This window comes from Camellia sinensis, chromosome 12 (genome assembly GCF_055761805.1).
Source record: "Camellia sinensis isolate YWXY chromosome 12, ASM5576180v1, whole genome shotgun sequence".
Lineage (NCBI taxonomy): Eukaryota > Viridiplantae > Streptophyta > Magnoliopsida > Ericales > Theaceae > Camellia > Camellia sinensis.
The window spans coordinates 101,661,547-101,730,000 of record NC_138972.1 but is presented as its reverse complement, the minus strand read 5'-3'; the positions used below and the strand labels follow the sequence as shown (position 1 = coordinate 101,730,000).

At 34.6% G+C, this 68,454-nt stretch overlaps 4 protein-coding genes across 17 annotated transcripts in view; 2 read left to right on the top strand and 2 right to left on the bottom strand.

Moving 5' to 3' along the window:
* LOC114260019 (uncharacterized) overlaps positions 1-12,816 on the bottom strand; it is a 24,322-nt gene extending 11,506 nt beyond the window's left edge. For 2 of the 11 annotated variants that reach the window (XR_014346940.1, XM_082899468.1), the window contains exons 1-5: positions 5,045-5,096; positions 4,818-4,912; positions 3,538-3,605; positions 587-701; positions 370-504 (exon numbers count right to left, since the gene is read on the bottom strand). Coding sequence is in view for 10 of the 11 variants with exons in the window: in XM_082899468.1 (XP_082755594.1) it covers positions 370-504; positions 587-701; positions 3,538-3,550 (263 nt within the window). In the remaining variant the exon portion in view is untranslated. The other 9 variants (XM_082899463.1, XM_082899469.1, XM_082899465.1 and 6 more) reach the window with 8 other exon arrangements.
* A 9,605-nt stretch (positions 12,817-22,421) lies between these two features.
* LOC114260018 (alpha/beta-Hydrolases superfamily protein) lies at positions 22,422-24,283 on the bottom strand. The gene has a single exon (XM_028200053.2). It carries the CDS (start codon positions 23,820-23,822, stop codon positions 22,581-22,583), a length of 1,242 nt encoding a protein of 413 aa, XP_028055854.2. The 5' UTR covers positions 23,823-24,283; the 3' UTR covers positions 22,422-22,580.
* Positions 24,284-36,520: 12,237 nt separating this feature from the next.
* Positions 36,521-38,786, top strand: MEF3 (Pentatricopeptide repeat (PPR) superfamily protein). The gene has a single exon (XM_028200052.2). The coding sequence runs from the start codon at positions 36,639-36,641 to the stop codon at positions 38,475-38,477; it is 1,839 nt and encodes a 612-aa protein (XP_028055853.2). The 5' UTR covers positions 36,521-36,638; the 3' UTR covers positions 38,478-38,786.
* Positions 38,787-44,935: 6,149 nt separating this feature from the next.
* On the top strand, positions 44,936-60,369 carry PARP1 (poly(ADP-ribose) polymerase 2). Of its 4 annotated transcripts, none has more exons than XM_082899450.1 (21): positions 45,088-45,351; positions 45,957-46,006; positions 46,111-46,294; positions 46,721-47,058; positions 47,134-47,659; positions 47,742-48,057; positions 48,516-48,711; positions 48,792-48,956; positions 49,100-49,160; positions 49,246-49,309; positions 49,407-49,658; positions 50,342-50,579; positions 50,698-50,813; positions 50,899-50,975; positions 51,146-51,306; positions 57,309-57,500; positions 57,625-57,733; positions 57,830-57,912; positions 58,036-58,173; positions 59,314-59,496; positions 60,061-60,369. In XM_082899450.1, the coding sequence occupies exons 5-21, from the start codon at positions 47,545-47,547 to the stop codon at positions 60,106-60,108; spliced, it is 2,514 nt and encodes an 837-aa protein (XP_082755576.1). In that variant the 5' UTR covers positions 45,088-45,351; positions 45,957-46,006; positions 46,111-46,294; positions 46,721-47,058; positions 47,134-47,544; the 3' UTR covers positions 60,109-60,369. The 4 variants fall into 4 exon arrangements, with proteins under 4 accessions (XP_082755573.1, XP_082755574.1, XP_082755576.1 ...); XM_082899449.1 differs by having other exon boundaries at positions 49,085-49,160; XM_082899447.1 differs by lacking the exon at positions 46,721-47,058 and having other exon boundaries at positions 44,936-45,351; positions 47,476-47,659; positions 49,085-49,160.
* Positions 60,370-68,454: the final 8,085 nt, after the last annotated feature.

Genomic DNA, 68,454 nt, shown 5'->3' with positions numbered 1-68,454 from the left:
TCAAGTTGGCTAGTTCCTATCCCCTTGAGTTTGCGGGGGGCTGTTAAAACCTAACCTACTACACCACTACCACCTCACCTACTCCACTAAACCTAACCCACTACACCACTACCACCTCCACTTCACCTACTCCTTACCTACTACACACTCACCCTCTTCTATATATAGGAATCATGAATCATTGTAATAAATATAACAATATATCAATCAATCAATAATACATGTATTTTAACAGTTGGGCTAAAACAAAGATACGGTAATGGAAGTTTTAAGTAACCACTATGTAAACACGCATCAGGAACTTAAAGAAGTGTTTTAAAATAAATCATCACAAACTCTTGTTCTCACTGTCTTCTTGTGCTCTAGTACCTCAACAATGTGTCTAAATGCGGGAAGTACCTGTGCTTTTCAATATGAATCTGTTCCACAGCATCCAATTTGACAGAAGCTGACTGATGAGTCTCAACACTATTATGAGCTTTATCTTCAATGTTTGATTGGGGCCTGTTTCATTTAATAATGAAACAAAAAATGATCAAACAGATATCACCAAATAAGTAGTAGAATAGAAAGTGTAATTTCTTACATAAATCTCCTCCTCAATTTAGGAGAAGTAAGAATTGGACTCTCTCCACAGGTTTTAGAGGGCCTTCTTCGACAGAAGTTACAGCAAAAGGCTTCTGAGATTCTTGCATAGTTAACTGGAATGGAAGTTTTCCAACAGAATAGCCGGTTAGAAGTAGAACCCATATAAGATGGATGTATTTCTAATTCAGTCAAAGCACTGAAACAGTTTCATAAAGCTTGATCTTAAGTTAAATATTACATCTAAACACTCAATGGAGACAAAATTATTCTGATGTAAGCTTCACATAAATCACTGAACAATTCAACAAAAAATATTAGAGAGAGAGAGAGAGAGAGAGAATCAACAGTCTGCACTCTGCACATAAAAGATAACATGCCAGGTAGAAGATGGGAACAAAACACTAAAGAAAACAGAAGCAGCAACTGCACAGATTCTACTTGTGGAAGACTGAAAGTAGTTCAGTGAAACCAAGAACTGGAACTGACAAGTGCAGAAACAATCATAATATTGTGAATGCACAATTCCTCCAGTTTGGAAAATGCAAATTTTTATTTGATATACTGCAATATTTGCTCATTGCAATTTTAATATAATGCAATACTTTTTTTTTTTTTTTGGATAACTTGGTGTCCGTCCCATTGGACCGACTAATCCGGGAGACCAATTCTATCCCGATTAAAGATTGGCCCCAAGAGATTGTTTGCACCTAGGAAGTTTCAAATATAATGCAATACTTACTCTGCTTTCCTCTCTCATTAGATTTTCCACGCTGAGAGATAAGTTGTTTGCACTCGTAAAACCCATGATTATGCATCTACAACTTAATTTTACAATCTAATGAGGTAAGATGTCTTAAGAAAAGTAGAAAACACCTGACATCAACATGAACGCCCAGTTGCTAATGGCTAGTTTTTGTGGAGTATTACAATCTTACTGGTTGATCATCTTCGTCTCACATATTAGCAATATTTGCAATATGTTCTTTGTTACATTTCAATCGGGTACCACCCAAATCTAAGTAGTAAGGGCATTCCTTTAAATTTTTCTTTCAGTGGTAAGACCCTTCAATGGATCCGCATCTAACATATAGCCAACAGTACAATACCAATACAAATTTTTTCAGTTGAAAATACCTGACTGTCCAACACCTAAGTTACAAGGTCCAAATTTCCTTGATGAATCACTAAATAAACACTCTTTCACATACAGTAATCAGCAAATATTTACAATTCATAAATTTTTTCAGACGAAAATACTTTGACACCTAGGTTAGAAGAGTCTAAAAAATCACTTTGTTAATTTAAGTTATCACTTGAAAAAAGCAATCCTTCACACAAACCAATCTAAAATCCCAACGAAAACAATGCGCTTTCAAAAATAATAATCCTATCTTCATACATATCTACTCATCTAAAAAGTAGAAGAATCTAGATATTATTTTAACATGTAAAACTTCTTATACAGATGAAATTGAAGGATACACGCACCACTGGGATGGCCAATTTGGAAGCAATGGCTTCAATCTTCTCCGAAATAGTCATTCACCTGCACTTTTGAAACTCTATAGAAACATTCCCAAAAGACGATTCACAATGTTACCAAAGTGATTAGCTTCGAACCAAACCATTCCTAAGTCCAAACACATGAACACCATTAGTAGACTAAGCAACAGGAAATAAAGAATTATGCAGATTATGACTCTAAAATCTAAATCATGCATTGATATCTATATCAACCCTTTATAAAGTTTGAAAAAAAAAAAGAAATGAACTGAAATACCAATTATGCTAACATAACATCTTTGAGGATGCAAGACATCTGACATCCCTTTTATCATTGTTTTACTCCTTGGTCAGAACAAACCTAGCCAGATGCTCCTGTCCAATTTTATGAGACTGAAGCAATCAGCCAGAATTTAAAAGCACATCTATCTTATCACTAATAAAACCATTGGAAAAAGGTGAGTCTGGCCCTCAAACGAAGCAAAACCAGCTCTCCAGTCTTGTTCCAATGACATAGATCCAAAGTCATTTGGAATTTTTCATGTCCAGCCATCGTTTAAGGTAATTGGTGTGGTGAGAATTTTGTCAAGTTGAAAAGGCTGAGAAATGGTTAATACAATTGAGGAGAATTTTGTTGTTCTTGAGAATCATCATATGTACATATGTTTCCAAATGTTATGGTGCCTAAAAATAAAACGCCTTTCTAAAAACCCTGTGCATAAAGTGGTTTCCACTAGAGACGGTGAAGTAAAAGAAAAAATTCAATTGTAAACTAACCAGGACTACAATCTCTAAATTTTTCTGACCTTCAAATATTTTTGAATTTCAATTAGAGGACCCTTGAAATTGTAGAGATGCCATTATAACAATTTGTGACATACCGTATTTCTTTTTTTGGTTGTCACAGAGTGTCTTTTTCTGTTGAGAACTTCTTTTAGATTTGTTTTGTGGCTTGATCTTTTTGGACACTCAAAGAGAGATGTTTCTTTAGGGCATGTTCGATTAGTAAAACTATAGCATAGGATTAGGATTGTTAGTCCATGAACTCACAATCCTATGTTTGATTAAAAATTTATTAACCAGATTACATGTATGGCGGACATTCAATCCGACGAAATTGACGAATTTTTAATATTAAGAGTGATTGGAGATCATAATTTCAAGTATGAAAGAAAAAAATAAAATGAACACATAATAAATGGTTATCTATCTAATTTAATTAGATAACTAATCTTACACTAATTCATGCAATTATTAATCTTTTGCTTTAGTGCTAGAATAGAACTAACAATGTCAAACTAGAGATATCAAGGTTAATAATTTATAAGGATATTGATACCCAAATTCATGATCCAAATACAGGCTAAAAAATCTTGAAGAATTCATAATTGATCCCATGGCAGGAAAATAATTAAATTAAGCAATGAAAGAAAAAACACAATGTACCTTGGTAATCCATCTGGGGTTTTCTCTTCGGCTAGTTCTTCTAACTGTTCTCGTAGAGTAGCAACATACTGCAAACACGCCATAACTTGTGTATGATAAGAATGCCATAAACTATGAACTTGTACACATTAAGGCTCCGCTTATGTTAGATGAAAAATATTTTGTCAAAAATATTTCACTCATTTTTCATTATTTGGTTGAACAAATAGTAAATAAAACTTTTTTTAAGAAAAATATTTTTGCATCAAGTCAATTTTTACAAAGTTGACTTTCAATCCCAACCTTTTCAACACCTTTAGCATTTTCAAATAAATATCTTAGCCCACTAAAAAGTCATAAATGACATGTATTAAATCAAAATTTCTCATTTAGATAATAAAATATTTTTACAACAATGCTACATCCCCTAATTTACCACACCTAAATGAATCTTAATGATGTGACATTGAGGTGAGACCCACATTATAAAATATTTGGCAAATCAAAATTTGACCCTTGCCTGACACATAATTAGAGAGTATTTTTTACGGGTGACAAATTAGGTATCTCAAGATTTTTTAATATTTTTTTTGGTTTCAAGTGTTAACCAAACACATTTGTGTAAAATCAATTTATAAAAAGGGAGTGGCTTTGGTCCAGTCCAAGATCGGACTGGACCATGCTGTTGGGCCCATGAGGCCCACCACGGGTCCCGTTTTGATAATCTGAACCGTTCAATGTATAGAACTCGTCGAGTACTATATGCCTGTAAAAAATCACGTTGATCGGATATCGATAGATATGTGAACAAAATAGTTTTTTATCACCCGTTAATTTTTTCACCGTCCATTTTTTTTTATACAAAACTGATTTGATCACATAGCTATTGATATCCGATCAACGTGATTTTTTACAGGCATGTAGTACTCAACGAGTTCTACACATTGCACGGTTCAGATTATCAAAACGGGCCCAAAAAATGGATCCTATGGGCCGAACTGAACGGGTCCAGTCTTGATCTCAACTTGAGACAACTTATAAAAAAACGTCGAAACAAACAGAGCCTTTAAAAAAAAACAGCAGGCATCCTACAATGAATTAGAGCGAAATAATTCATCAAAGAAATTAAATCTGAACTTGATTAATAATCTAATAGAAACTCCTTTCTAAATAAATAAATGTAATAAAAACTCCAAAACGATTAAAATATAAACATAGAGTGAGATTTGCAGAGGCATGAATCGTAATTGGAGCCAAAAATAAAACAAATATATAACCATACCCGAATAGATCAGACATACATGTATGAGCTTTGATTGATTTTGTTGATGAGGTGAAGCTGCGAGTAACCTCATCAAGTTGATTTCTGTTTTAGTGTTCCCCATCTCAAAAGTTCCTAAAAACATTGAATCAAAGTTCGCAATCAAGAAAGATTTCGACAAAGAATCTGAAACACAAATTACAAATGAACAGTAAACTGAAAGAGATATATAAATGGTCGCCGATGACATTGGCAATGGACGTACACCTTTGTAGAAGCTTGGAATGTTCAGTGACTGTATCTGTAGGGCAGTATTGAGAGGCTTTTCCCAATATAAGTACTTTTTCCATTGTATTTTCAAAACTAGACCAACTCCTGACGGAATTCCAAAACTAAGTTAAAGCGCTATTACTATTCGCGCTTTTACTGTTAGGAGCGTAAAAGTAGATGAACAGGAAAATCGTTATTACAAATAGCGACTTTGATTAAGAAGTCGCTGTTACAAATAGCGCTTCTACCTTTAGTTTTTGTCCGGATAAAAACGCTTTTCTTAACAGCGCTTTTTACAAATTTCCTAAAAAACGCTATTTCTAATAGCGATTTTAACAAAAAAAAAATTCCCAGAAAAAACGCTATCTCTAATAGCGATTTCAGTTCAAATTTAAAAACGCTATTGCTAATAGCGATTTCAGTTAAATGAAAACGCTTTTTCGATCAGCGTTTTTAAAGTCCTCATATATACGAACGAACCCCCCCTCTCATTTGCATACGTTTTTCAGATTTTCAGACTTAGGTTTTTCGCTCTCGCTCTCGCTCTCTGCTCTCTGCTCTCTGCTCTCGCTCGCTCTCTGCTCTCGCTCGCTCTCTCTCTCTCTATCTGCTCTCACTCCTCCATCTCAGCTCGCTCTCGCTCTCTGTCTGTGCTCTCTCTCTCTCTCCGTGGTATGACATTAACCCTAATTTTATGTATTTAGTTTTTGTGTTTGTAAATGTGTTGTATTTTTCTGTCAATGTTAGGGTTTTACATGTGAATTCTTAAATGTGTTAGGGTTTTTATCATTGTGGTTATGAAATTAGGGTTTGGAATTTTTTGGCATACGGGTTAGGGTTTTTCTGTCAATGTTAGGGTTTTTAAATGTATTTGAATTCTTTGGAATTATTAAATGTATTTTTCTGTCAATGTTAGGGTTTTTATCATTGTGGTTATGAAATTGAATATGGTTATGAATGTTTATGCTTTGTCCGTGTGGTTGTGGTGATGAAATTAGGGTTCGATATCAGATTGTTCACATTATTAGGATTGTTCAAATTAGGATGTCATTTTAGGGTTCACATTATTAAGTGTTGTAATGCATTTGAATTTTTATGCTTTTGAATCATAAATCGGGTTTGGAATTTTTTGAATTTGTTAAATAAATCATAAATATGAGAATTGAGAATTGAGAATTGAAATTTGGAATGATGAAATTCATAAATCATCAATTCATATAATTGATAATTGTTAATGTGATATTATGAAATTCATATAATTGAGAATTGAGAATTGAGAATTGAATGTTTATGCTTTGTCCGTGTGGTTGTGGTGATGAAATTAGGGTTCGATATCAGATTGTTCACATTATTAGGATTGTTCAAATTAGGATGTCATTTTAGGGTTCACATTATTAAGTGTTGTAATGCATTTGAATTTTTATGCTTTTGAATCATAAATCGGGTTTGGAATTTTTTGAATTTGTTAAATAAATCATAAATATGAGAATTGAGAATTGAGAATTGAAATTTGGAATGATGAAATTCATAAATCATCAATTAATATAATTGATAATTGTTAATGTGATATTATGAAATTCGTGGAGTGTAAGACAATGTTGTTGTTGGTGTAACGTACGGATGTATTTCAAGTATTTTTGTTATGAACCTGAAGTTTATGAAATAACTACATTTATAAGTACACATTTATGAGTTCATGACTTTCTTTATTGAATTGCAATTTGTTAATGAATGTTCTGGATTAATGAATGGATTAATGTATGTTCAATTATGTGAATACTTAAAACACATAAAATAGATCAGGCAACTCGGAGAAAAGGTTCCCTTAACTGGGGCTGCTGAAATAGGGATGAAATTACAACGAATTTCAATCTCCATCAGGAAAGAATAAAGAGTCACCTTCCAATTCTTGAAAGTTCAGTAAAAATTATGACTCCGGTAATGAATGAGGGGTTGACAAAAAACTAAACTCGGTGAATCGAACTACCGCCTTCAACAACACATAAAACATAACAGGTAGGTCGGTGAATAGCTTCCCAAATGACAAGAACAATTCAAATAGTCATACTTTTCAATGAAATATAAATAGCGGGTCGTAAGCTTCATAAGCTTCATTTTTTCACACATTGAGTAGTCAAATCGTGGAGAGACTTGTCAGTATATGCAGATAGATTGTGAAGTCATGTGACCTAGTGCACAGTCTTCGGTTTTATTGATTTGTTTATTACAGTGACAACTCATCTCTTATTTACATATGTGGGATTCTCAACTCAGAAAGTCACATGGCAACAGTGAATTCACTGATTTACCTTACTGTCAGCATGCCTTTATTTTGTCTGTATATGCAGATGGATTGTGAAGTCATGTGACTTGGTGCAGAGGCTTTGGTTTTCTGGATTTTTTGGTCGATTTTTTTTTATTATAGTGACAACTCATCTGTTATTGATATATGTGGGATTCTCAACTTAGAAAGTCACATGGCAACAGTGAATTCACTGATTTACCTTACAGTCAGCATGCCTTTATTTTGTCCTTATATGCAGATGGATTGTCAAGTCATGTGACTTGGTGCACATGCTTTGGTTTTCTCGATTGTTTGCTCGATTTTTTGTATTACAATGACGACTCATCTGTTATTGATATATGTGGGATTCTCAACTCAGAAAGTCACATGGCAACAGTGAATTCACTGATTTACCTTACAAACAGCATGCCTTTATTTTGTCCTTATATGCAGATGGATGGTCAAGTCATGTGAATTGGTGCACAGGCTTTGGTTTCCTCGATTTGTTGCTCGATTTTTTTTATTACAATGACAACTCATCTGTTATTGATATATGTGGGATTCTCAACTTAGAAAGTCACATGGCAACTGTGAATTCACTGAATTACCTTACAGTCAGCATGCCCTTATTTTGTTCGTATATGCAGATGGATTGTGAAGTCATGTGACTTGGTGCACATGCTTTGGTTTTCTCCATTTTTTGCTCGACTTTTTTGTTACAGTGACAACTCATCTCGTATTGATATATGTGGGATTCTCAATTTAGAAAGTCACATGGCAACAGTGAATCTACTGATTTACCTTACAGTCAGCATGCATTTACCTTACAGTCAGCATGCATATATGTGGGATTCTCATTTATCCGTTCATAATGAACTATATAAACGAGTAAAGGTGAAGACACAACCTTACAACTCATTTCGCCCTACGAAATTATTATTCATTTGTTTTAAAAAATTAGCATGGCTACATGGTTCATAGGAGGGAGTGGGGGTCGCAGAGGTGGTAGGAACTTGCAAAGGGGTGAAAGTTCACGACGAGGAGGGGGAAGGGGAAGTGGCGATGCTGAAGATGAAACACCATTTCCTTTCTTGGATGCCTCTTGTGCTTATCATGATAGGTTTGGGAAGCGACATTTTGTCATGCCCAAGTACTATCGAGATCCATGTGGTTTGGTGGAGGATCCATCAGAAAATCAAACAGGATATGGTTATGCAAAGGCTAGACTTCTTAAGTGGCCCGCACTATTTATAGAGCGAGTGCAAAACGAAAGATTATGTCGGGAAAGATGACTGAAGGTGCCAAAAGCACGTTCTGTTGAGATCCAAAAGGAAGATCCTGATAATGTTGATCGACTATGTCAAACACTAGAACGTGAGATTTCTCAAATGGGTCGTAGATTGGCCCGCGATATGCAGCTACTCATACTTAAGAAGGATGCCCAGAAAAACAAAACAGAACCAAATGTTGCGGCTATCAAGGCTATCATGGAGGATCTTGAACTTGTCTCTGACGCTGAGCTTTCGGATTGTTCAGACTCTGAGCCACCTGCCGATTTAAGCGCGAATTAGGTGTTAATGTCTACACTTCGGCAATATAACAACTTGCATTAATATGTAATGTCTGTGTTAGAGTAAGTATAATTGTTATGTTATGTTTATGTTTATGTTTAAGTTTATGTTTATGTATTGTGTCTGTCAAATGTTACGGCTATTAATATGCAATATTAGGTCTTGAATTAGGTGTTTGTCTATCTAACTGTTATGTTTATGTATTGTGTGTTCAGTTAAGAGTGTCCAGGATGTATGTAATGTGTGTTCAGTTCATGGTGTCCATAATGTATTTTTGTGGGAGAATTATGTCTGTACTAGCTACGTAACTGAAAACTATTACATTTGCAACTTCAGTTATGTTGTTTTCATACCTGTATGAGTATTTTGTAAAGTACTGACTTCGTATATTATGTATTAAGTACTATTACAAAAATGTTGAGAAAATTTATTTTAGGAGCTCTCGCTGTGGCCTTTGTCTTCTTGGCCTACTCCGCGGTGGTCTTCGCGTCTCACCCTTCGTCGTTGCTCGTCGAGTTGCACAGTGTGTGGGTGTGCTTCGAACTGTACAGCATGTATATCACATTCTAACCCATAACAAAGACGATACAAAAAAATAAATTTTATAAATGACAACGGGTACAAAACGGTTTTACTAAACTGGTTTACTAAACTGATTTTCTGAATTACATTCTCACCTTCTAACCCAAAACAAAAGAATAAATATATATTTATGTTTAAATGAAAACGGCTTTCGTAAAGCCAAAATAATTTTCTACATAACACCTTCCAACCCAAAACAAAGACAAAAGAAAAAAAAAAATTACATGAAAACGACTTTAGTAAAGCGAAAAAAAAAATAATTAATTACACAAAACAATAAGCAAAAAAAATATTTACATGAAAACAACTTTAGTGAAGACGAAAAAAAAAATTTAATTACATTTTCTAAATCAAAACAAAGACAAAAGAAAAAATGAAAAATGTAACATGACAACGGCTTCAGTAAAGCCAAATAAATGAACATGATTGGCTTAATAATATCTACATGAATATGATTTTGAAATTATATATATGAAAAATAGTATGTAATATTATGTAAAATTTATGAATTACACATTCTAAACAAAAACAAAAGAAAAAAAAAAACATATTTTAACATGATAATTGCTTTAGTAAAGCCAAGTACTAAAATATACAGTGTAAATATATTTTTTAAAATATGTTTTATGTTTTTTTCTTTTGTTTTATCTTGAAAATAGCGTTTTATTCTAACAAAGTTTATGTTAAAAACGATGGGCGAAAAAAAAAAATTTCTGCTAAAATCGCTATTAGCAATAGCGTTTTTAAATCTGAACTGAAATCGCTATTAGAGATAGCGTTTTTTCCGGGAAATTTTTTTTGTTAAAATCGCTATTAGAAATAGCGTTTTTTAGGAAATTTTGTAAAAGGCGCTGTTAAGAAAAGCGTTTTTATCCGGACAAAAACTAAAGCTAGAAGCGCTATTTGTAACAACGACTTCTTAATCAAAGTCGCTATTTGTAATAGCGATTTTCCTGTTCGTCTACTTTTGCGCTCCTAACAGTAAAAGCGCGAATAGTAATGGCGCTTTAACTTAGTTTTGGAATTCCGCCAGGAGTTGGCCTAGTTTTGGAAATACAATGGAAAAAGGGCTTATATTGGGAAAAGCCCCATTGAGAGGCTTTTCCCAATGGGGCTTTTCCCAATAAGCTTTTTTTACATTGTATTTCCAAAACTAGGTCAACTTCTGACGGAATTCCAAAACTAAGCTAAAGCGCCATTACTATTCGCGCTTTTACTGTTAGGAGGCCAAAAGTTGATGAATAGTGAAATCGCTATTTGAAATCGCGATTTTAATTAAGAAAACGCTGTTCCAAATCGCGCTTTTAACATAAAAAAAATTTCTGAAGAAAACACTATTTAAAATAGCGCTTTTACTGTGCATATAATAATATATATATATATATATTTTTTTTAAAACGCCATTTGTAATGGCGTTTCTACTATTGAATCACCAACCAAAGCCAACCCACACACTGACACACACACACACCAATGGGCACACCCACAACACTCAAGCATTTAAATAATATAATTTTTATATATAATAATAATTTATAATAATTAATTATATAATTTTTATAATTTTCGTAAATATAAATCATTTTTAGGTTATGAATGGTTTGATTTATAATACGTATGTAAGGATAAAAATTTTTATAATCAAAAATAATTTTTTCAATTTTTATAATCAAAAATAATTTATAAATTATCAAAAATAATTTATAATACGTATGTATTATTTAAATCTTTACATTTTTTATTTAAAATTTTTTACAGTAAACCGGTCTTCACATTTTATAATACGTATGTATTATTCAAAAATAATTTATAAAAATTTATAATTAATACGTATGTAAATAATTTAATACGCATCTTCACATTTACATTTACAATAAACCCATCTTCACATTTACATACGTATGGTTTAAGGGTAAATTTTTTTATAAATGACTTAAATGATAAATCAAACCATTCATAACCTAAAATTTTTTACCCTTACATACGTATGGTTTAAATAATTTATAAAAATTATTGCCATACGTATGTAAAAATCGATTATAAAAATTGCAAAAATTGATTATAAATTTTTTTATATATAATAATAATTTATAATAATCAATTATATAATTTTTATAATTTTTAAAAAAAATTTAATTTTTACAAATTTTACAATTTTTTTACCCTTTATTTTATAAATAAAGGGTAAAAAAATGATTAATATTTACGAAAATTATATTTTGCAATTTTAAAAATTATAAATAATCTAAATGTGAAGATGGATTTACTGTAATAATTTTTGAATAATTTTTGCAATTTTTATAATCGATTTTTACATACGTATGACAATAATTTTTATAAATTATTTAAACCATACGTATGTAAGGGTAAAAAAATTTAGGTTATGGATGGTTTGATTTATCATTTAAGTCATTTATCAAAAAATTTACCCTTAAACCATACATATGTAAATGTGAAGATGGGTTTACTGTAAATGTAAATGTGAAGATACGTATTAAATTATTTACATACGTATTAATTATAAATTTTTATAAATTATTTTTGAATAATACATACGTATTATAAAATGTGAAGATGGGTTTACTGTGAAAAATTTTAAATAAAAAATGTAAAGATTCAAATAATACATACGTATTATAAATTATTATAATTTTTTTTATAATACATACGTATTATAAATTGTTTTTGATTATAAAAATTATAAAAATTATTTTTGATTATAAAAATTTTTATTCTTACATACGTATTATAAATCAAACCATTCATAACCTAAAAATGATTTATATTTACGAAAATTATAAAAATTATATAATTAATTATTATAAATTATTATTATATATAAAAATTATATTATTTCAATGCTTGAGTGTTGTGGGTGTGCCCATTGGTGTGTGTGTGTCAGTGTGTGGGTTGGCTTTGGTTGGTGATTCAACAGTAGAAACGCCATTTCAAATGGCGTTTTTAAAAAAAAAAAAATAAAAAATTATTATATGCACAGTAAAAGCGCTATTTTAAATAGTGTTTTCTTCAGAAATTTTTTTTATGTTAAAAGCGCGATTTGGAACAGCGTTTTCTTAATTAAAATTGCGATTTCAAATAGCGATTTCACTATTCATCAACTTTTGGCCTCCTAACAGTAAAAGCGCGAATAGTAATGGCGCTTTAGCTTAGTTTTGGAATTCCGTCAGAAGTTGGCCTAGTTTTGGAAATACAATGTAAAAAAAGCTTATATTGGGAAAAGCCTCCAGTATTGAAGAAGAAAGACATAGCTCCCGAGACGATAAAGTGTGTGTTTTTAACTTTATTTCCGTACTAGGCTAAAATGGTTTTAAAAACCGTTTTCTAAAAAAGCGATTTTTGAAAGGCCGTGTTTTGAAATTAAAATAATAATAAAATTTGAACATAGAAAATGGTTTTAGAAAAGTCAGTTTTAATTAAATTTTTAATTAATTTTAAATTAAGTAAAAATGGTTTTTACATTAATTTTTTTTAATTTTTATTTTTAACATAAATATTTTTTGATTAAAAATATTTTTAATAAAAAACGGTATTAGAAAAGTCGTTTTAGAAAACGTATGTACCAAAGCCGTTTTTACATTAATTTTTTTAATTTATTTTTTTTAATTTATATTTTCATCATAAATATTTTTTTACAAAAAATATTTTTAATAAAAAACTGTTTTAGAAAAGTCGTTTTTACATTAATTTTTTTAATTTATATTTTCAACATAAATATTTTTTTACCAAAAAGTTTTTAATAAAAAATGGTTTTAGAAAGATCTATAATAGCGCTTTAGCCTAGTTTGAGAATTCCGTCCAAACTAAGCCTAGTTTGGGAATTAAGATGATAAATTAGCTAAATATGGGAAAAGTCCCGAAATATAGTGCACATTAAAAAATTAAATAAATATTTAAAACATAAAATATTTATTCCCACTCTAGGGTGGGTTTTGAAAAGACTTTGAAATTTTGGAAATTTTGGAAAAGTGATTTTGGAACTTTTTTTCAAAAAATTTGAACTAAACAAAATTTTTAAAAAAAATCTCAAAAATTATATCTTAAGATACAAACCAAACAAGTCCTATGTTTGAGTTTTTTTGTTTTTACTGAATATTTTTAAAATTTAAGCATTTTTTTTTTACTTTTTTAGATGTGTCCGACCTTCCCACATGAGAAAAAATAATTAAAAAAAATATTAAAACCGTTTTTTATTAAAAATATTTTTTGTCAAAAAATATTTATGTTGAAAATATAAATTAAAAAAAATAACGTAAAAACGATTTTTCTAAAACCGTTTTTTATTAAAAATATTTTTGGTCAAAAAATATTTATGTTGAAAATATAAATTTAAAAAAAATGTAAAAACGACTTTTCTAAAACCATTTTTTATTAAAAATATTTTTGGTCAAAAAATATTTAAGTTGAAAATATAAATTAAAAAAAAGTAATGTAAAAACGGCTTTTGTAAATACGGTTTCTAAAACGACATTTCTAACACCGTTTTTTATTAAAAATATTTTTGGCCAAAAAATATTTATGTTGAAAATATAAATTAAAAAAATTAATGTAAAAACGGTTTTACCAAAACCGTTTTTAATTAATTTAGAATTAATTAAAAACTTAATTAAAACCGGCTTTTCTAAAGCCGTTTTCTATGTTCAAATTTTATTATTATTTTAATCCCAAAACACGGCTTTTCAAAAGCCGTTTTGTAGAAAACGGTATTTCTAAAACCGTTTTACCCTAATATAGGAATAAAGTTAAAAACACATCTTAAAGTGGGACTAAAATATTCAAAATGCCCAAATCAGGGAAATTGGCCCAGTGCTAGTGGTTCCACCTGACTCGCCCAATTTGCCCGGTGTAGTCTTATTTTTTTAAGATTTGACAAAATTGTTTTAACTCAATTTTTATTTCGTATTGGCTTTTTTAGTTATTTTTTATGTTGGGATATTTTTAGTTTAATTTTTTTAGTCTCAACTTTTGTGAGAGAAAAAGTTTAATAATTATAATTTAGATGTGATATTTTATCTTATTAAGTTATATAGCTTATTTTGTCATTTTGACCTATTTTGAAAAGATGGCAAAAAGTGATTTTTTGATTTTTAACAAAACTTTTGACTTTTTTAAACAAATGATTTAGAAAGTTGGTAAAAAGTTACTTTTGGTTTTTTTTATTAATATTTGTTTATGATGTCAAATCACAATAAAATGACCAAATTACTCCCATTCAATTTAAAATATTTACAATTTCACCCATGTAGTACATTTTGACTCATGGGGGGTAAAATTATAATTGCATCAGTGGCTGAAAACCAACTTTTCAAATGAAAAAAATACATAAAAGCCAACTTTTAACTTTTGTTACAAACCTAAAAAAGTGACTAAAAGCCAAGTTCCCAAAACACTCCTTTGTACTTTTTTAGCCCAAAAATGATAGCCAAACAAAACTTCATAACCAGACTTGGATTAATATTTTTAACTCGGGCCTCGTTTGGGAACAGGCTATTTTAATAACTTTTTTGCTAAAATATGAGGTTAAAAAAAAAACTACACCTTGCTTGGTTTCCAGTTTTCCAAAACACTTTTCAAAAAATTCTACTTTCTTATTTTCCGTGTTTTTTTATTTTTACTGATTTTTTTTAATATTTTAAGCAATTTTTTTACTTTTTAGACACACCTAACATAAATACACCTAAAAAGTAAAAAAATTGTAAAAAAAAACTTTTAAAAATTCACTAAATACCAAAAATACCAAAAAAATACAAGAATTCAGTATATTTTTTTGTATTTTTATGTATTTATTAATTTTTTAAAATATTTTTTCACAAATTTTTTACTTTTTAGATACATCTAAGTAAGGTGAATCTAAAAAAGTAAAAAAAATGTTTAAAATTTTAAAAATATTCATTAAAAACAAAAAAACACAAAAATCAAAAAAGTCAATTTTTAAAAAACTTAATCCAGAAAACTCAAATCAAATTTTTGACTTTTTACGAAAAGATATGTAAAAAATAGAGAAAAAATAAAATATTTGCCTTTTGGTATAGGTTATAGCCTTTTTGATATTTTTAATAATTTTTTTATTTTTATATCAAAATAGTTACTTGCCAAACGAGTCCTCGATATATTAATGAGTTAGGCTAAAAATTTAAACTTTCAATCCAATTCAACTTTGCTCAAATTGCTATTAAATTAGTTAATTAATTATAATATATTAAAATATATATTTTTTATTAAAATCTATATATTTTTTTATTGATTTTGTTAAAACTTATATTTGTGATGTGTGATTGAATTTATTTGAGAAATCTTTTAATTCAATGTATAATGGCATCAATATATTTATTTAAGAAATATAACGTGTGATTGAATTTAATTACAAATATTTTTTTTAACATATGATATAATCCGATGAGTGGATTTAAATTTATAATTATTTTTTAAACTGAATTTGAATGAATGTAAGGGCCCCATATTAGAGTAGGGCGGCCCTAAGACAAATTGGAAAATTATAATTTTTTTAAAAAAAATCTAAAAAAATTAAATCAAAATACTAAGTAATTTTTTTTTTTTTTTGGTCTTTAGTGATTTTGTTTTAAAATTTTTTAAATAAAATTTTAGATTGGTGGATTGAAAAAGTAAAAGGATTTGACATAATTTAAATAAAAAAAAAAATCATTAAAAATAAAAAAATCATAAAAAGAGATGATTGTTCTTTAGGGGGAAAATGGACCTAAGAAATGGATTCTCATCCCAATTGGGGATTTAAGTAAGGATTTAAAAAGAAAATAGTAATGTTTGAGATTTGTTTTTATGGAGATCTTCATCACTCCTACAGTTATGTGGATTAATGATGCATTTGTATTTGTATTTTTTTTTTCTATTTTTTACTTAAATCAATCACAAATAAATAAGCGTTGTGGGGATAATATTTTGCAAAGTCTAAATATTACTTAAAAATAAATAAATAAAATGTAAAACCTTATATGAATAATGCTTGGGACCCCTTTTTGGGGGTCAACTCTCACCCCCTTTGACACGTGGCAGGGGTGATTGGAGGAGCAGGAAAAAAAAGAAAAAAAAAAAGAAAAGGTAACCAATGAGAGAAAGAGGGGGTCAAAGGGGTGGGGGAAAAGGGGAATGAATCATTACTCAACCTATATTTCATTAAATTTCACATAACTTTTCCCTCTTTCTTTTCTAATCTGTTCCTAAATTTCCCAAGCAAACGCAGCTTAACCCAACAACACAGGGTAGAGAATTCATGCACAGCCCCTCCTGAGACAGAGAACTTCCTCCGCGATCCAAACCAACCCCGTCTCGGAGAGCTTCAGAGCCCTCTTCTCCCTTCGCCCCCCTCCCACCAACACTGTGATTACCGGTCAGCTCTCTCTCTCCCTCTCTCTCTCTCTGTGTCTCTCTCTCTCTCTCGTTTTGCGTTGCAAATCATCTGGTTGTTGTATATATATATTGTTTAATTACGTTTTTAGTCTTAAAGTACGAGTTTTGTTACATTCTGTGTTTAAATTGTGTCAATTTGGTTCTAATGTTTAAACTCTGTCAATTCGAAAGTATCTCAATTTATTCTCATAATGTTTAAATTGCATTTATATTGACATAATTCAAATATTGGGTATTAAAATGACATAAGAATCATACTTTTAGACAAAAGAATGTAATTAATCATTTATTTATCTTCTTTTTTTTTTTTTTGTATGATGAGTGGCTTGGCTTGCATAAATCATGTTTGCTATAAAACTCGAGAACGGAACTAACCCAACCTTCAGTTTTTTCAATACATTAGTTTGGTTTTGAGTTTTAAAACCATCAACATGGATTGAGTTGGTGCTCAATTTAAACCATACCTAAACCAATTGATTTAGGCCTAGGTCCAAAAAACTTGAAAGTTAAAAATCATGATTGGTTACTTCTAAATGTAGTATTTACTTGAACCAAACTGAACCAAATTATAGAAACCGATTTGGTTTGGTTTGGTTCGGCTCTACCGTATGATTCTAGAAATTTTATATAACAAGAAATACGATATATATTTTATAAAAGTAAACAAACCAACAACAATTAGTTTAATTAAGTTGGTTAAGGTTTGTCAATTTCAAAATAAACACAAGTGTTTGAATCTTACTACTAACTTTTATATTCTTATTTTTACAAACAAATATAGTAAACAAATATATCCCAGTTTGGTTCAGTTCAGAACCGTAACCAAAACCATAGGATCGAGAACCGGACCGATTTGAACGGATAACCATTTTCAAAACTGGAACCATAACTGAAGCTAAGGGTGGTCACGGTTTGGATTTGAGCGGTTTGCGGGTCGGTTTGGACCCGTCCGCAACTATGCGGTTTGGGAAAAAAGTCTACCCGTAACCGCCCGAAGTGCGGTTTGTGCAAATAAAGTTCGTGGATGTGCGAACAGTTGTGGGCGGTTTGCGGATTGGACTTTTTTTATTAAAAAAAAAATTTTGAGCCTTTTTTTTTCCCATTTTGTAAATATTTATATTGGGCCATTTTCCGCCTCATTTTCTAAAATGTTCCAACATTAATAATTAATGAATTAAAAAAACACCAATATCTAATATATAAGACAGAAACATACTAAAGTAGTCACTCCCAATTAGTTTCCAGGAATAATGTTAAGGTTTAAAATCACAGAATCACAAGCCCCAAACTGGAAATTACATCATCAAATTTCCAACCACAAACAACTCAATATCACCTAAAAATCCAAAAAATGATAGCTTTACAACCCCCTCCGCATAGATCGGTCTAATATCAAAATCATTCATTGAAAACCAAAAAATGGTAAAACAATAACCTCCAAATCAATCCTCATCTTACAATTCAGCAAGTAAATATTGACAATTTACTCAGTCCAATTAACAACTTTACAGAAATCAGTAGATAGATAACACACAAAAATATTCATTTTACACATGGGCAAAAACACAAAAAATTACCTTATTATTTCTTGACAAAAATTCTTGATAAAAACGGCACATTTCATCACCCAAAAAGAAAATATTCCCGGAAATCTTTCACATACGAACTCTCACTCCGTCTCTCTATATATGTGTGTGTATATTTTAAGTGTTGACAAACATATTTCTTGATCACATCATATTCAAAACAAAAATATCTAGGATAGATCATAGATGAACGACCCAGGTTTTTTTTTTTTTTTTTAAAAAAAATTATATATTCTAAGTGCGGGCGGGTTTGTGGTGGGTGCGGTTCAAACCCGCAACCTGCCTGCAACCCGAAAACTTGCTATATTCCAAACCGCACCCTACCCTATTATAAGTGCGAAACCGCCTATACGTGTGCTGGTCGGGTCGGGTAGGACAGGTTATGCAGGTCGGATAACCTTATGCCTAGCCCTAACTGAAGCTAACAAAAATCGGATCAAACAGGTGGTTTAGACTAGATTGGATCTGTTTACCGGTTCAACCGATTTTTTTGAACACAGGACCTCACTTGAAGTGATGAACAAATATTTCAAAAATCAGATCATGGTGACTTCATTTTTTTTTTGTTTTCCTATCAAATGTATAATGTACAACCTCAAAACAAAACACCACGTGATTAGACCTCAAATTTTTATTGGTAAAGCCTAAGAAGCATAGATACAGACATGAACCAAATTTTCAAAAAAGTATTACATAATAACACTTATGTAACACATGCAAAATATATAATTTTATATACTTATCATACGACATATATAAAGATAAATAATTATTATATGTTATATATATTTAAGTCAAAAATTATAACTTTTATGGTTTAAAGGTGGAGAATATGTATAAATTTGCATTGTTTTTGTTTTATTATTGGATTTCCAGTTACTTTGACTCATAATATGTTTCATTTGTGTCGAAATGTTGGGAAGTGTTCAATGAGTGAAGTGAAGTGTCGTGTCATGTCGATGTCAGACAGAGCACGCTACCTTCTTAGAAGTGTATTTGTTCTTAGAGCAAAGCATTGAAATTTATTAAAACTAAACACCTAGTATAATCAACTTTGTTATGAAAATGACATATGAATGGCCCACAATCTGTGAACTGACTACACCATAATTATCCTCCTCATTTAATCGTAACTCATGTTAAGGTTTGATTTCTTTCTTATGTACCTGCTTGAAGTTTTTCAGTGGAGCCATTCTCTCCTTAGATTAACTTCCATATCTGATTTGTTCACCAATTATATCAGAAGTCAGAATCCTAACCCTGTTTTGATGCACTATGTTACTGAAGTATATGAAGCTTTGTCCTAAGAGATTGATCAACAAAATTTCTGCAATAATGCTGCAATGCAAGTACACATAATTTGCCTCCTCTTGCAGCATCGAGAGATTCTTCAAATCTGCTGGCGCATGAGGCGGCATTTGCATTGGGTCAGACGCAAGATGTTGATGCTATCTCTGCTTTAAACCGGTTTTTAATGATCTTTCTTTGCATCCCATTGTCTGCCATGAGGTGACATGCTTGCAGCTTTTATTGTTTTTATGTTCTAAAGTACCCTTTATGTTGTTTCCTTGTTAGTTATTGCATAGTTTTTGCTTCCTCGTGAATGCACAGGCTGTAGAAGCTCTTGGTGCAATTGGTTTAGGGACCAATGTTCCTTCTTCTGAAAAAAGTTTGGTTGCAGATCCTGCTTAGGAGGTCCAAGAAACATGTGAGTTGGCTCTTAGTCAAATTAAGAAATTGAATAGTGTCCGAAGTAATAATGAATGACAAAGGAGTTGACTCTTAGCATTGTTTACCCAAACAGACATGGAGAGATGTACGACAAAGGAATTTCCTTGTCCTTGTACCAGAGTTAAGACTTGGAGAACTGGTCTTCAGTTACAATTTCTAATTACTAAGTCGTAATATCGGATCACAGAAATAACCAAAAATTACTTGGAGATGTAAAAAAAATGCATTGAATTCTGGTGATGTATATCAACACAAATAGGTGCTTGCTAAGTTTAGGACAGCAAATCTAAAGCAACCAGATTTTCTAATACAACAATGTATTGACAGAAGAAAGAAAAGCGGGAAGGCCATCTATCTAAAAAGAAAGTCATTTGTGGACTAGCAGGTATTTGAGAAGACGGTCTAGAACTGGGTCTAGTCCAGAAAGTGAGCTCTCAACAAAACTAAGCTGGAACTAATCAAGATCTATAGGAAGAGGAGTTAGCTTGGCAGAGAAAGTATAAACTACGTGCTATAAGAACACAAATCCATAAAGTATAAACTACGCACTCTAATATCCCTTGACAAACCTAGGTTTGGAAAGATTGTTTCCGAGTGGACAACTTTACATAAATAGGGAATAGACTTTCCCTTTTCTTATGCATCATACAATCACCAAACAACTAGAAACTAACAAAAATCTAATAGCAGATAATTTTGATGTGAAACTTGCACAGCAAAGGATAGGCAAACCATGAACTTAGAGAAATTAAAAAATTTAGACTAGGTAGCATTTTTAAGATGTTCATTTGTACGTGTATTATATATCACATCACATATTGCAAGACTTGGGATAAGAGAAAAACATTTCTGCTCAGATCTGTTTGTGAAAGAGTAGAGTGAGTGAGAAAGATAACTAATTTGGAACTGCTAATGAAAAATGGATAGGATAAATAGTTAAGTAGTCAAAAGGGCTTTTGGGGATAGAGGGACTTGAACCCTCACGATTTCTAAAGTCGACGGATTTTCCTCTTACTATAAATTTCATTGTTGTCGGTATTGACATGTAGAATGGGACTATCTTTATTCTCGTCCGATTAATCAGTTCTTCAAAAGATCTATCAAACTAAACTATGGAGTAAATAATGTGATCAATGAAGAAGTTAGGCGATAATACCTATCTTTAGGACCTTCCTACTTTTCCAATCTTCAACATTTTTAAGGTGACCCACCAAATCCTGTGAAGATTGCTGTTATACCTTTTGTGGTAGTATGTATGTTTATGCCTTATAAGGAATATATTCAGATCGATGATGTTTATTTTGGGATCCCTTTATTTTCTAAATTTTTTCAAGCGGCTGTGAGTGAGATCAGTTATGAGAATTCTGTATAGTTGCTTCTATTGACCATAATGAATTACTTCAAATTTTGCACCATTATATTGGTAAGTCCGTCCTACTTATCCCAGTTAAGTATATGAGGTTTTTTGTGGTTGCTATCATGTTCACAATGGAATCCAAATTATATCATAAAAATTAGTTTATAGAAAGCTGTTTATCAAATGTCTATTCTCTCGTAATCTGACATGTTCTCTGCCACAGAAAACGCCACACTACTATTGTATAAGTTTCTCTAAGCTATATGAATGTATAATTATTGAATTAATGTATGATATTTGTTGGAGATGGACACTAATGTGGTTGGACAGTGTTATGAATATCTGCATCCTACAAAGATACAAAGGAAATCATTCTCATTCAACATTTATTTTGGGGATTGTAGTCTTTATTTCCTTGAAGCTATCCTTCACATGTTTTATGAGAAGAATTGGTGAGGTTTCGTATTATCTCCAGAGGTCCTAGTTGTTCCCTGGAGCGTAGTGACTATAAACACAACACAATATCATAGCTGCAGAATTTTGCTAACCGATCATATATAAATGCTTTCTTTGTCACGCTTGAGCCCACTTTCTTTATCTGCATTACATACTGAAAAAAATTCCATCGATGACCATTGTGTGGCACTTATTGAGGAGTTTTGAAAGGATCCTGAGCCGATTGTTTCACAGAGCTGCAAAGTAGCTCTCTGCACACTGGAATTTGAAAGATGTGGCAAATCCTTTGAGGTAATTTAAAAATGCAAAATAACAATTTACTTATATATTTTTGGCCAGTGTGCATTTGGATGTGCTCCCCAACTATAGTTCTAATCATGACATTGACTTCTCCGACAAAACCTTCAAAAAGAAGTTAATCTTGACCATTGATGGTAATGGATCAATGAATGTGGTTTCTGGAATTTGATAACAGTTGACAAAAATGAGTGTTTGCACATTTGTTTCATATGATGTTATCCTATTTTTCTTATTTATGTGAATCGAACTTGAAAACAATGCCTTACAAAGCAGGAAGAAGATCCAGCCAAGGAAGCAGCTTCTCATGTACCAAGTCCGGTCTGTCATCGTGCGGACAGTGTCCAACTCCTTCCAAAATGAAGAGGCTTATATTCGGTAGTTGAGCAGGCAGGGACGAGAAGTATTTCCCAACAGGACCGTCAAGAGGGGTGAGCGTGTCTTGATCACCCCATAAAACTAGCACCGGTAAGTTGATCCTCGGCATCAACTGCACAGGGCTCGGCCCTGGCGGGCCAGTCACAATCGACACAAAAGCATCAAGCGCTTCCTCACCCTGTGCTGGCTCTCTGATGATTTCTACCAGATCATCATCGACAAAGTCCTTATTTCCATACACGGACAACAAGATGTTCTTCAGATTCTCTCTTCGTGTGACTCGCTCGAAGATGAAGGAAGCAATTCCCTTTTGGTTCAACAAGAAGTCAATAAGCCAAAGCAGAGGTAACAACAGTTTAATTCTCCAATCATCGACAATAGCCTTATTGTTCATGCCACCCGCACAGTTCAAGAGAACAAGGGCTCGGACCAGGGAATGAGAAGACTCCGAGGCAGCAATAACACAAGCAAGACTTCCGATGGAGTTCCCAATCAGTACAGTTGGTTTTTGAATAATTTCATCCAAGAAATCTAATATTAGCTGAGCCCATGCTTCCATGGTATATGGAAAGCCTAAGGGCTTATCAGAAGCGCCAAATCCAAGAAGGTCAATTGCATAAACGGTGTAACTTTGAGAGAGTGTCAAAATGTTCCTGCGCCAATGAGCAACAGAGGCACCAAAGCCATGAACAAGGAGGAGAGGAGGGCGGTCTTCGTCTGTGCAATGAACCAAGTAATTAATGGTGTGGCCTCTCCATTGCCACTTCTTGTACCTCTCCTTTATCTCTCTAACTTCCAAAGACAACCCCGAGCCGGTTTCGCTGCCAATGCTTGAAACTGTAGAACTGGAGGAAGCTGCAGAAGCAAACACAGATGGGGTGTTGTCAGTATCGGTGAATTTGGTTCCATTGATGTAACTTATGCCGTGGGGTTGATGATGATGATGATAATGGTTATGATAGTAAGGTAAAGGGATTACTCTGAATCCTTGAAGCTGCTTTTGCAAAGGCCCCTGGACTCGTAGCAGTGAAGATGATGAAAATTGGCCATGGTGGTTATTGATGTGGTTGAGAAATCTAGCAGATGAGGAGGGTATGATGATAAGGGAAGTAATTGATCCGACAGCCATTATTTGACACAAGCAAGAAGAAGGGAATAACACAGAGTGTTGGTAAGAAGGCCTTGGTCCTGTTGTTGTTGTCTCTTATACATCCAGAAAGAGCAAAGGAGTATGCTGATGGAGAATTATTGACAATCTTTGAAACCTGTGACAGTTTGATATGATATGAAAGGCCTTTGTTTCAATTCACTGGTAACTCTAAAATGCAGATTAATGGCTGGTTCATGTTGTACCCCTTGTATATTTTATCTACATCTATATTGTAGCCAATAGGAAGAGAGCAACGTGGGTCCTTCCATTTTCTATCTCATTTTTCCTCTCCTCTGCTCTCCCTCCTCCTATCCTCTACTTTCTTTTGCTCATTAATAGAGAAAATGTGTACATTATTTCACTCAAAATGTAAATGTGTGGTTGAAATTGAATGTGAGATTTATATATAAAGTGAATTTTGGCCTCACAATGGTATTTCTGAGGAAAAATTTTGCATATGTATTATGCTTCTTGTTTAATTTATGTAAACTCACACATTTCTTAAATTGTTATATCAAATTACTTAGGTTATGTTTTGATAATAATTTAACTAAAAATTAAAAATAGAAAAAGAAAAAATGTAAAAATAAAATAATTGAAATATAAGTTATACATGTATTTTTTAAATAAGTCCATTATCCGAGCAGGGCAACGGACCGAGCTCGTCATATTTAAGAGCTTTTTTTATGGCCCAAGGATTTCCTATTCCCAAATATCCGTCCCAAATCACTCATAACCATTAGATATGTCTTAAGATTCTCAAATCTTGAAATTCTCATATGATCCAATGGTTGCAAGTAATTTGAGATTGAGGACATAAATATTTGGGGACAGGACATCCTTGCTCTTCTTCATGTATGGAGAGTTATTGGAGAAGGCTTTCTTTATGTATGGAGAATTGGAGAGGGCTGTTTGGCACAAGTGGCTCTAATTCGGGTCTATTTTTATTGATAATTCAAACTGTATAATGTGTAGAACTCATCAAGTATATTATCTATACAAAAAATCATATTGATTGAATATCGAAAATTATTTGATTAGATTACATTTTCAAAATAATTTTTAAATATAATTTTCAAAATAAATTGCAATAGAAATGTGATAGGATCAAGGAATATCCAATCAACGTAATTTTTTACAAAGATAATGGGCTTATTTGGTTTATATCTCAAAATACAATTTTTGAGAAAAAATTTCAAAATTTTATTTGGTTCAAATTTTTTTAAAAAAAAATTTCCAAAATCACTTTCTCTCTCCTACGCATCAATCAATCACTTTTTCTCTCTCCTCTCTCATTCTCAATCATTTTTTCTATCACAAACATCTCCTTAACTTCAACAAAATATCAAATCATTCCAAATTCTTAAACTCCAAAACTATTTTCAAAATATACAACCAAACCAACCAAAAAAATTATAGGCTCTGTTTGGTTGTTAATTCAAATCAATTTTCAATACGTGAGCTCGCGCATGACATTTGGATACGACGTTCAAAAATTGATTCCGCGTGTTAATTCAAATTACATTTTGAAAATCTGTTTGGCAACTTGTATCTCCCTTTCAACGTTTCTGCATTCTTCATCGTCTCTGCAACTTTCACGTGAAGCTCATCTACATCAATCCTTCAGATTCATCACGGGTGGCTTCTCTGTATCAAACATCCGTACTTCAAATTCATCACGGGTGGATTTCATACTCATTTTATAAATAATGAATCCACCCAACCCGCTCTGTACTGGTATCATATTTCACAAATCGACTGAGTTACGATTTGTGCGTTGCAGACGATTCTTATTACGGGCAACCAAACAACGACGACTGCGAGGTGAAATTACTCACAAATTTATTTACATATTTTGTTATAAGGAAATTATTTGAGAAATTCATCTTAATTTATTTTTAATTTTTTTCAGGTCAAATTTATCAAATTTATTGTCGAATCCGACGAGCAAACAGTGGCACATTCAATCAGTATACACATTCCGTCACCGGCGATAACTATTCAACTCCCACTGATCTAGTAAATAAATCCTTCATCCTTCATCTGTTATCTGAAAATGATTTCGGACGAGTCGATAAACAATTTCATTCTTCATCCTGAACTGTTTCAACTTTTTTGTTCTTCAAGAATAGTCAGTAAATCAATCTTCATCTATTATGTATAAATGATTTCGAAAAAGTTGAAATCAGTTCCTAAATGGTTTATGAGAATTTGTAGAGGCGTATTTTCCATTTCAGATCGGTTGTTCTTTTAAAGTATGAATTGTTTGAACCTTTGAACCTGAAACGGCAGTGCCTGGGACACCCGGCGGGTCGTCCCCCGGGTCATCCGACCGGTCGACCGGCCAGTCAACCACCCGATCCTCCCACCTTGTCTTCCGGTTTTCCATTTATTCGTTAATGGTTTGAACTGTTTGAACCTTTCATCAATCAGTTAATGGTTTGAACTGTGCAGTGCCTGGGACACCCGGCCGGTCGTCCCCCGGGTCATCCGGCCGGTCGACCACCCAGTCCTCCCATCTCTTCCGGTTTTGTCTTCCGGTTTTCTATTTCTTCGTTAAAACCTACCGGTCTTTTTGAACCTACCGGGCTTTTTTACTGATTTTTTTTTCCTTAATTTTTCTTTTACTGATTTGTTTCCTCCTATTTAATCACAATGTTAACTGATTTTTTTTTTTATTTGTGGTTATATGTTACTGATTTGTTTCCTCCTATATAAACACAATGTTAATCGATTTTTTTTTTATTTGTGGTTATATTTCTACTATCTTAATTTTTTTTTGTGTGGTTATATTTCTGCTATTTAAATTCAATTAATCTTCTACGTATTTTTTTCCTCGAAATAAAATCATCTGTTCTTTTTCCTTTATCTGTGTTCTCCTTCAAACCATTTTAACGCTGTTATTCTTGTACATCCATCGCAGACTACTTTAAAATACTCTGCTATGCTTGTATATCCATCCCAAACTAGTTTAAATATAATTTGTATGTTTATAGATGGATGGAAATAATTCCGATGACAATGAGAACACCAAAATGTGGACGTCCAGAATTGAAACGAAATTAATAAATATGTTAAGAGATGAGGTTAGAAACAATCAAACAACGGGCTGTACTACTTCGTGGACAATTAGGCATTGGAATCATTATGCAAATCAGTTGCACAACATATATGGATTTCGGTATACAGGTGTCAAGGTGCGCCAAAAATATTAGCGATTGAAAGCTGATTACCAGACATTTAAGCGACTGCAGGCACAGACTGGTTTGGGATGAGATCCTATTATAGGCACTGTTGTTGCACCCGATAAATTTTGGGATAAGGTTTTTCATTAATCTGTACTATTTTTTAATTTTATTTTAAACATTTCATGATATATACAGTGCTGAATTCTTGTTTTGTAATTGTTGTAGGCTAGCAGAAATGTGAAGAAGTTTAGGACAAAAGGGTTTAAATATTTTCAAGAAATGGCAGAAATTGTTGAAAATTGTTATGCCACAGGGGCCCTGTCTCGTGCATCCACACAAGAACCCCTTGACTCAGAAGAAGAAGATGACATGTTAAATAAATTTTGGAACGCTGATGCTGGTGGGAGTAATGCTGCTAAGGCCATTCCTGTTGACTTATTCGGGGATGAGTATATGGACCCAACAAAGGGCAAAGGTCACAAGAGGGGCCCTGCAACCAGCCAGGCTGACAGTGGTCGTTCCAAAAAGTCACGGTCAAGTGGGTTTGATGATGTGTGCTCAGCTTTCACATCCTACGTACAAGCCAAAACATGACATTCACGTGGACGAGAAAATGAGACTGAGGCTGTAAGTGCAGGTGGTGATGATTATTCCCTTGATGCATGTCAAGATGCATTGCTTGAGCTTGGGGACATACCACCGTTACAGTACGTTAGGGCACCGACACTGTTCAAGGATAAGGAATGGCGAAGGTTTTTTATGCGCACTTCTACCCATTTGCGCCTAGCCATGATCCTCGTTTTGCAATGAATTGAGAAGTTCTGTGTTGCTTGTGTTAGCAAATCTTCTTCGCTGAACTGTTTGATGATTTCATTATTCCTAATTTGGTGTTTTTTTTTTTTTTTTTTTTTTCATTCCAGCATATCCTCTTTCCTTTTCTATGTTCGTATGGTTTTTTTTTTTTTTTTTTGAACTTTTAAGTGATTTCTGTTATATTAAAACTATGTTCTGTTATTATAATATGACCATGTGTTAAATAAATTTTGTTCTTCTCTGAATTTTACTGTTTCACCAATAACGCTAACTATTACAGCATGAATAACATATTTTATAGTTATGCTTTTACTGTGATGTAGACAAAGGCATATGTCATCCGACAGAGAAAACAATACAATGGAGCTCTCATCAGAGGAGGATGAGGTTGTTGATAATTTTATGGATTTTTTGATGATTGCTTTAATGCATGACCATATCAACGCGTCAAGTAGTCGCCGGCCGCAGCGAACGTGTCCATTCAAAGGTGATGATTACATCTTCGGCCTATTAAATGGCCATCCAGAAACAATGATGAACGTTATGCGAATGGATGCACAAACATTTATTTTATTGAAAGACACTTTACCCCATAATGGCTTTATCGATACTGAACATATGCATATCAGTGTGGAGGAATCGCTTGGAATTTTTTTATACACTTTTGCACAAAATGATCGTCATCGAATAATGGCAAATATATTTCAACACTCCACAGAAACAATTTGTCGACACATAAAAATTGTTATGCGGGCATTGTGCAAGCTTTCATCATCGGTTATCAAACCGTGAAACCTAGAGGACATACTAGGAAAAATTATAAATGACAGGAGGTTTTTTCCCTGGTTCAAGGTACGAACAGTATGACTGTCCTGAAGGTAATATCTGAAGCTAATATAAAAATGAACTGGTATCAAAACTAACCTGTAAATTATGGAAGTGGAGAAGGAGGACCTAATGAGATGGTGGATATGCTTCTATTTCTCTAATTTTTGTTTTCTGATGTAACTGGAGAAGGTGTTTCTGAGATGGTGAAGTTGGTGTGGTAAACGGAATGAGATTCAGATTTAATAGAAAGGGTGAGGTTCAAAAGGTTCAGTTTGGATTTTTTTTATTTACTTTTTATTTGTTAAATATTATTTGATTTTAATATTATTACTTTTTATATATATATCACATCCGTGTATTGAGTACACAGCTGCAGCCTCTCCTTTTTCTTTACCTCAGTGTTGAACACACAGCTATGAAACAATAGGGGGTAGGTAATAAGTAAGTGAAATTACTATCTTACCTTTTATATTTTGTTCTATGTAATCACTTTCCATTTAAGTCAAGAGGGGCATAATAGTCATTTTGTATGTCAATCCCACAATTATATGAGCTCAACGGGTACAATAATGCATTGCATTTTCTGTTGCCACATATGGACGAAAGTCATAACATGTAATGTCACGACCCGCTCCCCGTACCCAAGGGTTAAGTATCGTGATGGCCAGTAACTGAGGTTACCTCCGGCCAATTCTTAAACAAATCAAATAACGCGAGCGGAAGTAATATTTAAATAAGGGTACCAAAATAATAATTGGAGTTTCTATTTTTATTACAAAATATATTGACCAAAAAGGCCGATATTTACATATAAATAATATCATAAAAATACTGTGTGTGCCTATTCCGCAGTCCCGCATCTAAGACTTTCCAAAAGCTATTTCTTGAATAGTTCTGTTTCCTGAAAATTGGTAAACAACCATAAGCACATTGCAGAGTGAGAAATATTATATCAAGAGTATAAGGGATACAAAATAACCATGGATAGTTAGTTAGGCCAAAACATTTAAGATAACTTAGTTGGAACAAATAATCCTTTAAGTAGCAGAACTAAAATACATAAATAACCATAATCACGGTAATTTGGTAAACAAATCGTTTAAGTGGCAGAAACTGAAATACAGAAATTATGTAAGTAAATGACCATAACCACGGTACAGAATAGAGGTCACAGAAGTGACAGTCAGAACAGAGGTACGGATTCAAGAGGTGACTCATGCGGATTCTAGATGTGGCTCCCACAATAGTGTAGCATTTAGCTCCGCACAGTACTTTGGTCCGCACAGAACAGAGGTCAATAGATCCATGACAAACAGAGGACCACAAAGTGGTCAAACAGAGACCAATGGTTATTTAAGTCCCCCAATGCATGGGACTCCTGTGGTGGTACTTACAAAATATAATTGTACATAAGGTCATAGCCAAGTATTCTTTAAAAGATAAACAAACATATCCATGGGTTTCCTTTTAACAAATTGGGTTCAGAAATAAAAACACGTAACTGAAATAATAATATAGTTTACAATAATTTATAAAACATAACTTATATAAAATATATTTTGGTAAGTCAAAACATACGTAAAATACATTTGGTAACTCAAGGTATAATATAATTCACCTTAACTTTAATACCTTACTCTTTCTTTTCACCACCAAAGATCCTTTTAACTTCTATTCACCTGTTGTTTTCACTTTTCAAAAAACACTTTTCAGAAAATTCTAGTTTCTTATTTTCCGTATTTTTTTGTTTTTACTGAATTTTTTTAATATTTTAAGCAATTTTTTTACTTTTTAGACACACCTAACATAAAAACACCTAAAAAGTAAAAAAATTGTAAAAAAAATCTTTTAAAAATTCACTAAATACCAAAAATATAAAAAATACAAAAATTCAGTACATTTTTTGTATTTTTATGTATTTATTAATTTTTTAAAATATTTTTTCATAATTTTTTTACTTTTTAGATACATCTAAGTATGGTGCATCTAAAAAAGTAAAAAAAATATTTAAAATTTAAAAAATATTCACTAAAAACAAAAAAACACGAAAACTAAAAAAGTCAATTTTCAAAAAATTTAATTCAGAAAACTCAAACCAAACACACTGATTTTTTTTTTTTCTCTTTTCTTCCACTCTTTTCTCTCATTTTCTTTCTCTCTTCTCTCTTTTCTTTCTTTACGTTTCTTTTTCTTCTCACCCAGTCGAATCACCTCCCTATTTATGAGGGAGCTGAGGCCATTGGTTGGCCTATACGCGTGGCTTTCCAAGGATTTGATTCATTATTACATAGATTTATTCTTATTCTTAATAGATATTTAAGATAATTACCTTTTGACCAAATATCTTAATATAATTATATAAATAAAATAATTTTTAATTAAATTACACTTTATCATATACCAACAGAAAATAAATTATTTATTTTACTATCACATCTATTATTATTATTATTTATATTTTGACCCCTAAATTTTTAAATAATTATATTATTTTACAAAATTATGCATAATAATATATAATAAATTATATATTTTTCGAGCTGAGATTAACTAATATTAGTATAAATTCTACAGAATAATTAAAAATTTGGGTTGTTACAATCTTCTCTCTTTTTAAAATTTCGTCCTCGAAATTTGTCATATGCATAAGCTATCCGCTGCGCACTTTGATAAATATATGTTAGATGATTAATCTGATAGAAATTATTACCTCAAAATTTTTCTTACCAAAAATAATTCACTGTCTAATTGTCAAAAATTGATTTGGGCCAAAATGAGAAATAATTGGCGACTTTAAAAACTTTTCACTCGTTTTGTTTATGATAAAAATAAATAAAAATGAGAACACAATGACAGAATTATATGCACGAATTGAAAAATTTGAGATGAACTTTTCATTGACAGGAAATTGTTTCAAAATTAGTAGCTTTATAATTTGAACCCAATTTAAAAAAAAAATCAAAATAATTTTTTTTGAATATTGAATTGAAAATTATTTATATTTAATTATATTATAATTTTTGTGGGTGCTTGAGCCCAACGTCCTTCTTTTCTTGTCATTCTTTTACTATAACAAATATAAATTATATCTAATATCTTTTACAAATTAGGCACACTAAAAAAAAAAATTTATTATATATATATAATCATATAAAATTATAATATAATTAAATCGACGAACAAAATATAATAATTTGATACTAATTACCCATTATCCCAGTTCTTAAATGTGCGCGTATTCTATGCTCCAATGATGATTTTTTTTTTCTAAAAAAAAAATCATTGCTCTGATACCACTTGTTACGACCCGCACCCAAAGGTTAAGCATCGTGATGGCCAGTAACTGAGGTTACCTCCGACCAATTCTTAAACAAATCAAATAACGCGAACGGAAGTAATATTTAAATAAGGGTACCAAAAAAATCATTGAAACTTCTATTTTTATTACAAAATATATTGACTAAAAAGGCCAATATTTACATATAAATAATATCATAAAAATACTGTGTGTGTCTATTCCGCAGTCCCGCATCTAAGACTTTCCAAAAGCTATTTCTTGAATAGTTCTGTTTCTTGAAAATTGGTAAACAACTATAAGAACATTGCAGAGTGAGAAATATTATACCAAAAGTATAAGGGACACGAAATAACCATAGATAGTTAGTTAGGCCAAAACATTTAAGATAACTTAGTCGGAACAAATAATCCTTTAAGTAGCAGAACTGAAATACATAAATAACCATAATCACGGTAATTTGGTACACAAATCGTTTAAGTGGCATAAACTAAAATACATAAATTATGTAAGTAAATGACCATAACCGCGGTATAGAACAGAACAGAACAGAACAGAACAGAACAGAGGTCACAGAAATGACAGTCAGAACAGAGGTACGGAATCAAGAGCTAGAGGTGGCTCTCACAATAGTGTAGCACTCAGCTCCGCACAGCACTTTGGTCCGCATAGAACAGAGGTCAATGGATCCATGACAAACAGAGGATCACAAAGTGGTCAAACAAAGGCCAATAGTTATTTAAGTCCTCCAAGGTATGAGACTCCCGTAGTGGTAGTTACAAAACATAATTGTACATAAGGTCATAGCCAAATATTCTTTAAAAAATAAACAAACATATCCATGGGTTTTCTTTTAACAAATTGGGTTCAGAAATAAAACAACGTAACTGAAATAATAATATAGTTTATACTAATTTATAAAACATAACTTATGTAAAATATATTTTGATAAGTCAAAACATACGTAAAATATATTTTAATAAATCAATGTATAATATAACTTACCTTAATTTTAATACCTTACTTTTTCTTTTCACCACCAAAACCCTTTTAACTTCTATTATTTTTTTGTCTCTTTTCTTCCTCTCTTTTCTTTCTCTCATTTTCTTTATTTTCTTTCTTTCCGTTCCTTTTTCTTCTCACCCAGCCGAATCACCTCCCTATTTATAAGGGAGGTGAGGCCATTGGTTGGCCTACGCGTGGCTTTTCAAGAATTTGATTCATTATTACATAGATTTATTCTTACTCATAATAGATATTTAAGATAATTATGTTTTGACCCAATATCTTAATATAATTATATAAATAAAATAATTTTTAATTAAATTACACTTTATCATATATTAACAAAAAATAAATTATTTATTTTACTACCACACCTATTATTATTATTGTTATTATTATTATTATTATTATTATTATTAATATTATCTATATTATTATTATTTATATTTTGATCCTTAAACTTTTAAATAATTATATTATTTTACAAAATTACGCATAATAATATATAATAAATTATATATTTTCCGAGCTGAGATTAACTAATATTAGTATAAACTCTACAGAATAATTAAAAATCTGGGTTGTTACAATCTTCTCTTCTTTTAAAATTTCGTCCTCGAAATTTGTCATATGCATAAGCTATCCGCTGCGCACTCTGAAAAATATATGTTAGATGATTAATCTGATAGAAAATATGACCTCAAAAAATTTTTTTACCAAAAATAATTCATTGTCTAATTGTCAAAAATTGATTTGGGCCAAAATGAGAAATAATTTGCGACTTTAAAAACTTTTCACTCGTTTTGTTTATGATAAAAATAGATAAAAATGAGAACACAATGACAGAATTACATGCACGAATTGAAAATTTTGAGATGAACTTTTCATTGACAGGAAATAGTTTCAAAATTAGTATCGTTATAATTTGAACCCAATTTAAAAAAAAAAAACATCAAAATAAATTTTTTTTTTTGGAATATTGAACTGAAAATTATTTATGTTTAATTATATTATAATTTTTGTGGGTGCTTGAGCCCGACATCCTTCTTTTCTTGTCATTCTTTTACTATAACAAATATAAATTATATTTAATATCCTTTACAAATTAGGCACACTAAAAAAAAATTTATTATATATATATAATCATATAAAATTATAATATAATTAAATCGACGAACAAAATATAATAATTCGGTACTAATTACCCGTTATCTCAGTTCTTAAATGCACGCGTGTCCTATGCTCCAATGATTATTTGTTTTCCTAAAAAAAAATCATTGCTTTGATACCACTTGTCACGACCCGCTTCCCGTATCTAAGGGTTAAGCATCGTGATGGCCAGTAACTGAGGTTACCTTCGGCCAATTCTTAAACAAATCAAATAACACGAGCGGAAGTAATATTTAAATAAGGGTACCAAAATAATCATTGAAACTTCTATTTTTATTACAAAATATATTGACCAAAAAGACCGATATTTACATATAAATAATATCATAAAAATACTGTGTGTGTCTATTCCGCAGTCCCGCATCTAAGACTTTCCAAAAGCTATTTCTTGAATAGTTCTGTTTCCTGAAAATTGGTGAATAACTATAAGCACATTGCAGAGTGAGAAATATTATACCAAGAGTATAAGGGACACGAAATAACCATGGATAGTTAGTTAGGCCAAAACATTTAAGATAACTTAGTCGGAACAAATAATCCTTTAAGTAGCAGAACTGAAATACATAAATAACCATAATCACGGTAATTTGGTAAACAAATCGTTTAAGTGGCAGAAACTGAAATACAGAAATTATGTAAGTAAATGACCATAACCACGGTACAGAACAGAACAGAGGTCATAGAAATGATAGTCAGAACAGAGGTACGGAATCAAGAGGTGGCTCGTACGGATTCTAGAGGTGGCTCCCACAATAGTGTAGCACTCAGCTCCGCACAGCACTTTGGTCTGCACAGAACAGAGGTCAATGGATCCATGACAAACAGAGGACCACAAAGTGGTCAAACAGAGACCAATGGTTATTTAAGTCTCCCAAGATATGGGACTCCCGTGGTAGTACTTACAAAATATAATTGTACATAAAGTCATAGCAAAATATTCTTCAAAAGATAAACAAACATATCCATAGATTTCCTTTTAACAAATTGGATTCAGAAATAAAACTACGTAACTGAAATAATAATATAGTTTATAATAATTTATAAAATATAACTTATATAAAATATATTTTGGTAAGTCAAAATATACATAAAATATATTTTGATAAATCAAAATATAATATAACTCACCTTAACTTTAATACCTTAATTTTTCTTTTCACCACCAAAGACTATTATTTTTCTCTCTCTTTTCTCTCCTTTTCTTTCTTTCCGTTTCTTTTTCTTCTCACCCAGTCGAATCACCTCCCTATTTATAAGCGAGGTGAGCCATTGGTTGGCCTACGGGTGGCTTTCCAAGGATTTGATTCATTATTACATAGATTTATTCTTATTCTTAATAGGTATTTAAGATAATTATCTTTTGATCCAATATCTTAATATAATTATGTAAATAAAATAATTTTTAATTGAATTACACTTTATCATATACCAACAGAAAATATATTATTTATTTCACTATCACACTTATTATTATTATTATTATTATTATTATTATTTTTTTTTTATTTTGATCCCTAAATTTTTAAATAATTATATTATTTTACAAAATTACTCATAATAATATATAATAAATTATATATTTTTCGAGCTGAGATTAACTAATATTAATATAAATTTTACAAAATAATTAAAAATTTGGGTTGTTACAATTAATAAATGGAAAAAAAATTGATAATGTTTTGTAAGATTTACGTTATGATTTGTATTTTAAAATATTAAATTTAGTGTATTTATTCCTTTTTTATTAATACGTATTTTCAAAAGTTGTTGATTTTAACAAAATGTTAGAAAAAAATTAAAAACGTATTTTACAAATGAATTGATAGAAAAATTAATTGGCAGCAAATAATTGACATAGGTTTATTTTAAAATGAAAAAATTATTTCGAAAAAACAATTATTCAAAAAATTTACAAAATAAAAAATTAATTGACAAAAAAATCAATTTTTAATTTCAGTAATTTAAAAATAGTTTGGTTAGTATTATTGATAAAAAAATATAGATATCGATATATGAGTTGTGTGTTTGATGATAAATTATTGGTTGAATTAAGTTTTGAAAACTATTTTCAAAATACATCACCAAACAAATTTTCACCTTTAACATGGCATATCAAACTTTCAAAACTTAATTCAAAATACATATTCAAAACACAATTCAACACTTTATTTAAAAATCATAACCAAATAAATTTTCTACACTCAAATCATAATTTTACAACCGACAAATTCAAAATACAACTCATACTCTCAAATCATATTTACAAAACACAACCAAACGAAGGCATAAACTCTCTTCACAAATTTTCTTTCACAAATCAAAAACACCCAATAATTTTACGTATTAAACTGTTTGAATTATTCATATGAATCCAAATTTGAACTCACCAAAGCTGAACGGCCCTTTCCAGTAACTGGAGAGGATAACGCCGGACCGTCTGTTCTGGTCTTCTTCTATTCTAATGGACAGTTGGTTTGGTAGTTTGAGAAACCATTGATGCGTCCCGCTGTGGGTAACTTCATTCCCGCCAAATCAACCCAAAACCCTGCCAAAACCTTACTCTCTCTCTTCCCTCTCACCAAAACCCTCTCTCTCACCCAACAGCTACACTCCCAAATCATCCTCAATGGTCTCTATCGTTCACTTCTCTTCGGTTCCAAGCTCTCTAACTCCTACATCCAATTAGGTTTTCTCCAATTCGCTACCAAAGCTTTCGATTTCATTACTGTCAAGAACTCCTATTCATATAACACCATCGCCTCTGGATTCTTCAAGAACAAACGTTTCTCCGATGTTCTACGGCTTTTCAAACAGATGCGAACCGAAGGTTGTTCCGTTGATAGTTTTAATTTGGCATTCGCAATCAAATCTTGTATTGGGTTGTCGATTTTGCAAGATGGAAAGTTGGTTCATTGTTTGGCAATGAAATCCGGACTCGATAGAGATCCTTATCTTGTCCCTGCTCTCATAGATGTGTACTCTGATTTGGGTTCTTTGAAAGATGCCCAGAAATTGTTTGAAGAAATTCCTGAGTGGAATACAGTTATTTGGGGTTCTATGATGAAAGGCTATCTCAAGTCTTCAGAGCAAACCAAAGTTTTTGAGCTGTCTTTGGAGATGAGAACAGCTGGTTTTGAATTGGATCCATTTACATCTGAATGTTTGGTTCGGGCTTGTGGAAATGTTTCTGCTGGCAAAGAAGGTAAATCCGTTCATGGGTTCTGTATAAAGCACAATTTCATGAATTCCAACAACATTTATTTACAGACATCGCTTGTAGATATGTACTTGAATTGTGATTTGCTTGATTTTGGTCTCAGATTATTCAAAGGGGTGTCTAATAAAGATGTAGTTTTATGGACTGCAATGGTTGCTGGATTTGCAAAGAATGGCAGAGCTTGGGAAGCTATTTCCTTGTTTAGACAGATGTTGGGCGAGTCGATGATTCCAAATTCTAAAACATTAGCTAGCATTATTCTTGCTTGTTCCCACATGGGATCTCTACAACAAGGAAAGAGTGTTCATGGGTATATGATAAGAAATGGGGTGGAATTAGATGTAGTGAATTATACCTCTCTTATTGACATGTATGCTAAATGTGGTTCAATTTTTGCAGCTCACGTGGTTTTCAAGGAGATGCCCATGAAAAATGTATTTTCATGGACTTCAATGATCAATGGGTTTGGAATGCATGGTCTCTTGGATGAAGCAATAGCTGTTTTTGACCAAATGATTTCAGATAACCAATTACCCAATTCCATAACATTTGTTTCGCTTCTGTCAGCTTGTAGCCATTCTGGAAGGGTTGAAGAAGGATGGAACTATTTTAAATCCATGAGTAGGGATTATGGAATTACTCCAATGGAAGAACATTTTGCTTCCATGGTAGATTTGTTAGGTAGAGCCGGGAAGATAGACGAAGCTTTATCCTTCATAAGTGACATGCCGAGGGAGCCTGGAGCCAGTGCCTGGGGTGCCCTGTTGAGTGCATGTAGAATTCATAAGCGGCTTGAATTGGCAGAGGAAGTGGCCAAGAGACTCCTTCCTTTAGAGCCTGATAAGTCTGCTGTGTATGTTTTGCTTGGCAATATTTACAGCGATGCTGGAATGTGGGAGATGGTGAAGAAGATGAGATTAGAAATTGGTGAGAATGGACTTCATAAGAGTGTTGGTTTTACCTCAGTTGAAGTTGATACAAAGTTGTATGTTTTTAGTTCCAATGATAAACTTGCTAGAAGGGATACAGAAGTTGAGGTTGTATGGACTTCTCTACACGAGCGAATGAGAGAATTTGGTTACGTGCCTGATATCAGCTTTGTTGATGCAGACTTGTGAAAAGTGGGGAAGGAATACCGATTAGATTTACAAAGAACTTGAGAGTTTATAGTGAAGTCTGTGGAACTAACTTGGTGTCACTAATGAACTTCTGGATAGTGAATAAGTCAAACTTCTTCTTGTTGCTTCCTTCTATTAACCTATGATGGGGTAGTGATTCTGTTAATTATGTTCATTTTTCAATTTTTTTGGGTTCATTTTAATTAATCTGATTTGATTGGGTGACCATTTTCTTGTCTGATCCTGGGTCAATCAATCAATGTTTACATGTTGCAACTGCAAATTGAAATCAATTCATGCTTTTATGAATTGGTGTTAATGTAAAATGTAAATTGTAAAATGTAAACTACCACCCACCTACCACCTCCACTACCACTCACTCCACCTACCACCTCCACTACCACTCACTCCACCTACCACCTACACCTACTACCATCTTCTCCTCTATATATATAGGAATTGTAATATACAGATATATCAATCAATTTATTTTACATGGTATCAGAGCAAGGTTAAGAAGCTAATAATTCTGCTTCACCAGCGGGCGGCAGCCTCGCCTTGGCCGCCCGCCGGACCTCTACACACCCACCAAGTTTGTTCCACTCTTTCCAATCACAAGAACAACCCTTCTTCTTCAAGCTTCAATTCACACTTTCCCGATGCACACTGAACTCTCTCAGTCACTCTCTTCTTCTTCTCTCTCTAAAATCCATGGCTGAGAGAGAGAGAAACCTAGAAAAATGCGTTTCCTCCAGTTCCATCTCCACAGCTCCGCCGCCGCTAAACCAGGTCGCTTTCGCAACAGCAGCAGCCGTACTGCCCCAGCGGTCACGGGCATTAATATTGACCCTCCGATTGACCAAGAGCTTCACAACCTCGAGGTGGCCTTCGCAGGCTGCAATGTGCAAAGCAGTCCTCCCATCCAAGTCAATGCTATTTACATCAATGCCATCGTCCAGCAAATCCTAGACTCCCTTCATGTCACCTCTACAGGCCATGCATTGAGAATTTGTGTCACTGACGCAGATCATGGTCCAGACAGCCCGAATCTGTGTGTGAGTTAGAGAGAGCAGTCTGTTTGTCGCCTCCTCCTCTGTGTGTGTTTTTGGTGTGCACTGCCCGAATTCAACAGAGAGAGAGAGATGTTGTGTCTTCACATCCCACTTCTCTCTCTCTTTTTTAAAAATCATTTTTTCTCTCTAAAACCTCTTTTGGACAAACCCACACAGCACACCATTTACTTTTCTTCAGCTTTTACTTTTCTTTTCTTCTCCCACCATTTCACGATTCCCATTGCAGAATTACTGCCATAATAACCCACACAGCACATCATGAGTTGGAGCCATAATCCAGAGCACTTTTTTTTATTTTAATATGTTTATTATAATATTTTTTTTTATTCTCTTTGTTCCCACCATGTCTCACCCACCACTCTTCTTTTATTTACACATCACACCCTCTCTCCCCTCATTCATTTTATTATTATTATACACCCATATATATTTCTTTTGATTACTTTTCATTAGTATATTTATTTTACTTACTTTTCTATTAGTGGTAGGATCCGCCCAACTTTGCATCTCACCTTTCCTTTTTTTCTTTTTTTATTACTTTACCATTCACATACTTCTCTTCAAATTTATTTTCTTTTATCCTTTATTTTCTCCCACTACCTCTCTGTTTATGTCAGTGCGATACATCGGTAAAAAAAATAAAATAAAATAAAAAAATAATAAAAAATAAATAAATAAATAAATAAATAAACAAAAACAAACCACACATCGTTTTATTCATGACAGGGAATTAACCCCGATCACATTTTTACAATAAAAAAAAAAAAAAAAAAACCAACAACAACAAAAGATTTGTTTTCTTTTCTGCAGCAGCCACACATCGACCTCACTTCTTCTCTACTCTGCCGCCGGTCTTTTCTTTTTGCCTCCGTCCTGGGCGGCCTTTGATGGTGCTGCCTCCGTGTTTTCCATGCCGCCGAGCACGTTCACTCCCCCATACTCCTCCACTGCAGCATATGGTGGACCTCCAAATCGGAACATCACGGTGGCCTTCCGCTTCAGCTCCTTGTTTTCCGCCTTTAGCACGCTTATCTCTGCTCGCGCATCCTTATACATGCGTTGGAGCAGAGCCAGCTGGGCGTTTAACTGCTGCACCTCATTTGCCTTACTCTGCAGCCGGTTCGACAAGTTTGTAACCGCAGTCATGGTTTCCACACATGACTTCAACGTATACTGATTGGCCTCCACATCCGACTGCACCGCCATTTTTTGCTCCACAGACCGCATCGGAAAGTTCAACGGAGCAAAACCGGAAGCGCTTGGTTGAGTTTCACTGGCCACCGCACCCGTTATCTCTCTTGTTGACTCATTGAGGTCGGGAAAGAGAGTCAGCAGACCACGGGACGACGAAGCCATTTTCTGGGCAACAGAGTGTTACCGAATATCTCTCACAACAGAGTGTTACAGACTATCTCTCTCAGCCCAACGAAGAGTTTTTCAGAGGATTTCGCAAGTTTTTTGCCTCTGCCTCGGCCTTAGGCTCCGTCTTGGTTAAATAGCCGAGGCAGCCACGCGCATCGCGCGCCTCTTGACGCCAGACAAACTGGGCACGCCTTTTGATGGCACGCCTTTTGACAGATTGGGCACACCTTTTGAGGGTGCGACTTTTTAAGGGTCCGACAAGACTCTGTAAACTGTCCCGACATTGATTCCGGTTAGCTCCTTCATGGGTCCGACAAGACCCCATAAACTGTCCCGACATTGATTCCGGTCAGCTTCTACATCGGTCCGACATGACCCCATAAACTGTCTTCTCCAACGGTCCGACATGACCCCGTAAACTGTCTTCTACATCGGTCTGACACGACCACACAGTGTCTGCTACAACGGTCCGACATGACCCCGTAAACTGTCTGCTACAACGGTCCGACACGACCATACATTGTCTCCTATCCCATTGTCAGCCTATTTTTCTGTTTTGTTACTCTCTCCAAACTCAAGTTGGCTAGTACCTATCCTCCTTGAGTTTGAGGGGGGCTGTTAATGTAAAATGTAAATTGTAAAATGTAAACTACCACCCACCTACCACCTCCACTACCACTCACTCCACCTACCACCTCCACTACCACTACCACCTCCACTACCACCTACACCTACTACCATCTTCTCCTCTATATATATAGGAATTGTAATATACAGATATATCAATCAATTTATTTTACAATTGGTATCTACAAGTTCTGTAATTTGCTCAAATCAAAATAATTTAGAAAATGGCCCCTTTATTATTTTTTATTTTTATTATTATTAGTTGTGAAAGAGCTTTCCTTTGATTTCATCCTTATCTGTTTCTCTTCTCTGTAACTCCAGCCAGACTTCATTGCATATTTTAGAATTTTGCATTCGAAGTCTTTATCGCTCATATATTCCCATCCCACCTTCTAGTTGCTGCAATCTATCTGTTGATATCCAATTATGATCCTTGTAACTATTAATTTATCTTGGAGGCCGGTTTGTTTTGGGGTGTAATGGATAGGAGGGGCTTAGGATGGAGGTGTGGTTATTTAGTGTTATATTTGTTTGTAGAATTAGGGAATGGATTAGGATGGATGAGGAGATATAGATAGAGGTTAGAAGGGGGATTGGGATGGAGGAGGTGGAGGTAGTATTAGAAAAATAGTGAGGGGATTAGAATTTTTTTTATTTTTTATATATTGAGAATTTTTTTTATATTTTTTTATTTGTTTTATTATTTTATATAAAAATAATTTAACAATTCTTACACTAACAACTATTATTAAAACAAACACAATTTTATTTAATTCCCTCACTAACAATCCTCTCACTATTAATTCCCTCCACTCTATCTCTGAAAACAAACAGGCCCCAAGTGTGATGGCAACATATTGGATTTTTCAGGTTTTGTATGCGAGTTTTTTATTTTAAACTAGGGGTGTACACGGTCCGGATTGGTTCGGTTCTGAGAAAATCCAAGAACTGAACCGATCCTAACGGTTCTGTGATTTTGAGAACCAGACCAGACCGTTACACTTGTAAAATCGGATCAGAACCAAACCGAAAAAACGGTTCGGTTTCGGTTTGGTTTACGGTTCCAAAAATTTATATTTACAAGAATAAATTGTTAATATTAGGAAAATAATTACTCAAACTAATTACATTTAACTCATGATAAAAACTAATAATATTAAGGCATTACTTAATACTGCATATCTATACTATCATAATATCATTAAAATTATAAAAAATCAATTAATAAAAATAAAACTTGATATTATATATATATCTTTTAAAATTCGATTCGGTTTGGTTCGAACCACGGTTTTTTCATAAAATCCATTAACCGAACCGTCTTTACGGTTCTCATATTTCTTAATCTGAAATCGAACCAATTTTTAATAGAACCGAACCAAACCGTATGATTCGGTCTGGTTCGATCCGAATTACCGGTTTAAACAAATTTTTGAACAGCCTTATTTTAAACCCAACTATTTTTGTGATATATTTCATATATTATTCCAATCTTAATGGTTTTGAACTTCCTACCCTCATAATTTACCCACCCTATTAATGTTCTCCCAACCGTTTTTTAATAAAATCCAGTTAAGACAAATACAATCGGATCGGGTGATTTTGCCATCCCTTCATAAGTCTTCATTTAATAATATATAATGGATTGATTTATGTGCCTTTTTACAAACTGAAAATTGATAATCATAGAGTATAAGTTGAAAGTATTATTCATCTTTTTCAATAGTTTATTTCTCTGGAACACTTCAACAAAATCAGTTTAATTATTTTTCTACATAAATAAGTGTAAATTTGGTAAATAAAAGTTAGTAGATGACATGGATTTGCTAAAGTTGAAGATTTCAACTTCATAGTGAAGTTAGACCTATTTTCAAACAAATTTTAACTCACTTTGGTGATTTAAATAATTCATTTTATACAATTAATTAAGAAAATTATTCATGTAAAAAATCAAGTTAATCCGACATCGACTGTCATATTACTAGATTATTTTAATTTATAGGGCTTACATGTTTTTAGGAATAAACTATCCATGTATTATAACGTATATGTGATTTGATTATATAATTACTTATATCTAATAAATCTAATTTTTTACATGCATATTCTGTTCAACTTGTCAAATGAAATGAATAGTTCAAATTATTGACATAGGTACAAATTAGTCCTACAATGCACCAATTTTACTTGTGAAATTGAGATCTCCAACTTTATCAAATTCAAACTTGATTATTTTATGTTGTTGAGGTCTATTTAGGAAACTCTAAAACTTATAACGAAAGTAGCGAGAAGATTAAATGTTAACTTTTGAATTGTCATAAACTTCAAGGGGATTAATATAATTTATCTAACATCCAAAACATAAACCTATAAGGCCATGTTTGTTTGGCGTGGTGGGGGGCTAGATTGGATTAAGATAGCTGTGGGACTCACCCATAGCTTGTTTGATATTGATTTGGGAGGGGGGATTGCTAGTGTAGAGGGCTTAGTAATCCCCCTCCCTAAGGGGATTAGCTTGGATGAATTTTAGGTGAAATTAGAAAAATAGTGAGGGGATTGAATCTATTTTATATAAAAATTTTATTTATTTTTATCAAGTGCACCTGTTTGTTTTAATATTTATTTTAATTTTTTTATTTTAAAAATAATTTATTTATTTTATATAAAAATAATTTAACAATCCTATCACTAAATCATCTCCTATCATTAAAACAAACACACTTTTACTTAATCCCCTCACTAAAAATTCTCACATAAATAATCTCTTCACTAACAATCTTTTCACTAACAATCACATCTAACTTAATCCGCCTAACAAACGTGGCCTAAGGGTAAATTACAATGACTTCCCCTAAGGTTCGAAAAAAATACATTAGTTTTATAATTCAGACATAGTTATATTATACTTTCCTAATATTTTAATTAAGACAATACTTAACTTCATTTTTATTAACAATTTATTAATAGTATGGCTGAAAAAAATTTGGTATTTATTTTACATTGAAAAAGAATTTTTTTCCTATTTAATCTTATATTTTTATATTATTTGCATTAATTTAAATTTATTTAATATTATTTAAAAGGTGTGAATAAATTACAAATATACCATTAAGAGATTTATTTAAAATATAGATTGTAGTTATAAAAATTACAAATATTTCTTTATCAGAATTTGTCATTTAACCAAAAATAAATAGTAAAAAATAAAATTCTAAAATATCCTATTAGATAATAATAAAATTACTAAAAGTATTAATTATATTTATAATATCATTAAAAAATATTACTTGATGTAATTATTTATCAATTAAAGGAATCATTTATTATGTGATTAAAAATTAAAAAAATTAAATATAATTTTTAAAATTACAAAAGTAATTTATATTTTAAATCAAGAATTTATTTATGATTTACCCTAAACTAAAACTAGTAATTTATCAAAAAAAATTATTAAAAATTTTAAATATTTTATCAAATATTCTATTAAATATATAACGTAAATATAAAACTCACATCATATAAATAAGATATCAATTTACCCAACATGTAAAGGAGATTCAATTTATTCATTCAAGAAAGAGGTCTCTGCTACAACGATATATATGCACAAGTACATAGAGAAATAGACAGAGAGAGAGAGAGAGAGAGAGTGTGTGTGTGTGGGAATAATGGCGAACCCACCAAAGCCATGGAAAGCAGAATATGCAAAGTCAGCAAGATCGTCTTGCAAGAGCTGCAAGAACACCATCGACAAAGAGAATCTCAGGCTGGGCAAGATGGTTCAAGCCACTCAATTCGATGGTTTCATGCCTGTAATGTTCCAAACCCCCCCTTCATTCCCCATTTTAACCCTTCATTCCACTCTTTATTTTCCATTGCTTTCACTGTTTAGGGTCGATTGTGCATTTCTACTTCTGTTCTTGTTTCTTGTTTACTCTTTTTGTGCGGGTTTGTTTGCTTTCTTTCATGTTTCTCTCATAAAAGAGAATTTTGGGCTTTTTTGTGAGGGTTTATTGATGTTTCTTCTTTTACGGTTTGGAATTAGAAAGAAGAATTGTTTTGCTGTTCTAGCTGTCTGTCTATAGTGTGATAAATCTGGGCATTTTGTATTATTAGCAGTTCTATTAAAGGCTTAGCAAAAGTTGGTGGAATCAAGTGTATTATACCCTTTTACCTAAAAGAAAAATGTGATTGTACCAAAACTTTTAAGTCTTGCTTTTTCTTAAACTAGCTAGTACAAAGAAGGGACTGTTTTGGACTTATGGTTCATAAGGGCTTCGATTTCTTTGTGTTGGGGGATCTTCTTAGCTGTAATTACCCCCCCAAATTGATACTTTATATTGTTTGTTCTCCTTTGTATTCAATGTGTGATTTCATTTCCACTGAAAGAAAACTTTTTTCTTTTAAAAAAAATCAGATGTGGAATCATGCTGGATGCATATTGAAGAAAGCAAACCAGATAAAATCGTATGTGCTCCCTTACTTCTGGTCATAATCTGGACTGGCACAAGGTATATCCTAATCTTTTGTTTGTCCCATAACTGACCTCAACACTTTTGCAATGCTTTTAGCCTTGATGATGTTGAAGGCATAGAGTTGCTTCGATGGGAAGATCAACAGAAGATAAGGAAATATGTAGAGGGTGGTGGACCTCAAAATACCCCTTCTCCTGTTGTTATGGAATGTGGTATTGAAGTTTCACAGACTTCCCGTGCTGCTTGCCGGCGCTGCAACCAAAAGGTTATGAAAGGAGAGGTGAGTTATTATGTTCTACTATTCCTATTTCCATGAAATAATTGTTCTTTGATCATGGAATTTCTCTGAATAGTTGTGGAAGGACCTGGATATTTTTACATAGGCATGTTTGCCAAAGCTACTATGGAGATATTTTTTGATGAATTAATTATTGTAAGCGACATGCATTTATTCAACATAGTTATTCAGTTTCGGAATGTTCACAGCACGCTAGGCAGCTATAGACTCAAGGATGAAGTATTGTGTATTGACTCACTAATATAGTTCCTTGTTTTTCTCTCAGCCAGCTCACATGTGTTGTGTATACTTCCCTTACTTCTTATTGATGTTGTGTCATTTCGCTGCCATAATTTTAGTATCATCATATTTCTTTATCTGCTTAAACAGTTTCTTGACTAATCTGATCCTGGTGGAATGGTGTACCAGGTACCTTCAAATATCTAATATGGAAATCCTTTAACAAGGCATGTGTTCAAAGTAAAAATCCATTTGTTGTGTAACTGATACCAAAAGCTCATAAGCACCTCTATTATCTCCATGAGGTTGTCAAAGATATGGAAAGAAATAAATCTCAAGTGACTCATGAGTTTGTCTATCCTGTACTGGTAATACATGGCAATTTAAACGTGCTTAGGGCTGCAAACAAGCTGAGCGGAGTTGAGTATGCAATGTTTGAGCTTGGCTCGAGCTTGAGCTCAAATCAAGACAAAACAATTACCCTCAAGCTCAACTCCAGTTTAATACACATGAGCTGCGGACCTGTGGTACAAGTGGTTGACTTATTTCCTTATCCCTCTGCACTTATATGAAGGTTTTGAATCTGTTGAATGCCTTGACAGGTCGATGTGGGACACTAAGTATTATAAACATGGGACCAAGTTAGCTAGATGACGTCATTTATGAAATGTTTTTTCCATTTGACCTTGTATCACATCGAAGAAATAAGGAAGCATGGCTACTGCATTCTTCATAAAAGTCTGTATGAAATATTCTTCGCTCCTTGCCTCCCACATCGTAGAAAGAAAGATGCCTCAACCATATCATATGTTTTGCCTTCATAGATATCCTATTTTTATTGATTTATCACTTAAATGAAGCTTGTAAAGCACATAAAGCACAAAAGCTAGTTAGATAAGGGCTATACATTCCTCCTGGTTTATTGTTTTAGCATTCTATGCTAGGTCCGGATATCCACCAAGCCCGAAGGTCAAGGTGCTAGAGGTTTGGCATGGCACCATGCTAATTGTTTCATGGAATTGTCTCCAACTACTCAAGTGGAGAAATTGTCAGGATGGGATAGCCTTTCAGCTTCTGATCAGTTGGCTGTTCGTGCCCTGGTTAAGAAGGTTCCCTCTTCCAGTAAAGGTGGTATCAAATTTCTTTTGTAAATATGTATTTTCTTTCAATACTGTTGTGACTGCATATTTTTCTAATCCTTACCTTTCAGGCACAAAAGTTGAACTACAGGAGGAGGACAAAGAGTCCTTACAGCAATCAACATTGAAAGGTGGTGCTAAACGTAAAAGAGCTGTGAGCGGTGATCAAAAGTCAAAACTTTCTAGAAGTGAAGAGAATTCCAACTTGCTGGGGAATGAACACCCCAAATCATCTGATTTGGAGAGTCTGCTGGAGGCTCAGACTAAAGAACTATGGGCTCTAAAAGACGATCTTAAAAAGAAAGTGACAACAGCAGAGTTGCGAGAGATGCTTGAAGCCAACAGCCAAGACTCAACAGGATCAGAACTTGACTTGAGAGACCGATGGTAAGGTCTCCCAGATGCAACTTCTTGCGGCCATTATCATCATGAGAAATCTGTACTTCCCTATGTTAAATACTTGAACCATGAGCTTATGTTATAAATGGTTTTACTTGCTGTTTTTATGTTTGTCAAGGAAATATTATGAATGATCTTAGTACCCGCTAATCTTCTTCTTCTTCTTCTTCTTCTTTCTTTCTTTTTGACAAAAAACTTGAATTAATGGTTTAATATACTTAAACGAAATATACTCAAACTGTCTTCTTCTTCTTTCTTTTTGACAAAAACTTAAATTAATGGTTTAATATACTTAAACGAAATATACTCAAATTGTTTAAAAATGGTATTTAATTTTACCCAATTCTTTCTGCTCGCAACAATTCAATGTAGTCAAGAACTCTTTTTTTATTTTTTTATTTTCTTGGAAATTGGAATTGATTCATTTCAATTTATTACTTTTTCAGTGCTGATGGAATGCTTTTTGGAGCGCTTGGACCCTGCCCGCTTTGTTCTGGGAGTCTTCGTTATTCTGGAGGCATGTACAGATGTCATGGGTATCTATCAGCATGGAGCAAGTGTACATACTCTACCACTGAGCCTGAACGTGTTAAAGGGAAATGGAAAATCCCTGATGAAACAATCAATGATTACCTATGCAAGGTACTTATTGTTTGGCTCAATCTCATATGCTATAATCCTCGCTGCAAATTTTAATTATTGTTTGAATTGATTATTCTCAGTGGTTTAAGTCACAAAAGACGAAGAAACCTTCTCGAATATTGCCTCCTCCTTCATCCACTGTGCCTCGTGGAAATCAAGCTGCTAAAGGACAATATCAGTCATCCAAGGTTGAAAAGTTGGGAGATCTGAAAGTTGCTATTGCTGGATTACCGAGGGAATCCATGGTATCATTTGTTGTTCATTCCAGTTATGGCTATGTTCTATAATCTGTCACTAAATTGTCTTAGGAACACTTATTGAGTTACTATGATTTCATCATCTGTTATAAGTATCAAATCCTCTTTTAAAAAAGAGGGTGATTGCGCAGAACAAATGGAAGAGCAAAATTGAGGAAGCAGGTGGTCAGGTTCATACTACGATAAAGAAAGGTATATTGTCCATATACTGAGTTTTGGATTCTTGTCATTTATTGAGATTTCTTTTGGCACTCTTACTCCACAAAGTACATTGCAGACACAAACTGCTTAGTTGTCAGTGGAGTGTTGGATGATAAAGAAGCTGAGATGAAGAAGGCAAGGTAAACCTGTCCCTAAATTGCTGGGTCCAAGTGTTCTATTTTTTGTTTTAATTTTTATGAGTTATTTTCTTGACTGGTTTTAGTTTCATTGTGACAGGAGAATGAAAATACCTATTGTTAGAGAGGATTATCTGGTTGACTGCATTGAAAAACAGAAGAAACTTCCTTTCGATTTGTACAAAATTGAAGCTATTGGAGAAGCGTCTAGCATGGCCACTGTTAAAGTGAAAGGGCGAAGTGCTGTGCATGAATCATCTGGCTTGCAAGATTCTGGCCACATCCTTGAGGATGGAAGAAGCATTTACAATACAACTTTGAACATGTCTGACCTTTCAACTGGAATTAACAGGTGGATTTAGTTTCTTTTATTGCTTTCAACGGTTTAAATCCTTTATGCTCTTTTCGCCGTGTCCATCCTTGAGTATTGCTCTATGTTTCAATGATGACCTTGAATTACAAAGTTTATGCTGTTTACCTGGTAAGGATTCCAGTGAGCAGGTTATTATGATTTTCTTCTTTAATTATTGTACGTTGTCTTATTTTTTTTTGGTTTTCCCTAGTAATCCTTTAGTATATGGTGATTGGGTTGTTAATAGAGCTCAGTGATTTTGAAGTTTCTGAAAATTGAAACTTGTTCTTAATTGAATCCAAATCTCATACTCATTTGTCTCGTCATACATTTTATGTTTAAGAGCTTGCAACTCCTTCCAGTGGGAATCCTAAATGGTTTGGTTGTATTGTTTGTAGTGCTTGACAATACGCTGACTTGTACTTCTATGTAACTGAAGGTTCTCTACAATGATATACTGCACAGAACTTCTACATACTGACTGTTCTTGGAATAAAAGCTTTCATTTTCTTGGTGGAGGTTACTTTTTAAAATCTGTTTCTACCCAATGAAATATTCTTACTGTAATTTGATGTATGAAACACTTCCAGATGGACCTATGAATTGATATATTGCTTTTAAGAGCCTATTATTTATTTAGTCTTGTATTGATTGATTTTATCTCTTTGTTTTTCTGTATGAAGTTACTATATCCTTCAAATCATTGAAGAGGATAAAGGTTCAGGTTGTTATGTTTTTCGTAAATGGGGCCGTGTTGGAAACAACAAAATTGGAGGAAACAAAGTAGAAGAGATGTCTAAATCAGATGCAATTCGAGAATTCAAACGTCTGTTCCTTGAGAAAACTGGGAACCCATGGGAAGCATGGGAAGACAAACAAAATTTTCAGAAGCAACCTGGCAGATTCTTTCCATTAGACATTGTACTGCTGATTTTATATTTTTATATTTAAGTGTTTTTTTTTTTCCAAATGTTGAAGCTCCTTCATTGGGCTCATATTTGTTGTTCCTTTCCTGATATCAGAGTATTGGATTTTGTAGGATTATGGGGTCAATAAAGAGGTCTCTAAGAAGAAAAATCGTAATGATGCTGGCAGTCAACTTGCTCCACCATTAGTAGATTTGATTAAGATGCTCTTTAATGTTGAAGCGTACAGGTTGTAGCAGATTCACTATTTATTCAAATTACTCTACATTTTATATTTCAAGTATGTGTTTGTAAGAAATATTTGACTTTTGCAGAGCTGCTATGATGGAATTTGAGATCAATTTGTCAGAAATGCCACTTGGAAAACTGAGCAAAAGTAATATCCAAAAAGGTACATGTCTCTAGTTCTCTTTTATGTAAATATTTACAATGCCTTTAGTGGAGATGCAGAGGTGATGTCATTGTTGTGTTATCAAGCTTGTTCTTTAAAGCGAATGTTAAATCTTTTTTTTAGCTGCTTAATTTACAATTTCTAATATACTTCCTTAATATGTTCTGCAGGTTTTGAGGCATTAACGGAGATTCTTAATTTAGTAAATAGTAATGCACATGATCCTTCATACAAAGAAAGCCTGATTGTTGATGCCAGCAATCGATTTTTCACTGTGATTCCTTCTATTCATCCACATCTGATTAGGGATGAGGATGACATTAAGTCAAAGGTAAAAGTTTCCTAGATGTGCATGCATATTCCGTGATTTGCATATTTTCAGGATCATCAATTGTTTCTCTTTTGCCTGAGTCGTGACAACATAACAAATAACATTTATGTCGTAAAAGGTTTTTTATTCTGCCATATGCTTATGTTTTTTCTTTTTAAATTTTTTTATTCCTGATAATCTTTTTCATTTGTATGTTTGGCCATATAGTATCCTCTTCTCCTTTGGGGTGTAGTTTTTAGCTTGAAGTCTTAGTCCGCAGAGGTTTGCACAACCCAAAACACTCCGCTCCCTCTTCTGTGTGGGCCTGCCATGGGCGGGGGTGGGGGTGGGGGTGCTTGTTTGGATGCCCACTGGGCCAACAAGATTAATGATACTATGTATTGTAGTGATCAGTTTTATTGTGTATTAATAAGGGCCCTTAAATCATATGGACTATGAGCACTTGCTTTTTAATCTTCTGAATGCTTCACTTGTCCTATATTTTCTATCAAAATCTCAACTTGTGAGTTTGTTTGTTTGTTTGCCTTTTTTCCAAGATTGAATCTTATGTATGTGACTATGTAGTTTAAATTATGCAAATTTTCCAAAATTTTTAAGGTATTAGCGTTTTCTAATACCTATGGGCTTGAGCATGCAAGTATAGGAACTCTCTGTTGAAGAGAAAATTGAAAAATGAACTGTGCTATGCTATGTATGTATATATATGCACCTGGCTGCACGCCTAGGCTTTGTCCCATCATCTCCATATGTTTTCTATAATGACATGTAGAGAGTGAGAGAGGCAGTTAGAGAGTGAAGTCAACCTTATGAGGTTATAACAGAATTTGAATGTCTCTCTCTCCGCCGTGTAGCTCTTACTTAAGCTAGTAGAGGTTGCTATTTATAGTTGTACCAGTACTGCTTGGGAGGCAAAGCAATCAATATGGAGATGCCACGTGCCTTGGTGAGATTCTCAATATGTACTGTCAGGTTGAGATGAAGATGTTTAGTGTACCATGTTGAGTTGAGGTGAAGACATTATCAACACCTCGACTTCTAGTCATCAATCCTCTACCCTCCCAGTAGGAACTATAGTGTAGACATAGTCGCAAACCACACCTGGAGAGGCTTCCCTGGTCCTACCGGTTGATCGGGTTGGAGATCTCAGTCTAGGTGCACAAGTTATATGGAGATGCTTTGAAGAGAGTTATCTTCACGAGGATTGGAGAGGCCCCAACAAGAGTGCTCCTCGAGGCCAAGACACTTATTCTTTCTTTGGCCTTCAGGTTGCCTTTTTTTGAAGCATTACTTTAACAGAAGTAAGAATCAGAGGGTCATAGAGTATGACTGACAAAATTGTAAATGTGAACCTTGCAAATGGGTGCATTACACTCAAGATTCTTAGGGAGTACTAGGAGATCCATTTGCAACGCGTCTCACCTTCTTGAGGAACTCATCATATTTCAACTGATTAGGCTTCTAAGGAGCTTCAGGGGGATACATTGTCACATGATTATGACCACAAGGGGCTTTTGAAGATCTCATACCCTTCCTTATTCTTTGAGTGTGTTACTCTTTCGGCTCAGTTTGGTTAGATAAATAATACAGGAAAGTGAAAGAAAAATAATTTTATTTTTTATTTTTTTATGTGTTTGTTTAGATAGAGTTTTAGAAAGTAATGGAAACTAAAGTTTGCTATACAACTCAAACTAGTTTGGTAGTTAAGCTAACAAATTCTTGCAAAATAAATAATACAGTAACGGAAAAAATTAAAGTTTGTTAGATAAATAATAAAGTTTGCAAAATAAAGTTTGTTAGATAAATAATACAGGAAAGTGAAAGAAAAATAATTTTATTTTTTATTTTTTTATGTGTTTGTTTAGATAGAGTCTTAGAAAGTAATGGAAACTAAAGTTTGCTATACAACTCAAACTAGTTTGTTAGTTAAGCTAACAAATTCTTGCAAAATATACAGGGAAATTTATTTTTTCCCACAAATCTTTCCTTTTTGCCCATATTTCTCTCCACAACTCTCTGTTATGTAGTGATTATATTTTTTTTCCCATCATTTTCTTACAAAATTTTTCATCTATTCAAATGCATGCAAGAAAATAAATTTTCATTTCTTTTTCCTTTCTTTCACTTCACTTTTTACCATTTTCATTTTCTATCACGCGTTTCTTTCTAAACAAACGGAACCTTAGTGTTGTATGCTTTCTTGTAGCATCTTGTGGATATTTAGCTAATATATTTTCCAAAGAATCTGTTTTCTTCTCGGCGATCGGTTCTTCCTGTTAATATTCTCGTTGTTCCTTCCTCTCTCTGGTATCCACCAAACCAACATGTACCTCATGAACAGTTGAAGCCTCCATCTGGCTATTTTTGCTCTGTCTTGCAGTTTGTCTGGTGTCATTTCCATTGGCTTCCTGTCATTGCCTCGACCTTGAGTCCTCAACAAATGTTTCTACATCAAATCCTTTGCCCTTCAAACCCATTAGTTTTATAGCAATTGCTTAGTCGTTAGAAGTCCTTGAGACATTTGAGCTGCTTTATCTTTCTACCCTCCACAATGTTAGGCATGCTCATTCTTTAGCCAAGCGTGCCCTTCTCCATAGCTTGCGCATGGTGCTTGTTCAGCTAGGCCAAGCGGATCTCCTACCGAGCACATTTGTCTTTCAATATGCTCCAAAAGGCACTTTGATGCTGCCATGCCAACCTTGGTCGTGTGCGGGTTTAAAACCCTGTTGCCGTTGGTGCCTTATGGGGTCCTTGAGCAACCCATGATCCTCCTGCATGGTATCACCAAATGATATAAAGCTTGAACAGCTTTCCAAATGTTACATACTGGTGTATGACATGTAGGAATGGCAACAAGGCAAGGCGGGGCGGGGCGGGGCGGGGCCGGGGACCACACTCCCCGTCCTCGATCCCCGATAGTGAGAAATTCTCTGTCCCCGGCCCCGATCCCCGACGGGGACCCTATCGCCCCCCCCCCGCCCCTGATCGGGGTTCGGGTTTCCCCGACCTCGAAAATCCCCGACCTGTTCGTTTTTTTTTTTTTTAACACAAAAACAACAACAAAAATTTCAATCTGTTGTATTGAATATATTTCATCATCATCAATTATCAACTTAAAAAAAAAATTAAAAAATCTGAACCTGTTCATATTACACACATTACACACGCACACACAGATTGTTCATTGCACACATATATATACACATACATTACACACATATATATCTATCATCATCGTCAACATCAACTTTAAAAAAAAAAAATTTCAAATTGTTCATTACACACACAGATATATCATCAACAACTTAAAAAAAATAAAAAAATCTTAACTTTGTTCATTACACACACGTTACACACACGCACATATACATATATATATATATATATATATATATATGAATCTATCATCATCATCATCAACAACAACTTTAAAAAAAAAAATAAATAAAAAATAAAAAAATAAAATATGAAATTATTCATTACACATATATATGTATCTATCATCATCAACTTAAAAAAATAAAAAAATCTAAACTTGTTCATTACACACACACACGCATATATATATATATATATATATATATATCATCATCATCAACAACTTAAAAATAAAAAATAAAAAAAAAAACTGCAGATCTGTTCGTCAAGCTGTGTTGTGACGGAGCTGCAGCGGAGGCTGGACAGAGGCGGTGTTGCGAAGATGAAGCCATGGCGACGGAGGCGGTGGTGCTGGAGGATCGGCGGATCTGTTCAGATCTGTTTCGATCTGATCTAGATGATGATGACGGAGGCGGTGGTGGTGGAGGATTGGCGGATCTGTTTAGACCTGTTCTAGATGATGATGATAAGAATCTGAGAGAGAGAGATTTGAGTGAGGTGAGGGAAGGACGGCTTTGGCTTTGGCTTTGGCTTTGGCTTTGGCTTTGGCTTTGGCTTTGGCTTTGGCTTGTATGTGTTCTATTCAGCCAAAGCCTTAAAACACACACACACATGTTATATATAGCTAGGGGCAAAATAGTCATTTCACGTCGGGGGGCAAGCGGGGATCGGGGGTGGGGCCGGGGCTGAAACAAATATCCCCGTTCCCGGCCCGAATGTCATCGGGGATTCAATTTTTAATACCATCCCCAGCCCGTCGAGGGTATTTTTCGGGGAATAACCGCTCAATTCGAGGTCGGAGAATCGGGTCCCCGTCGGGTCGGTTTCCGATTGCCATCTCTAATGACATGTGTTGGGCACAGACCTGCTCTAGACACTTGTCAGATATGTTGGGGACATGCAATGGACACGTTGGGGACACGCGTTATCCCATTTTTAAAATATTTTTATTCACCGGAGTAGTATACCCAAAGTGATGAATTTAATGAGAATAAATATGTAATATTCAAATTTATATATTATAAATATATAAAATAATATGTTTAGAACGTGTCCCTCGTATGCTATGCTCTATATTTTTTTAAAAAATTTGGGTGTCTGCGTGTTTGTTAGTGTCACGTGTTCATGTTCATACTTTTTATCTAGATGACTTGTGGCTTAGAGGTGAGAGTTGACAATTTGTCAAGCCGCCACACATCTTTACTTGTCTTATTAGATAGATAAGGGTCTAGTCTAGGCGTTGACTAAGACATGTGATACGACCTCCTAGTATAATGTGGTACTCTGTACTTGCCCATCCTCTGAGCATACCTGCCCCCTCGCAACAACACATAATATGACTTTTGAGGCCTAGGCACTGAAAACAGTTGGTAGTGAGAGAATTTTGAGTTGTCAGATCAAGGGGGATGAGCCACCTATCCTTCAACATGGGACACTGGATGGGTGCAGCTGGCCCCCAATGCTGAACCCTCTCGTAAGAATGTCTCCAGTTCCATTTAAGAGCAAGCATAACTCCATCCATTTCCTCCGGCCAGCTCAGGAGCTCGCTCTACTGTGACCCTCTCTCTAGTTTTGACTGCCTCAGCTCTACACTCCATCTCCAATTGTCTAATGCCAGCTCAGTGCTTACTAAGAAGGCTATAAACCAACCATCTCACCCCCAACCAATGCAAATGGAAGCACACTGTGCACACACCAAAGAGAAAAATAATCATATAGAATTTATATGGTTTGGCCAACTTGCTTACATCCACGATTGAGAGAGATTATCGACTATAAACTGCAGAGTACAACCATGGTAACACTGAATTATATTTTCATTATTGTCTCTTTTGTTGCTGGTGGTGGTGAAAATGAGGTTGGGCCTTTTTTGTTTTCTTATAATCAAATGCAAGAGGTAAACATTTGAACATTATGCATGTTTTCTTTGATGTCGGTAAATTTTCTGCATGATTATAGAAAATTTCAGCCATTCAATAATCAGTAAATGGTAATGGATTCCAAGAATTTCCATACGATGACTTTGGTATTCTCCGAAGGTTAATTTTATTTTGTTCCCATTGACGAGGCTTCCGAAAGTATGAGAAATAAAAGTAAATAAAGGCTTAGCTAAGTCAATTGAGTGTTCTGTTGATGGGAAATCCTTGAGAGCATAGTAGGAATCCATTCAATTATGGTTCTTAGTTTGGTTCCAGTTGCACAAGAATGATATTAAAACATAGGTAGTGAATATGTAAACAAAGTAAACTTGATACGACCTTAAAGCAGAGAATAATATTTAGCTTGTTACACCAGCTGAGCTTATTAATCTTGAATGTTTCTTTGGGGCATTTCAAGCACACATCTCCCTCCTTGCCTCTCCCTTATGCATATGTATTGGAAGATTAGTTAGTGAATCAGTAAGAGACCAAATGCTTCAGATGCTTCAAATAGTAATGGTGGAAATTAGTACTTGAAGAATACTTGAAGGCCATGTACATGAGCAGACACGACAGGCTTCGAGTATGTCTGTTGTATGCAAATCACCATTTCATCTGCCGTGCTTCTCTTTTTCTTTTTCTTTTTTTCTTTTTTTTTTTTGTTTTGTGAATGAGCAGCACAATAATATAATTACCTTTTTATTGTAGGTGAAAATGTTAGATGCTCTCCAGGACATTGAAATAGCTTCCAGACTAGTAGGTTTTGATGTTGATAATGATGATTCCCTTGATGAAAATTATAAGAAGCTTCGCTGTGACATTAATCCACTTCCTCATGATAGTGAAGATTATCGGTTGATTGAGAAGTATCTCCAAACTACTCATGCCCCTACGCATACAGTGAGTTTATTTTCTGAACTTTGTTCATTGGATGCACATCGTGCTAGTCTGACATAATGAATCTCAGTTTCTTGTTACTCATTTTTCAATTATTTTCTGAATACTATATTTGCTATATTCTCAGGATTGGGCACTTGAACTGGAAGAAGTTTTTTCACTGGAAAGGGAAGGGGAATTTGATAAGTTTGCTCCGCACCGGGAAAAACTTGGGAACAGAATGCTTTTATGGCATGGTAAGTTGAAAGGCCTATGCATTGAATTGCATATTTTACAAATTGATAAAAATGTTTGTGGGATTAAGACCACGCCAATGCATTTGTTCTCTCCAGGTTCTCGGTTGACAAATTTCGTGGGTATACTAAGCCAAGGACTGAGAATAGCTCCTCCCGAAGCTCCAGCAACTGGTTACATGGTTCTCTCTCTCTCTCTCTCTCTCCCCTTATGCATGCTCTTTAAGACATGTAGATAAATCAGATTTATTTACCTACATTTCTGCACTACTAATCAACATCAAATATTTGTTATTGATGTGTAGTTTGGCAAGGGAGTTTACTTTGCTGACCTGGTCAGTAAAAGTGCTCAGTATTGTTTTACTGATAGGAAAAATCCTGTGGGTTTAATGCTTCTAAGTGAGGTTGCCTTGGGAGACATTTATGAGCTCCAGAAGGCCAAGGTGAGTTCACATTCTGTGATGTGCACATCCTTTTGCTCTTGCAAATATATGTATTTTACGTGGATTTCTATGAAGCATGGATACTTCTATGGAGTCTTATCCGTATTGTATCTGTATTGGATGCCGATGCTCCTCGGATACTCTGTGTCACATATCCGAACTATTATGAAATCAAGATTGTAATAATTCTTATATAGCATTGGAGTATAATTGTTAGGATAAATATAAGAATAATTTATCAATACTATGCTTACTTCTTAGATAAAAAGAAAATAATGAGATTAAAGGAGTACATTACTTTTTTAGAATTTATCAAATTGATATATGCTTAAAGAAAGTAAGGATAAAAAAAAAATATGGTGCTAAAATTGAATTTCATCAACTAAACAAAACTGGTGTACAACACTTTTGTATATAAGAACACATTTAAGTATGAAAGGGAAAAATACAAGGGCAATAAAAACAGTTTAGACTTGATATTGAAGTCAAATTTTCATAGGTCCTACTAAAAAAAATGTAAAGTGATTGACCATCAACTCTTAAACTAAAACGTAGCCATCAGCTTTGAAACTAATACCTAATTCTTAGAGAATGGTTTCTCTCAATTCTTTGAGCTTATGTATAATAATACAATACTAAGAAAATAATAATAAAAATATTTTTAATGAACGTATTCTGGCCATACATGTATCCTATTTTTTAAGGTTTTGTCATATCACTGTATCTATATCGTATCGTACTCATATCTTGAATCTGTATCCATGCATCATAGATGGATTTCCATAATTTATCGGACTTTGTTGAATGAGTGCATCTATAATATCTTTAATTAGCACCCATGGGTGCAATATTTTCTCATATTAGTATTTTGTAATTTTGGGAAGGATTTTGTGCAATGTACTTTCTTTGAGCATGCCATTTATGAAATACATTAAACTAGCCTTTATAAGTATACATTCGTATAACTTTTTTCTTCTCTTTTTGGTGCCTTCACGCATGTTTAACCTTTAAAATTAATTTGTTTGGTGCCTGCACGCTTGTTTAACCTCCTTTAAAATTAATTTGTTTACTTCATTTTCTTCAACTTAGTATTTATGGGGAAACCTTTAACTCTTGTGTTCTTCATTTACTTCAATTTAGTATATGGACAAACCTCCCCAAGGAAAGCACTCAACTAAAGGCCTTGGAAAGAACGTACCTCAAGAATCAGATCATGTTAAGTGGAAGGATGAAGTTACTGTGCCTTGTGGCAAACCAGTGGCATCAAATATTAAGGCATCAGAGTTGTTGTATAATGAGTACATCGTCTATAATACCGCTCAAGTAAGTTTTGATCTGCATTTTGTTGAGCTTATGCTTTATCATTCTTGTGTAGCAACTTGTGAACAATTTTTGAATGGCTAACTTTTGTGACTAAAAATTTAGCTGAACAGTATTTTTACTAGTGCTAAAAAAATAGAAATTGCCAAGATAGTCTTGGCTTTCAGCTGGCAGCTGGTGCTATTGCATTGTGCTTTAATTGATAGACCTTAGTTGCACTGTCATGGTTACTATTTGTAAGTTTAAATTCATTGTTTTCAATTATGATAGTGGCTAATTAATTAAGTATACTCTTAAAAAATTAATGGGTTTACAAGATTCAAAAATACAGAGTGGGTTTATAGTAGTTTGATTGGAAAATGTTACAAGTGTCAAGAAATTGGCTCTTGGTCAAAAAGAATGTTTAAATGTTGCCAAAACTTTCGAATGGTCTGCGGTTGTGTATTTGCATACAGTCATGGTTTCACACCAAGTAAATTCACTTGCTGATTAATATTGACATTGTTTTTTTCAATATCTTTTGCTCTATGTTTATGTAACTAATTTGGAGATTGATATTTTGGACAGGTTAAGATGCAATTTTTGTTGAAGGTGAGGTTTCGTCACAAGAGGTGAGAAGCTGCAGGTAAATGGATGTCTACAACGGATGGTCAATTAAAAAGTGTTACCGGGTCTTTTTGGGTTGGGGTACTTTCCCGTTTATGGTTTGGATGAGCAGTGTGGGACAGTCAGTAATCAAGACTGGTACTTGATTTTTTGTGTTCCACAACTATTTTTCTGAATTTTGTAAGATTTCATTCTGGGGTTTGCTGGAGATCTATATACGGTAATGTGAATGGTTTCTGTGACTAATGAAAATTATGTATATTCTTTCAACTGATCCACAATTAATGCGTGCATGTCATGTGCATCGATGCTTTTTTCCCCTTATTTTGGCAGGGGTAAATGGGCCATGCAGTTAGAACCCTAACATGATGGGGATGAGTAGGTGAGGGGGATTGTAAGGTTACTCAGAAGATAGATCATGAGTCTGTTTGTTTGTGTTTATGGTGGTGTGGTGTTGGAGGGGTGTAGAGGGAGATGTTTTATGTGGTGGCTTTAGCTTACATGATGAGGTATGCTCAATAACACATGGGAGGTGCAAACTGCCAATTTTACTTTGTTAAGCTGACAGTATTCATCGATGCTCATGTGCTCCCCCCACCCTTTTCCTTCTTGTGATGTTTGCTGCCTTTGATCTTTCATCTTGTAGACGTGGCTGCACTTGCACCATTGCTTTCTCTCTCTCTCAAATCTATTAATGAAGATTCATGGTTAAGTTGTGGTGCTCCTGGTAAATGAGGAAAGGAATCACAAAATATATTAGGTGGGTTATTTTTTGTTTCTCAATTATGCAATAAAAGTGTCAACATTATTCTGCTTGTAAAGCTTTCACTATATCATTAATTGAGGACATTACGTCCATGATGTTACACGGTTTATTTTGAGACCAAAAGGCATCTGGACAAAAAGACTTTGAAGGGTACAAAAAGTAGAAATCTATGATGTGTGCATCCCTTAAAAAGGGCATATGGTAAAAATGTTGTCGTTGTTGGTCGTGTAAGTTCTGATGTTTGTGATGTGTTTTGCCAAATTTGTGATAAAAGTTACGAATGAGAATTAGACTTCGTTTGGACTTCGTTTGGAATGTGGATTGATTTTTTAATTTTTTAATTATTTTAGTATGGAGTTAAAAAATTTCATTTTGAATAGGTTTTTTGATTTTTATAAAAGAAAAAATGAAATGATTATAGTTTGGATGTGATATTTTAGAGAAATTTTATTTTCACACTTAATTAGCTTAATGTACATATTTTTTTAATACACATACCTATTAATTTGATTATTAATTAATTTTCTCAATTCACACACTTAAAGTTATAATTATATCATTCATTTATAACCATTATACACACTACTTTACTCTTCTTTTTATACACTTTTATTTTATTCCAATTGCTGATCTGCACGAACAAGAACAGAAACAACCAAAAAAAAAAAAAAAACACCACCTGAATCCAATTGAGAAAGATGAATTTCCATCAACTTTTGCTTTCTTCCAACAAGCTATTAACTTTTGCTTTCTTCCAATTGAGGAAGATGAATTTCCATTTATGGAGATGAGCCCCTCAACTGTGGTTCTCTCTAACCGTCCATCCGAATCCTCCAAAGCCTTTATTCTTCACACATCAGTAGTCCCAATGAAGCCAAAGAAATTGAGGAAAACTCCATTCACTTGTTGCTCAACCTTAAAATGAAAAGCTAAATTGATGTTCTACAAGCAATAAAAGTGTATAAAGTTTGTAACAAATAATGTGACAACAATAAAAAAATTAGGATTTATTTTTTTTAGCTCAAAAGGTGTACATTGAGATTTTTTGGTTTTTAAAAGATGTGCATAGAGAATTTTTTCATATAATATTATGGAGCTTGTTGGATGTCTATTATGGTCATTTTTATTTACGATATAATTGTCATTAAATTAATATTTCATTAAGTGTGTGCCTTGAGCTAACTAGGTGTGTAGAAATAAATTTTTTTGATATTTTGTCTTATTTGACTAAAATAACTAATTTTATTTTATATGATTATTTTAGCTCCAATAGACATGCCAAACGAACCCTTAATAGTGTATATTCTAAAGCAAAGGTTATTTTGGTTGGAAAAAAAAAAAAAAAGTCATTTTTATGTTACAAAATTTTGTAGTGGTGTTATGTTATATATTGTAATATTACAATGACCCTTTTCCTACTTACATTATATTTATTTATCATATGAAGTGTCGTATACATTAATTTAATTTTCATTAATATTCAACTAATACGCATATGTCACATCAGCCAATAGATGAAATGTGGTATAGGAAATGGTCCTTGTAACATTATTCTGTCATGAGTTATGATAGAGAACTTCACCTTCATAATTCTTACAGATACGTGACGGGTGGTGATTGGAGGAGTAGGAAAAAAAAAAATGTAATCAATAAGAAAGAAAGAGTCAAAGGAGATGGAAAAAAAAAGGGATATGAAACATTTTTGTTCTGTCATATATATCCATTTAGGAGTGCACGAAATACCATCTCCAGTAAAAAAGAATTACCGGCCATGAGGAATGTCAACAACTGTCTTAGGCAGAGCATCTAGGGAAAAAGATAGTTTGAACGGTAGAAGTAAGGTCAGACTTTTTTCAACTTTAAATTTAATTTACATTGTAATGTTTGGACTGCTTAGACTTATCACATGTCTAATTTTGATTATTTAAGTCATTTATTTTATAGACTTTTTTTTTGTATATATTATTTATATAAAAAAAATTAAATCAATTTGATATTCGTAATTTTTTCATTCTATTGTATTTGTTTTCAAAATAATAAACAAGTATGTTTTTGAAATTGACATGGGTAAATCCATAAAGATTATAACCCATCATTTAGGGCCCAATACATAACTCAAATACTAAAACCCAGCATGGCTGAAGCCCCACGTAGCAACGAGAACCAATAATATCAATACACATGGCAAGAGAAGGGCAAGCCACATAAGCAGACAAAGATCTACAAAGTTATTGCCATTACACATCGCCATTAATGAAGCCCCTTACAGCATTTATTGCGATAACCCTTCTCCGTCAGGACAGAACGGCTTCACCATGAATAAGGTAAGCTAGAGCATAGACTTTTCGGCCAAGGTGAAAGGTCAGAAGGGACAACAAAATGATTACTAGAGGATATAAGTAGATGTTGAAGACGGGAAGAAGGTTAAGCTTTCCATCTCTAATCCAGTTCTACATTCTATTTCTCTCTCTAACTTGCTCGTCGGAGGGTTCGCTGGGGGACTCCCCGTTCCCCGTTGAACTCTTATGCAGGTCTTCTGGTGGGCTTGGTCATTCGGACATAGGCTTGAGGAGCGTGGATCAGTCCGACCCGTTTCACTTGGTTCAAATGGAATCATCAGTTGGCGCCGTCTGTGGGAACTCTCTTACTCTGCGCGTCAGTTGTGCTCATTGTCGCCGGAGGCCTTTTCCCAATAACCCCTTTCTACCACCTGTGAAGGTGGATGGTCACAACTAGATCCATGGCTTCCCACCCCAATGTTCCCGATCACCAAGCCGACCCTCCCAATCCAAACAACCCACCACAGTACTTTACCGAGCTCACCAACAGCATTAATCGCCTGCCTGAGCAGAACCAAGCTTTGATTAATGCCCTACTCCAAAGAAACCTTCCCATGCCCCCTTCATCACCTCCAGATATTCCACCCAACCAAGAACGAGTACCGAGCCATACTATCCAGCAGCCCTATCCACCCAACTTGGAGGGCCTGCGACCCTCTTTCCCAGATATAAATCCACCACCCCAGGCCCCACATCCGTCGGCCTCGGCACCAACCCCTAAAGGAGAGGCCAGCAGCGTCCAGCCCCCGTTGCCTTCCGGTGGTGACAACATTCCTCTTTGGGATGCAGAACTCCGAGCCATGAAGCTCCAGCTCCAAGGAGTCATGCAGAACATACAGCATAAACCTTCTACCACAGCCAACTCCCCGTTCGTTGCCTCCATCAGGGATAAATCTCTGCCCCCTAAGTTCAAGATGCCCACAATCGACTCTTTCGACGGTACATCGGACCCATTCGATCACCTGGAGACCTATAGAACCCTCATGATCCTCCATACATTCCCTGGTGAAATCATGTGTCGGGCTTTTCCCGTAACACTCAAGGGGTCGGCTCGACCCTGGTTTAGTCAACTACCAGCAGACTCTATTTCCACTTTCCAGCACCTCAGTGACTCCTTTCTCAGCCATTTCATTGGAGACCAGGGCCAGAGGCGTCCGGTAACCCAGCTCCTCAACATCCGTCAGACTGAGGGAGAGTCGCTGCGCAGCTTTGTCACCCGCTTCAACACCGAAGCCCTGCAGGTGGCGGAAAATGATGACAAGGTCATCCTCACGGCGTTCATGGTCGGCCTATGATCATCTGATTTCCTTTTCTCCCTCTCCAAAAACCCCCCGACCTCCATGGCAATCCTACTTTTAAAAGCCCAAAAATACACGAACGCCGAAGACTCCCTAGCGGCTCGCCAAGACCCTACAGCCAAAACCCGACCCTCAGGGAGAAGAGAAAGGACTCAGAAACCAGAAACACCCAATACAACAACCAAACACCTCAGTATACCGACAGACCCCCCCGAGCCGACCGGTCGGCACCAACCCGACCGCCTGGCCGGTTCAAACGGTACACACCCCTCAATTCCCCCATGGAACAAGTCCTCAATCAGATCCAACGAGACTAGCCCACCCAACCATCACAGTCTCCTTCCAATTGGCGGGACCAGTCCAAATACTGCCGTTTTCACCAGGACTACGGCCATAATACCGAGGAGTGTGTTAACCTCAAAGATCAGGTCGAGGGCTTGATATGTCAGGGACGTCTCAGTCGATTCACAGAAACCCGCCCTTAGTAGAGGCAAAGGACTGAACCTATCAGAAATAATCGCCAGCGCATCCCTCCCTAGCAACTAGCACATCCTAACCAAGGCCATGATCGCCTTCTATAGCAACCCTGAGCACAAGGTAACCCCGCCCCCCCTGTCAGAGAAATCAAAGTCATTGCAGGCGGACTTGCTTGTGGAGGAACATCCCGCTCGGCTCAGTGGGCAGAACTCAGAAAAATAAGATAGGGCTCAGACAAAGAAGTTGCCACATTGGACCGCCCTTCCAAATAGCCCAAGCAATGGATGGAACCCGTCACCTTTACGAAAGCCGACTGCATAGGCATCCGTTACCCCCATGACGACCCCCTCGTCATTTCTGCCCTTCTCTCCAATTACAAAGTCAGACGGGTTCTCGTCGACAACGGCAACTCTTCAGGCATCATCTTTCTAAATGCCTTCCGCCAGCTCAAGATCGAGGATGAAAGTCTGTCTCCTCTCCAAACCCCATTGGTCGGTTTCACTGGAGACCGGGTGACCTCCATCGGCTCCATCGATCTTCTCATCACCATCGGAGAATACCCACGGCAGACCACCAAGTTGCTTACCTTCCTGGTTGTCGACTGTCCCTTCGCCTACAACATCATCCTCTATCACATCCACTTTCCATCTTGCCGTCAAGTTCTCCACTGATCTTGGGGTCAGCACGGTCAGGGGAGAGCAGACTGTGGCTAGGGAATGTTATGTTGCCTCACTTAAAGAGGTCAAGCTCAAGGAGGCCATGATCATTGAAGGACTCAACGTCAGAGACGAGGACGAGCTGGTTAGGGGGGAACCAATGGAAGAGCTTCTCGAGGTCCTCATCGATCCCACCAACCCAATCAAAACTGCTAAGATGGGCAGCCAACTATCTGCCCAGGCCAAAGCCGACCTTACCGCCCTCTTGATTGAGCACAAAGATGTATTTGCCTAGACCCACTCCGATATGCCGGGTATTGACCTCTCCTTCATCACCCATCGTCTCAGCATTGAACCCTATTTTCGACCTTTTCGCCAGAAGCAGTGCATCTTTCACCCGGAGTGTAATACTCTTATCGCTGCGGAAGTAGATAAACTCCTCGAGGCACAATTCATCAAAAACGTGGACTACCGTAGATGGTTGTCAAACGTGGTCCTGGTCCGTAAGAACAACGGTAAATGGCGACTCTGTGTCGACTATTTCGATCTCAATCGAGCTTGCCCCAAGGACAGTTATCCCCTTCCGCGCATAGATTTGCTTGTTGACGCCACGGCCGGTCATCAAATGCTTTGCTTCATGGATGCTTTCTCTGGGTACAACCAAATTTTGACGCACCCGTTTGACCAGGAACACACCTCCTTCATCATCAACCGAAGAACCTACCATTACCGTGTGATACCGTTTGGGTTGAAAAATGCCGGAGCCACTTACCAACGGTTGGTTAATGCCGTCTTTAATCATCAGATAGGCCGGAACATGGAGGTATATGTCGATGACATGTTAGTCAAGAGCAAGCTCTCCACTAATCATCTGGCTGACCTATAAGAGACCTTCGGCACTCTACGAAAATATCAAATGAAGCTTAATCCGGAGAAATGCGCCTTCGGCATAGGATTTGGGAAGTTCTTGGGTTTCATGGTCAATCAGCGGGGCATCGAAGCTAACCCCGAAAAGATCAAGGCCTTAATTGAAATGCAGTCACCCAGAACGGTTAAGGAGGTTCAGAGGCTTACTGGCCGAGTTGCCGCCCTCAACCGCTTTATTTCCCGTGCAACGAACAAATGCCTCCCTTTCTTTAAAGTTTTTCGACAAACTTTTGAGTGGACGGCAGAATCCGAAGAGGCCTTTCAGCAGTTGAAACAGTGCATGGCCAACCCCTCCTACTTTCTCAAGCAATCACGGGCGAACCCGTCTTCCTTTATTTAGCCGTGTCAAACACTGCAGTCAGTGCAACACTCATCAGGGAAGACAGCTCTATCCAACGACCGGTCTACTACATCAGTCGGGCTTTCAAGGGAGCGGAACAGAACTACCCGTTGTTAGAAAAAATGTCCTTGGCCTTGGTCACCGCCTCCAGACGACTCCATCCTTACTTCCAAGCCCATTCCATAGTGGTCCTCACTAACCAACCATTGAAGAAGATAATGCAACAACCAGAACTTTCCGGCAGACTTATGCAATGGTCGGTCGAGCTCAGCCAATTTGACATCTCCTATTAGCCTCGAACGGCGATTAAAGGGCAGGTTGTTGCCAATTTCATCCTGGAATTCACTAATCCCATTCTAACCATAGCTCCTCCGCCTCTGCCACCCCCTATCGAGCCAGAAGACCCTTACTCTTGGACCATCAACGTCGACGGATCATCCCGCAAAGAAGGCAGTGGGGCTGGTCTCATCCTCACCGCCCTAGAAGGGGGTTATTTCAAATGTGCTCTTCGCTTCTTGTTCGACGTAAGCAATAATGAGGCTGAATATGAGACATTGATTGCAGGTCTTCGCCTCGCCAGAGACATTGGTGTCAGTCATATCCAAGTGTTTAGCGATTCCCAGTTCATTGTCGGTCAAATCACGGGAAAATTCGATGCAAAGGAAGACACAATGCGGGCTTATAGGGATATTGCACTCTCTTTTGCTCGCCTCTTCAATAATTTCCACATCTAGTATATCCCTCGGACGGAAAACTCCAAGGCAGATGAAATGGCTCAGTTGGCTTCGGCAGACCAGTCAGACCTCAGCCACGGTGTCTGCCTCGAGTACCTGGCCCACCCTGTCATATCTCCAAACCAGCAGCAAGTCTACTTCCTCCAAAACGAACATATTCCTTAGGCGGCCGACATCTCTCTATTTTTGACAGCGGGGGAACTGCCAGTCGACAAACAGTAAGCCGCCAAAGTCAGGGCCTGATCGTCCAATTACATTCTTGTCAGCGGCCTCTTGTACAAATGTGGTTTTTCACGCCCATACCTCAGATGCCTCAATCCTTCTCCAGTAACCTACGTGATGAGGGAAATCCATGAGGGTATCTATGGTAATCATTCGGGCGCCCGATCCTTAGCCCACAAAATACTTCGCACTAGTTATTTCTGGTCTACTCTCAATCAAGATACGACTGACTTCGTGCTCAAATGTGATAAGTGCCAACGTTTTGCCAACATCCCCCATGCTCCTCCTACAAAATTAATCACACTTTGCAGTCCCTACCCATTCGCCAAATGGGGGATTGACCTAGTTGGCTCATTGACCACTGGCCGAGGCCAAACCAAATTCGCAATTGTCGCCATTGATTACTTCACTAAATGGGTGGAGGCAAAACCCCTTGCCACAATTACCGAGCGGAACACAACTAGATTCATCTGGTAGTCGATCGTATGCAGATTTGGCATCCCTCAAGCCATCGCCTCCGACAACAGCAAACAATTCGACAATGCCAAGTTTAGGAAATTCTGTGCAGAACTTCAAATCCAGCCATGTTTCTCTTC

Coding starts and splice junctions, on each gene's coding strand:
- LOC114260018 (XM_028200053.2), bottom strand. CDS start 23,822: ATGGCTGTCGGATCAATTACTTCCCTTATCATCATACCCTCCTCATCT.
- MEF3 (XM_028200052.2), top strand. CDS start 36,639: ATGCGTCCCGCTGTGGGTAACTTCATTCCCGCCAAATCAACCCAAAAC.
- PARP1 (XM_082899447.1), top strand. CDS start 45,208: ATGGCGAACCCACCAAAGCCATGGAAAGCAGAATATGCAAAGTCAGCA. Junction 49,310..49,406: donor GCTGAGATGAAGAAGGCAAG/GTAAACCTGTCC, acceptor TCATTGTGACAG/GAGAATGAAAATACCTATTG. Junction 59,497..60,060: donor TCGTCTATAATACCGCTCAA/GTAAGTTTTGAT, acceptor TATTTTGGACAG/GTTAAGATGCAATTTTTGTT.